Source organism: Limanda limanda, chromosome 4 (genome assembly GCF_963576545.1).
Source record: "Limanda limanda chromosome 4, fLimLim1.1, whole genome shotgun sequence".
Lineage (NCBI taxonomy): Eukaryota > Metazoa > Chordata > Actinopteri > Pleuronectiformes > Pleuronectidae > Limanda > Limanda limanda.
The window spans coordinates 9,265,277-9,331,752 of NC_083639.1; the positions used below are offsets into that span (position 1 = coordinate 9,265,277).

Sequence of the window (66,476 nt, forward strand, 5' to 3'; positions counted from 1 at the left end):
AAATTAAATTAAATTAAATGTTTAATTTTTTTTAAAAAAAACTGCGCGCGCACATCCTGCGCAGAAACCTACTGTGCAGGATTTGCGCACGCAGGTTTTCTTTTTTATAATTATTTTTTTTTATTCATTTAATTTAATTAAATTTTTCTTTATTCTTTTTGTATATTTATGGGTGATCAGCCCCCAGCTTGTGTCTAAGTAGCCTGTGTCTAAGTAGTGTGAGTCTGATGCCTTCTCTGCAGCCCCTGTTATACTTCTGGTGGCTCTCCATCTGTTCAGCCCCTGATTGCTAAGGTCTGAAGTGCCCTGTGAAGCCTCTGCATCCGACCCCATGATCCGACCTTGATGGGGTTGCACCACCACCTGCTTCGGCATTCACTTACCAGCTCCTCATCTGACCCTCTTCCTCCTCAATTCGGACTTTCCAAGGACCAGTCAACTCCAACAGGGTCACGTGCTAGGTTGTTTACGACCAAGACACCATGTCTGGCCTGAGCGTGGTCACTGCGATGGTGTCTGGGAACTTAACTGTCTCGCTAGTTCGACTTTCAGCTGCCAGTCTCTTGCTGTTGCCAGGAGACCCCTGTCTGACATGGGTGCTGCTCTGGCTTCTGCCTGGCTTAAACAAAGGTGAAGGAGTGCTTTGCTGCTTATTGATGCTTACTGGAAGGATCCCATTAAAGTTTGGTGTGGATCTGTATCAGGGGGACCTGTCCAATATTCCTGATATTCATTTTTTTTTTATTTCTCAGAGAATAATTAATGGATCTTTTTTTTATTGTTATTTCTTAAGTTCAGGCATGTTTTGAAGACTGACATTGATGATAGAGAAATTTGGAACTGATCCAAATAAATTCCAGCTGTAGTGAATTTAAATGTGGGACTGTTGGGCCTTGACGGAGATATGTGCTCTACTGAGTGCTCTACTAGTTAATGCCATTGGTGACCCTGTGAGGTCTGAAGCTTAGGTTTGTCTGTTATAACAGAAACAGATGACAGCATGAATAAGCAGGTGTGTTCAGATCTGTCTGCTCATTTTCCTAACAAGCGCCCGGTTCAACTTCAAAGTCAACAGACGTGTTGCTGAGAACAGGAGAAAGAGCGGTGTTGACGAGCACTGCTCAAGACCCAAACGCCACATTTAGTTTTACAGTTTTTCTCGGTTGCTTTGGCTCATTTCACAAAACAGAAATGACATTCTCAGAGCACTAAGTGCAATTGGCAAAATATATATGGTTCAGCACAACTACATGGATCACCTTCAAAAGGTCATATCTCACCCAAAACAGTTAACTCAAGCAAACCAAATCATTTTCTCATATAAAAAGTCAGTGCCCCCAAATTGAAAAGTTCCTTCTCGATTGCTGTGGCTCATCTCTCGGGGAAAAAAAGGACATTCTCAAAGCTTTAAATACATTTGCCAAAATAACCTAGATGGTTCAGCAAAACTCCATGGCACACCTGCAAAAGGTCATATCTCTCTCAAAACAGACAACTCATCAGTCAAAACTAAATCCTTTTCTCATACAAATAGTCAGTGCCCCCAAAATGAAAGTCCCTTTGGCATTGTTTAAACACTACAGGTCAAAATGTTTAGATGTTTTGTCAGTATGGCAGTGGACCATAGAAATATCCCTCATGTGCACATTTCAATCTTGGCTCAGTCCTTTGACACTGAATGGTTACAGTAGATGTTTTCTTTCCAGAATACTATGTGTAAACAGAAAAAAGATTAATTCAAGGTTTCACATAAAATACTTTATTGCAGTCATACAGCCAAGGAAATTGTTACAGTAATTGCCATACATCGTGGTTACAGTAACAGAAAATGTGTACAGCACAATATACTGTCGGACAATAAGCACATCAAAACTAAAATTAGGTATAGCCTACACTAACAACACATACAGTAAGAAACTAAAGTAAAGCTGGAGTTTCACTAGTTTTTCATCCTCACTCTCCTGCTCATCCTCGTGCTCTCGTCTGTCTGGCCACAGATTTTCATCAACATCACATCTGATGTTCTCCCTTGCTATGCAACGGGGGAAGAATCTGCGTGCATGCTGCAACCATCCCTGACACTACTCTGCTGTGACATCACCAAAAGCAGCATCCATTGCCTGGAGAAGGGACCTCTGGTTTTGAGCCCGATGCTCATAGACCCTCCACCTCCATGCAGATAAAAACTCCTCGATAGGATTGAGGAATGGGGAGTAAGGTGATAAGAGCACCATCAGCATTCTTGGATGGGCAGTGAACCATGCCCTGATGAGCGGGCCACGGTGGAAGCTTACATTGTCCCACACACTGAAAAGTGTGTGGGAATAGACACTATTACCATTTGTATTTAGTTGTTTTACTTTGACTTTTGTTCAATAAATTTGAATACTTCAGTTAACTCTACCATCAATAATTCCATAGTTGACTGACCACATACCTGTTTTCCCTGCGAATGTTTGGATTATAGAGGACACTGTAGAGCGTGGCACATTAGGCTGAACTCGACGACCTGCCTCTGCCATTGTTAGGCCATGGTTGACCACATAGTCCACAAGTGTAGCCCGAATTTCATCTGGCACAAATTGTTGTCTTCGTCCTCTGCCTCTTCCCCCTTCTCCACCACCACGCACCCTTGCTCCTCTTCCTCTTCTTCTTCCTCAAGCAGGCAGTTGCCCTTGGTCGTTTCCCTGGCCAGGTGCTTCCATGGTCATAAATTGTACTGAACTTGGTCAAGCTCTAGATATTTGATGGAAGCATTTATACTACATGGATAGCACCTGTCAGCTAACTAAACTTACTGTGTGATTGGTGATCGGATGTGTGAAACTCCCCCTTGATTAGTAAAGTTCTAGTTGCACCTGAAAATTAAGCCGATGATCCAAGAGATTGATATTACAGTATATACCATGATGTTATTCATGGTATTATGTGCCTGAAAGATTATGACAGTGGAGTGAACTATTGTGCAGGTGATGATGTAAACAAGGAAATTATGCCAACATGTTCTGCAGAGAACAACCACTTGACTGAGAAGCAACATTCAGTTTAGACCAGCAAGATATATTCAATTGGTAATTGGGCTAACTGAAGGCAATTGTACCTAACCTTTGCAAAGGTTTACTAAATCATATGAAAATTGTGCTTGTCATGTGCAAGGTTGTGCTAATACAATTGCAATTTGATTAAAGGAATGAGATATTCCATCTGTTGTGAACAAGTGCCCAGTGGTTTGGAGGTTTGCACGTGTTGTTTTGAGAATGTCATTTCTGTTTCGTGAAATGAGCCAAACCAATTGAGAAAAACTGTAATAGAGCTTCCTGTGCTGTCAATGCTGCTGCACTTGTGCATGTGAGGCTGTTGAACCAAACCACTGGAGGTCAGTCATGTCACATTAGCACAGTCAGAGGGCAAAGAGCTGCACTAAACTGAGTGATGTAAACCTGTAGCACAAATGTGAACAAACAATATTCTAGAATGTAGCTACAACCAAAATTTAGGGGGCACTTTGAGAATTCATGTGGTAACAAAAGGGAATTAGAAAAGAAATTGTTGCATTAATCCAAGTTTTTAACTAATGCATTAATTCACAAACTCAAATGGATATTTTGTCATTTTTATTGATAAAATAAACCTACAATCACATGATAAATGCATTACATTCAACTAGCCATACAACAGAATTCAGCACCTCAAAGTGCAGTGGCATCCATGTTAAAACAGATTCCTATTGCTGAACGTTGTGCAGTTAAGTGGCTGCCAGGATACAGTAAATTTCTTAAAAATCAATGATATTAATAACCTACTATCCGACAATATAAATGGAAAAATAAAATGACTCAAGACAGAAACTGCCAGGAAGAATTTTTCTGTCATTTGTTAAAACTTCCTTGTGCACACAGGATACTGGGATCTAAAACAGCTGGAAACCCCTGGAATAATTCATTTACATTTACCTATATTTCTCCAAAACACGCAAATCCCTTGATACATGCGTTGATTCAAATATATAGAAAGGTCAAAATAGTGGCTTTCTGCCCCCTTTCTTGAATGACATGAAACACCCCTGGAGAGTATCACTCTCCTGTTTTGGATAAATATGGCACAGGGCAATTTCTGTAACTCATTAACTGTGTTAAAGGTTCCCTTGCGACGAGCAGGACTTTGGCCCGTGCAGTCACCACATCTGTCCACGCTTCCTGCACACACACACAGCGCAGGATACCACAGGCCTTTATGTACAGAGAAGCTTTGAAGCCGCACAGTCACACAATAGAAAAGCTGAAAAGCAAATGCATACGTCTAAATAAGATCACAAATAAGTACTTCTTTGCCACCAATAGGAATTCTTAGTAGCAGTTTGAATGAACAAGATATATATTTTTTTATATATATATATATAAAGACAGTGTTTGCTGTTTCACTGTGCCTGCAGGGCCTGGGTGATATTCAGACCAGACCCAGGGGGCAAGCCCCAGCCATCCTGACCCTGGTGGGTCTGCAGCAGACAGTACAGCTGCTTCAGGTGGGTCACTATGTTGTCTTTGATGTCTGGGATGGAGATCTGCAGGCGAACGCTGCCGCTGTCAAAGGAGCGTGTGTTGTCCCCTGAGAACATCTCGCTTATCATGCGGGCCACCACTGGGATTACCTGCAGAGATACCAACCGATTAGCCACAGAAGAGGGACAACCAGCTTTCTGCTATTTTTTAACATTTCTGTCATAAAGTAAAATATTCGTATGCAGTGAATAAGTTTGAGACAACACAAAATGAATCTGAAACTGTATTAACAACTAATATACAGCTTCGGTTATCTTAAAAATAATGAAGCATTACTCAGTTGCAGATTGTTCATAGTGAGATTTTTCTGTTTGAATTGGACTCAAAACGCAGTTTACTGTTTTAATTATTAACCCATCTGCTGCAAACCTGGCTTGATGATGCACAAGAATCAGATTTACTGGCCTGTGGTATTCATTTAGTAATTATGCATTGTACGGTGTTCAAACAGGCCCTGTGAGATTAGTTACTATCATCATCATCTGTTGAGTATCACAAATAATCTGAAAACAAAAGACGTCAACATTTCTCACCTGCACCATGATGAGCTTCCTCTCTTTGGGTCTTCCATCGGGCCACTCCTCCCCGAAACAGAGGTTGATTTCAAACTGAGGGGGGCCTGGTGTCTGGCCACGCTGCTGAGCTATCACACCTACACAGCATGGAAACATTACTCCTTCAAATAAGGCCATTTTCCAAAAGGAGAAGGGCTGCAAAGATTTAACTCAAATCAAAGTAGATGCTAAGTTGCATTTTTCTAATTGTGCTCATTAAGCAATGGTAGAATGAATATTCGGCTTACCGCTGAGGAAAGACTCCAGGCAGAACAGTTTGACCCTCCTCTGCCGCTCTATAAGATTCGGTGCAGTTGGATTCGGAGCACAGGGTCCGGACCAGTACACCTTGCACTGGCAGAGTCGCACTGCGTAGATGTCGTGGCCGCTGACCTCCAGGATGAGACCCCTGTCCATCACGTCCAGCAGGCGGTTACTGAAGATCCTCTGCTTGTCGTTGGTGATGTGCTCTGTGGTCGGGAAGCGGAGCTGCTCCAGGTTCACGGGCCCGAACAGCTCCTCCTGGTTGACCATGGGGCCGAGGTCTCCGTAGAACAGCCTGCAGCCTTGGGGGTTACTGATGTTCAGCGTGGGACACATCTCCTTCCCTCGGTACAGAAACTGGACCTCCAGGTCTGTCACTGAGTCAGGGACAGGCACAGAAAAGACGGTTAAGATCATGTTTCATGTGCAGGTAAAGTTATGCTTCGATCTAAAGCGTTATCTCACCTAAGACCGCACGAGTGAAATCTCCCAGATATATTAAAGTTTTTTCGATGGGCAAATTGCTTTTAAAATAAGCATAAATAAGACATAACGCACTGGGTCACATTCTCCTGAACTATGTACAGGGATGCCGTGGTTTAGTTTGAGTTGATCTCAAAAACACGATTCCTCTGCTGCTGTAAATACTGATGTGCTGTAAATAGTTCCCAACAAATGCTCCATTTACTGCTGAGAAACGTCAAAACTGGAAAACGGGGGAAAATACGCAGCAAAGAGCCGGGTCGCAAATGTAAGTGTGGGTGCTGCAGGAGGACTCACAAAATTTGCTAATAATAATAATAATGATAATATAAAAAAATTGACCGGTTTCTTTTTTAAGACTACACTTGCTACGGCAGGTACCTGGACACCTCAGCCTACTGCACTAGATCCAGAGTCGACTAACTGTCCATCCTGGGAGAAGGATCCCTTACTTGTGATTATCATTATAATTTTTTTCTACTGTTAAAAAGTTTCTTGTAGTTTTTCCTCACTCTATAGTCGAGGGTTAAGGTTAAACGATGTTGCACCCTGCACGGGTTTTAAAGCCCTTTGAAGCAAACTGTGATAATGGGCTTTGCAAATAAAAAATGGATACGATACTCAAAGACACATCAAGAAAAATGTGTTGGTGCTTTTAGGTGAACAGTCTTTTGGGATCGATGGATTTCTGCATTTTTTGAATCCATACTTACTCGGGAGGGAACTAATCCAAGTCTCTGGGGAGGCGAACAAGGCCTCGGTTAGAGGAGAGGGATGCAGGATGGGACCAGGCAGAGGAGCGGGGGGCATGTCTGCCAGGGGGGTGGGTTGCATCTCCACATCCACAGGCTCCTCTTTAGGCCACATTTTCACCGGCTCCTCTTTGGGCCAGCCTTCGTGGGAATCACTCATAGACTGCATGGGCGAGTCCGGGTCCTTAGGAGACCACATGATGAGGGGAGACGGGCTGGGGCCTATAAAGAGAAAATTGTTTATTTAATGCAATTATAGTGTTAACACTTTGCTTTGCTTTCGTATTGCACGACCAAAAAAGTATGAGAATAATTCAGTCACCATTGGACGGGTATGGAGGGAGAGATTCCGGCGTATCTGGAGTATCTTCCTCACCACCATCCTCGTCATGTGGAGTCCAGGAGCCAGCGTCTGAGGAGCCTGTGGAGTGACAGAAAAACCATGTGAGGTGAATATAAAGTAAAACAAAGTATGTAATGAATCCCGAGCATGAAGAGGTTCACTGATATTCCACCAGCTCTCATGTACCTTGGTTGCTGAGCGGCTGTGGGATGTCGCAGACGTCATAGATCTTCAGGGGATTCATGGGAACCTCTTTGGTGCCGTCGTAGAAGAGGTTGAATTCTCGGCTTTTGTTCAGCGCACATCGCAGCTGGGCTTTCCACTTCGCAGGATCAGGTTCGTCCACTCCCTCCTGGAACTTCCCGGTCTCCACGGCCCACGCCTGGAGGATCATTTGAACAGGTTTCACAATCACAATCCGGTGATTGTATATATTTCTACACAGGATCCACGGTTGGTTGGATTGTTTTTGTAAAATATGGTGACTATGTGTAGCATTAAAGTTAATGGGCAATGATTGAAGTTCTTAGACTTGGAAAGTATTTAAAGCTATACCTGGAGTTACAAAACATTTAAGGGAGACTTCCATCCCACACAAAACATGTTCAATATATTACCTGATGTAAAAGTTGTGTTTGCCATTATTAAATTGATATATATATGCATCCATTTTCTTGTCTTCTATAACTTTTGTGGGTATTGATTTATAAAAAGTCTCTCTTTATATATGTATTAAGTAAAACAGTAGTTTGCCTACATAACAAACATAGATCTAAAACAGCTGGATGCCTACACACACACACCAAGTGTTTATTAAACTTGAAGCGGATGTGTTTTTTAGGAGAGCTTTTGTTTGACCTACATTTTTACAAACAGCCATGGACATCTGAGAGGAGAGAGGAGTGCTGCCTAAAGCTCTTCACTACTACGCACCAGAGAGTTTATCTGCCTATCATAGACTGCTGAAATTAATTTGCGGCCTGGACGATGTGAATATGAATACTATCCCATCTCCCAGTGGGTCTGAATCTGGGACTTGAGCAGTTTGCGCCGGTGTAGGTTTAAAACGGTGGTTCTGATCCAGAAATGTGCCGAAGATCTATTTTCTACAGCGATCGGACAGAAGGGATCAAACTTTAGTCATCCACACACCGAGATATTCACTTGTTACATCGGTAGACAAGTTAAGATGAGGACAAACAAGTACATATGTTGTACAGGTCACTTCAGAAATAGATTGTATGCTATTAAGTGTATTTATGATGCATGACCCACCATAAACCTTTCCTAACAGTTTGGACAAAAAGCCTACGAGACATGTCCCTCCCTGTTTGTGTGGCAGAACCAGAGGAGCATGTGTACATGTTCTGACTCAGAGTAAACAAAGAACATCCACAGAGTGTAGCCCGTCCTCACCTTGAAGATGGTGTCCTCGTCCTCATGCTGGGGTGTGTGCCGGGTGGCGTGTTTCCAGGGGATCCTGAAGCGCATGGCCTCCCGGTCCAGCCAGCCCAGCCCCGGGTATCGGCCGCTGTCCACCTGCGCCACCAGCCAGGGCTTCAGGCGCACACGCCGAGGGGTCACCGCCATGTCTGAAACCCGGAGAGAGAGCAGCTCAGCCCGGGGGTCTCTCCACCAGCTGTCAGGGACACTTAACAAACCCTGCTGCAGAGGTGGGATCGGACACAAGTCCTGCAGCCCCCGACCATAGACTGTATATAGCTCCCGACTCAACAAACATTTGAAAGCTGCTGCGATTTCATCATCCTCACAGCTTCGTGCCGGGTTGTTGTTTAGAGTTTTCTAAACGTGAGAACAACAATAAGATCGGGTCCGAAAAGTTCAAAAAAACAAAGCAGGAAACTGACCGAGGACAGACACATACCTGTGGAGAAGCAGGAAGTGGCGGAGCTCGTGCCCTCTCGGCCTTCCGCCCGCACCGCCCAGGATATAGATACCGTGCGCGTGCCCCGGGCCGCTCACCGTCATCGATCCCCGGTGCTCACCTGGACTGGGTCCGACCGGAGACCACAACAAACCCGACCGGAGACCACCAACAAACCCGACCGGAGAACCACAACAAGCCAGAGGACGTGTGCTGCTGTGGAACCAGCGCAGACTGCTGTGTTTTTTCCACTCGGCTCGGTCCCTCCCCCTTTTCCCCACCGAAACTCAGGTACGGCCGTGACGTCACGCCGGGAACACACCTTACTCTTCACAAGCACGTGGACACATGACACGTTTTTTTCCTTTTTTTTTTTACAGCAGCGTTTCATTTCATCATTTCACACAAACAATTGATTCAAATAAGGATGAGAAAAACAAGATGAGCCTGACTTAAATAAGGGTTATAAATAGAGGTAAATCATTATCTATGTAGAATAATCATAAATATATATTCATACCTTCCACTTGGAATCAAACAAGCAACCCCCTTGTCCTCTTTTTAATCTCGTTGAAAGACTTATTTTTATAATATGGCTTTTAACTAGATTTATTATGTCTTTGTGTACGTCAGTGTGTGTAAAGTGTTGTATTAATAAAGCTTCATCATTCATTCTTATTATACCAATGAGCTCTTTTGTTTTTTTTATTATTAATTGATCTTGATCTCAGTGAATTGGCTGAAACAGAAGTGTGTATATGTTTAGCTTTTTATCATTTTTGTCAGACAGAAGAGTTTATAACTATACAACCCTCGCCCTGGAGCAGAAATCAGTCTTTAAACTTCATTGAAATGTGACATTTATTATGATAATTATTGACATTGACTGATCTAATTTTTTTTATATTCATATAATTTTGTCCATACATATCCTCGCCCTACAATCTGAAACCTCATGTATCGCATTTATTTGGCCTATGTTTTTATATAAACAGCATTGTATATATACATATTTTTTCAATTATACCAGAATGTATGACTTACATAACAAATGTATTTTATTTATTTTTATTTTCCTCATAATAGAGGAATCAATGAAGTGATTAGACCGTTAATAAGAAGGCTTGTATTGTGCATACTTTTGATGGGGTGTAATTCAATTTACTCTGTTCATAGAATTAATAATTAGTGATATTTTAAATTTTTGGCGATTTTATCCTATTTTTGTTTAACAGAAATATGTTTAAAAGCAAATACTATAGGGTTTATCTTAATTGGCCTACGTCTAGCCTGCATAACCCAGTGTGTGCATGTCTTGCATCAGCTGCAGGCGCAGTTTCCGGGAACAAAGCTTTCACGACAAGAGCCACAGGACCTGTGAACGGTTTGTTATGATCCCGTCACTAATCAGAGGCACAACAAACCGACAACAGTGAGCCACTCCCTGAAACTACTAACCGCTTCAGAGCGTGTCCACACCAATCCATCCGTCCATCTATGCTTTGGTCCTTTCATCCGTCCCTCTGTCTGTGCATCAGCCATTCTGCTTTTTCCTGGTTTCGGTGTACTTTTCTAAATGAGCCTGTTGCCGTGCGTGTATGTGTGTGTGCGAGTGTGTTTGTGATGTTAATGTTTTGCATCGTGGGATGAGGTGGGTGTGTTGTTGTGTGTCCATAGACAAATTCGTTCCAACTGTAGCATCAAAGGCTTTGTCTTATTAACATCTCTAGGGATGTGTGCTATGTGCGCACTGGTCTTATATGACAGAACTGAGGAGTCTTCAAATGTGAAAATACAGAAAAAGTATATTTTTGTTTCATACTACATATTCAAAGCAATTACATACTAACACTAAACATTAATTTTTCTGCTTAGTCTCAATAATATCAGAGTTTTTATTGGGAAATTAGGTCAGTTGGCCTCGGAAAATACAAGGAAGCAGAGAGAAGGAAAACAATACTGTACAGCAATAAGGCCAGATGAGTCACCTACAGGTACAACTTGAGGTAGTCAGAATCTAACACACACACACACACACACACACACACACACACACACACACACACACACACACACACACACACACACACACACACACACACACACACACACACACACACACACACACACACACACACACACACACACACACTCACACACACACACACACACACACACACACACACATTCACAAGCATCGTGACTGTTTGAGGAATTGGTGTAAACACGGCAGACTCCTACTATGAGGAACTATAAATAAGCTTTATTTCCTGATTTGATTTGCCTTATGTAAGTTAGAAATCTGAGCTGGGCTGACAAACGTTTTAAAATATATATTACAGCTAGTGCTCGGTGACTACATCATATCAGACCTGTTCAAAAATATAAAACAGCTTTTCTGGGAAGGCTTTACAAAAGTACACACTTCTCTGTGTTGGTTCAAAAGAGGGAAAACAGTCTACTCTATATAAACACTACAATCAGGTGAGTTAGCGTCTCAGAGTGCTGCAGATAGTTCATCATGTATTTTAACAACAAGCAACAAGTTCATGCATATAAAGCACTTAATGGGCGTTGGACAGAAATCGTGATGTTTCATTTCAGCTGGGGTTTAACAGAAGATGCAAAGAATATGTTATTTACTTCAAGCACCTGATACGTGTTGGTTTTTGGCTGTGAATATCTACTCATGTTTTAATCATATAGCGTATTTGGTCATATACTTTGCATTTAAAAGTTTGTGTCGGGTGATTGAAGGGAAATGTAGTATCTGGGCTTGATGGGAAGTCGTGTGCAGGTCCATGGATGTGTGATAAAACACCAGAACAGTGGAACTGGTGTCGTACGTTGATTTTTTGTGGATCATCCGGAACCCGCATCTTCACTCATTCTGCTGTGGCACAGTCATGTAAAAGTCTGTAAACAGTTGGAAATCCTAAATGTTGTCCTTAATCTCTCCTTGGATCTTTTGGACTATGTGTGTCAGGTCCAGACTCTCAGTCAGCGTCTTCAGGAGCATTTCGTCGTTCAGGACCCCCTCTATGAACTCATCATACGACAGTTCCCCTGGAAAACACACAAACATACACACTCAGCACCAGTGCTTCAGTCTAAACTTGTTTAGTTAAAAGAAATCTCGGCTGAAGATCAGTTTTCTGCTGTACAAATCACAAACTCTCAGTCAATCACAGTGATAGTGATATAAAGTTAGACTCTTGGGGTCTTACCGTCTCCATTGAGGTCAATCTTGTCAAACACCTTGTTGGCAAATTCCTCTGCGGACATCTCCTGAGGAATTCCATTGATCGCTCGGATGGACTAAACATGCCACAAAAAGAGAAGTTAATAGCTTACTGGTGTATTGTTGCACTCATCGACCAGCAGATGTCAGCTAAATGTCAGGTCCCAGTCTGTTCTGAGCCTCAGGTGAGATTTCCCCTGCTTTGGTTCTGAGCCTGGGCATCTCCCTGAGAGCTGAGTGGTCTTGGCAGGTTGTTTCAGGACAGTCCTGTGGGATTTTCCACGGTCTCTCACTAAGCCCCTCGTCAAGCTCTGATCTGACATGGAGGCTCATTATCAGTACCTTAATAATCTGAAGCAGCTCCTCCCGGTCGATGCAGCCACTCCCATCGGTATCGTACAGTTTGAAATACCAGCGGAGCTTCTTCTGCACTCCTCCTTTCAGCACCAGACTCAGAGCAGCCACATACTCCATGAAGTCAATGTAACCATCCTGCAGGGGGAAAAGACTCAGATGAGCAGCAGTATATTACTGTCACACACGTTAATAGGCTATTTTTGCCTGTTGACCACATATTTTTTGAATTTCTTTAAATGGTTATTTGGTCAGTTGATCTATAACTCCCGAAGTGATGCAGTCACAGCTACAAAAAAATGATCTGTTTATGTTTGAAAGAGGAGAGAAAATGTTCCCCGATAACCAAGCAGCCATCTGCCTCCAGTTCCCATGTGTGCATTAAGAGGCTGCACCTGCTTTGTGAACGTCTGTAGGTCAGCTGGGTAAGTGGTGTTGGTGGGATAAGCTCCCTCTCTAATAGAATAAGACTACAACAGATTTTCTATTAGCAGAAATAACACTAGCAACTTTCCTCTAGTCAAATAACACTGGGATAGAAAATGGAGCTGAATATGATTTAGCTCCCTTTTTTTGCTTATATATTTCTGCTTAAGTTTGCCTTATCCAATATAGACAGAAAATAGCCAATAAGTGGTGGAAACCTTAAGTATATGCAAATAAACATATATTGATACTTTTGACTATAGTCAACCTGATGAAAACCAACATGTAGGTGCATTTAAAATAATTGGTTTATTTCCTTTTCTGTTCCCAAACATATCTTTGGATCAGAATGAGGATGATGATAATCCTAATTTATATTTTATGAAACAGTAGATGCAGTATCATTTCCCCACTATTAATGTATTATTAGATGTTTGATATTTGACATAATCATATTGATATTTTTACAAGATATGTACTTTAAAAAAGCCTGCTTCCTTTTTTTAAATTTTTGTGCAATTTATCAATGAAAATGTTAATAAAACATAATAAACACTTAATTTCAGCATTGATGAAAAGAAACTAACATACCACATACAAAGATTCCTCTTTGCTGATGTAGCAACATTAGAATCATTATACTGATAAGTAATTTTCTTACGTCATTCATGTCAAACGTCGTGAACATGGTCTCGATGTAGGCGTTTGATGTGTCCGACAGATTCCTCAGGCCAAAAAACTGCTTGAACTCGTAGAAGGTGAGAACTCCGGACGGGCACTCGGTCATGAATTTTCTGTACCACTGATGACTCTCACACGCTTGTAGTTCCTCCACTGTGGAGCTGTTATAGTTTCCCATATCCGTCTGTCAAAATATCCCTGTAACATATCCCATAGACACCATATCCAGGATGTGCTGCATCAACCAAGCACGTAGGCATGGCAAGTATGTTGACTGAAAAGGATTTGCAAGTACTAGTGTGTGTTATGTGTGTGTGTGTGTGTGTGTTGTAGCCAATCAGCTTTCTGTGCGCCTGTGTGCAAGGCTTCTGAAGTTTTAATCCACTTTGCTTGCCAGCGTATACTTAACTTATTAAAGAGAGCTAACAACAGAAACTAATCTTTGTGCACAGGATGACACCAGATCACCAAAAACTAATATTTCTACATATTATATATTATTTTAACTTAAAAATGACATGTGTGAATCAAATAAGAATCATTAGGACTACTCTTTTATCATCCGACGTCTATTTCGGCCTTTTTGTGTTTCATGATGTGATACAAATTCCCTCGATATTTAAATGTTTATTCACCTTATTTATCACTGATATGGTAAATGACTATTGTTTTATTCTCATCAGACTATAGGGTGTATTTCAAGAAACCATTAATAAGTCTGTGAATATGGCCGACTAACTTCTATCTATATCCTGTCTATATTGTGATTAAAAAACTGTCTATAAAGATCATTTTTAAATCAAGGTAAATCAGAAATGGTGACTGGTTCATTGGCTTTAATGATGGATGTTATTGATAATAGTTTTTTTCATGTTATTCTTTACAAAACACGTTTCAAAGTGCTTTCCATGAAATAAAAATAAGGTTTCTTTCCATCACTGGGTTGTGGTTTTTAATGTCACGACAGGTGAAACATGGAGTTTCCTGCAGTTCAGAGCCTGTGGAGGCTGGTGCCATTCAAACAACACTACTCATCTGCAGCTTCTCTGTTGCTCCACACATTGTCATGGACTCAACTTCAGCAGCATCCGCGGGTAAGTGACATCTAGTGGAAAAAGATAGGTTAACACAGCGGCCCGTTTAGTCACATGAGGAGGACAGCTTAAGCTAAAACTGCAGCATTGACCTTTTCAGAGAGACAATGCACATTGAGGTGTCAAAAAAAAGAATATGAAATTACAACAATAATTGAGACAGTTTATAAACTTGCACATTGACAATACAGAGGTAATATGAATGTAGGTAAATAAAACAGTTATGATGCAACACTATCATGCACTGAATGACCTCCCATTACTCTCTACTGACAAAATATACAGCTGCCTCCTCACGCAGGTCTACAATTTGGAAATACACTTCTGTCTTAGAAACACGTTCTTCCACATGATTAGTTTGGTTCAGATATTACAGATAATTCTATTTAAAACTCATTAATGATGCCCCTGAGTACAGAGCTGAGCTGCGAGTTCAGCACCGTCAGGCAGTCAAAGTAATTAAGCTCTTCCCAGCACATTCTTCACATTTCCGCGAGCATCAGACGGCACGATGACGGATTCCGACCCAGGACAGAGGAACTGGATGGACCAGTCTGTTCGTCTCCAGGACAACTGAGTTTGTAGGTGCGACAGACACACTTGACAGAAAAACAGGGATTGTAGCCAAGAGAGAAAGAAAATGTCTCCATTAAGCATAACATTTTAAATTGTTAGATTATCACCATGGTTTTAGTGGTGGTATTTATCAAGTACTGTAAAAATGCCTAATGAGGTGAATATAATAGGTTTTTTAAATCTAAATGCCCAAAGTGACTACTTACAGCTTCATAAAAAGATAGGTGACCTGAAATGTTTCCCACATACCACAATAAGGAAAGGAAAAGTAGCAGAGAGCTGTACTGGCACCTCAGTAAATGTGCTTTTCAGTGCTCAGTTTGGTCTTGTAACAGAATGTCAGGTGTAAACAGACACAGGGTTAACCTCCACAGCTCAGAGGCCTCAGGGAACCAGAGATCTCCGTTGAGCTCAGTTGTACACTGGGTGAATGGTGCTGTGGGGTCACTGTCAGGGACCAGCTCAGCCGGTGCTTTAGAGGATTCATGATCCTCTTTAGACAAGCAGGCTCTTAGCATCATCTTTACTCTTATCCTGCTTACATCTGTCACATTCTCCACTATCCCTGTGTAAATATTGAATACCTATATGCGGCGACACAGATATGTAATAAAGATTAAAAATAAACCAATAAAAAGCCTCTGTGAACATCTCAATCATTAACAAGATTGGCCCAGTAGAGGAAATACCTCCACCTAAGTACCATATTTCAAACAAGCATAGATATCAGTCATGAACTATTATTTATTCCCTGGAAATTGGCAACAATTTGGAAAAACATGTCCTATCTAACAATGTTAAAGAAAGTAAAAAAAAATACCAACAGCTGTATAGATGGGGTGGGAAGTATTTGTCTTTGAGATAAACGTCTTCTGGTCTTCTGGCTCTGAGCTGTACTTTGAAATAAAAGAAGGATCGTTATCTTGTTTAATGATAAATGTTGTCGACTGAGTTTTTGGCTGAGCTTGAGACTGAGCTGACACAATGCTCCTGCGTGTCTCTGCATCCATCCTGTTGTTTCCGTCAGCATTCAAATCATCTACCAGGATGTCCTTTGGCAGCCACACATGACCAAGTCATAACAGATCCACTGAGAGTTGAGGTGGTGGCTCAGTTGTCCTCAAGTTCCTCTTTAAATCTCTTTGATAGTCTGACTTTTCCTGTTGCTGAGGGTTACCAGAGATTTGCATCTTGTGGTTGGGTCATGAATCATTGTCCTGATAGTTGGCAAGGACATGTGGACACCTAGTGATAAGCTCCAACAGTATAAAAATAGTCCTAAATTAAATACTTACTAAACTAAACGTATAAACACATTTTTAGTAGATGTAATTCAAATAGGCTGTGAAATTGAAGATACTTGGTCTAACCCTACCCTGAGTGCCATTCTAGTTTTAACTATTACGACATAATTTAACCTCTAAATGGGATGCAAGTACACAGTGGCACAAATATAAATACTCCCGTCAGAGTTGTATTGAAGGGCAGTACCTTACACCAGGCGTTTTGAATGGTTATATAAAAATAGCCTTTATGATAAGGCTTGCTTATTTACGATGATTGCTATTTTATTGCACAATTACAACCACAAGCCCAATATAACCAGCTCATATCAGGTCAACATCTCACTTCCTGTTGAAAGCCACAACACAGACTTACCAAAATACAAGTCATATGTTTCTGTTTTATCAAGGTGCTGTAAAGAAAAACCTGAACATCTAACTGCTAATTCCACAAACGTCTGTCTGACTTTTTGTCTGTGGAATGTATATCTCGAGAGCCTTTCGTCTTATTGACTTCACACCGGGCCTGTCTACTGTAAAACTGCCTCAGAAAGTGCAGTGCAGAGATTGGTGCAATTTGAACAAGTGATATGTTCAAAATTAATCAAAAATGAATAAACAGGCGACCGGCCCTCAAGCTGTGGGCCCAGTTGTCTTCTTCACTGTAGATAAACCAGGTAGGATTTATATCTTCAGGTTTAGAACTGGGACCTGACGGGTTAATATTTGATTGAACTGATGTCTCCTGCCAAGGTCATAGACCACAGTGTCCTACGTGAACATGAGGATGAGGATGATAATCACAGCCTCATTTCCTCAAAGCCCAGCAGTATGACGCAGCACAGTATCTCACATTAAACAAATGAGCGGCATGTTCGGTGCGCAGGTGAGGTGTGTGCTGGAATGTGGCTAAAGAGAGGCAGAGCAGAGGGAGTGAGTGGGGAGTGAACACACACACATGCACATACACACACATGTTTGTACATCTTAGTGAGGACACTCATCCGCATATTGCATTCCCTACCCCCTTACCCTAACCCTAACCATCCAAAGTAAATGCCTTATCGTAACACTAACCCTTAACATAAGCCAAATTCTAACCCTAACCCTAAAACCAGGTCTTAACTCCCAAACAGTCCATTAAAGGGGGGGGGGGGGGGTCCAGAGTGAGGACCAGTCAAAAGGTTCTAACTTTCCCAAAATGTCATCACTCTGTACGTTGTAGAATCAAACTGGTCCTCACAAAGATAACTGTACAAGAGCACACACACACACACACACACACACACACACACACACACACACACACATACACACACACACACACACACACACACACACACACACACACACACACACACACACACACACACACACACACACACACACACACAGGGATGCCTCACCTGTGGGGAATCAAAACACACACACACACACACACACAAACAGGGGATGCCTCATCTCTGGGGATTAAACACGCACACACACAACACATATGCACACACACAAAGAGGAGGCCTCACCTGTGGGGAGTGAACACACACACACACACACACACACACACACACACACACACACACACACACACACACACACACACACACACACACACACACAGACAGGGAGGCACAGTAGAAGCAGGGAGGAGGCGGAGTTAGCTCCATTTTCTCTGCCTGTGCACGACCTGTCTCCTCAGATCGGAGCAGCCAGGTTCACCTGCAGTCCGGAGCTGCACCTGACGCAGACACTCACCTGTGAGCTTCACCGAGGATTTACCTGCTGATCCAACATGTCCCACTAGTCTCCAGCTGAACCTGCACCAGTCGACCCAAACCGAGCGACCACCATGAAGAAAGGAGCGCTGCACTTTCGGGGTCGGAAGAACCGGTCTCTCTTCGACACCAATATCCAGATCAAGGACATGGGTGAGTGTCCTCTCTCTCTCTCTCTCTCTCGGGCCTTTTGGGTTGGAACAGAAACAAGAGTTCAGCCCGTTCTCTAGAACCGGCTGCTGAAGACTCACACGACCTTTGTACTTGGTGTTGACATCCATGGACCGGTGCGTAAAAGTTCCCTCAAAGTTCACTTCACATGTAGGCGTTATAACAACTCATGGTATTAGTGGCCCATTAAGGAAACCTCCGCAATGTTGGATACCTTTTTACACACAGTTTAGATGCAGTTTGTGTGAATATAAGTGAACTGTCATCTCAGATTCACAACAAAGTCATATCTAATTATGTTTATGTTTATAAATGATGTATTTTATATTGCAGATGAAATAGTCAGAAGATGTGATTGTAGGGCTGGAAGATCATAATAAAATCACGTCAGGCATAGTATTTATTAATATCAAAAGAACTTGGCATAACAACATGATTTATACGGGACCAACTAAGCATACAGATTATTGAAAAATACACTAAATACACTTTGAGTTGGTGTATTTTGCCAAACTGTAAGAGTATTCGCACCAGTAAGTCTTTGAGATGAACTCATTAAATTAATAATACCAATGTATTTTAATTTGAATAGATACCCATGCATTCACCTAACATTAACAATAAAATACAAAACCTGAACCACTTAAATTAATGGCTCAGGAGAAGACATCTTCAAAGTGAATCATGCTTGTGGTATAAGCTTCCTGCTAAACTGCTTAGTCCACGATACTTTTGAATTCTATTGGCGAGTTCAGGAAACGAAAGCGACTGCCATGCAAATCTGCATGAGTCTGACCATTTCTCTATTTAAATCAGACAGGTACACAATTCGGAAGCTAATTATTTGGTTATACTGGTTCCATTGACTCATTTGTTTATTTTCTATTACATGCGTGAGCATCGAAGGTATCGTCCAACTGTTTGACTAAAGAAAGAATGTGGGTAAAAATAATCCATTGGTTTTCAATGTCAAGCCCTTTGGCTTACTCTGACATCATGAAACGTAAAGGCTGACAGAACGTGTAGACTAAGTGCCCCTCAGTGACTCACGTCTTTCATCAGTCACTTATTGGACCAACAAGATGAGTGACAGCGGAGACAAAAGAAAAGGAATGTGCAACTAAATGTCTCTTCTCCAACCAACCTCAGTAACCTCTGATTGTATCAGTTAACTTGTCTTTGAGCAGAATGTTTTTTCTATTCAGTATTTTTATTCTTCTACATCTAAAGTTGGCTGGAGATAAGTTCAACAAAGGCCAGCAGGCCATTTATCAGTTCCATTCATTGTAGATTAATATCAACAATGATAACAATAATTAATACATTTTATGCTGTACAATGTATAAACAGTACAACTTGTAAATATGTTAATGTATAAATATCACTTTGTTTAGTTAACACTTTATCAATGTATAAAAACAAGTACAATGTTTAAATATGTTCACTTTATATGCATTGATATATGAATGTTTACATATTAAATGCATTGGAATATCAATGTTAAGCTGTCAAGTGATGCAATTTATTTGAAACAAAATGCAACTATATAGAAATCAATGGATGAAGATTGAAAATTAAAATGACTAGTATTTACATATATTTACTTTTATTTCCTGAAGTCAATGACGAATGAGTGCAGCTTCTCAAAGGGCCCTTTATTCCTTTTTGAACATTATTGTGTGATATGCTACAAGTTGCATCGCAGTAGTTAGGTTCACTTGTAACTGAGGTTTCTATATATATCAAGATTTCACACCTGTGTAACTAATAACTATTCAGTCGTCAACAACAAAGCCATAACAGCACATGGGATCACACGGTAGATTATTATCTTGACTGACAGCCTCTAAGAGTCCACTCTGGTATCTCATTACCTGCACAATGAGCAGAATGCACTAATCCTAGAGGAACAAGGTTACTGCCACCTTCATGAGTCTTTTCTCACCAAATTTTTCACAGTGCTTTGAACAGAAACGGCTAAAATTATCCGTCGAAACTTGCTTTGATGTCTGACGTCAATGTCGGGATAATAATGCTCCGATTATTCTATTTCCTCAGACAATGTGGAGTTGGTGCTGGACTCACCAGCGATCCTTGAGTCAGGGACTGCCAGTGTGCGGGCCAGACCCACAGTCAATCATCATACCGTGAGTACTTCAGTGGAGTAAATGTGGTCCATATACTGCAGATATTCACCTTCATCATAGTCTGTTATGGTGAACTTGGATATGTGACTCAGCAGTCTCCAACCTGTGGTTAACAAGTGTACAGAATACTTACCTTAGCTTACCTTAACCACGCATCAGCAGAACTGCACAGATACAAAGTGACTGACACTTTATCATTTGGCAGAGTGAGTGTGAGTGTGAGTGTGCTTCAGTTTAAAGATCCACTGTGCAGTGACATGCATTCGCCTAAAACACTGGTCTAACTTTAACAGAAACACTAGAGTTCAGAGCTGTGTAAATTGAACTGTTAATACCTCTCATTTACTCTCTTGGGATTGAGAATACTGAAACGTTTCCTTGAATTATATGTCAAAGCCTGTTGTACCCTACAATGATATTATCATGTTGTTCTGCTATTTTGCCTTTCATGGTGCAACATATGAAATAGAGCACGGTAATAATATTTCAAATAGCAAGAATCAATGATAAAAGTTTAAAAAGCACTTCATAATAATAGCAAGTTAGTAAGTTATTCAAATATTCAACAGGAACCACTAAAGTCATTGACAATGAGTGAAAGTGGGAGATGATATCTCAGCATCTTTACCTTCAGGTACCGAAGTCAGGGATGATTCTGCGTTACCTGTAGTCTATGGCAGTGTTTACATTTGATGCTGCTTATTACTTCTACTTCTACTTTTATAATATTTTTATTTACCTGACCAGACGTCCATTACAGTTATTATTTTCTTATCAGATTAGGGTTTTGCATAAACATATATTATAAGCTAATGAGATAAAGCACATTGTTAAAGATTAAAGCAGCTATTCCTAACCTTTTGGACCGATCAAAAATTATTTTCCAATTGAAAACCTATTAAAATCAGTTTGTAGTAGTGGTCCCTTCTACAGAGGAACACTCATGGAGGGTATTCTAGTGCATTTAGCTGATACTTTTTTTAAATTTGAATCTTAGAGTTTATTTTGTATCTTTACACTGTGGTATTTGTAATTTCACTAACCAACACAGGGATAGGGTTAGTGGTTAGGGTTATACAAGGGTATTAAGATACTGTGCACCTGCTGAAATGGAAGCTTTCCTTTTAAGTGGTTTGCATGGATTCACCTTCACTCATAACAGCCCATCACCAGTCCTTACGACAGTCAGGCCTTCCATTATGTCACGATGGTGCAGATATAAACAAAGAGCTCGTCCCTGGCCGGGTTCACACACCTTGGTTGGGAGTGTTCAGTGAATGTGTCTGTGGCATGTGTTGGTTGTGGCACACCCAGCAGCACATGGGCAGGACAGCTTAAGTCTGCCGCGACAGATGAACGTGAGTCATAACACAAGGAACAAACAGATGAAATCAAACTGGATCGTACGCCATCTTTAGTGACACACCCTCAGCCGGAGGTGCAGCGTTCATACTTTAAGGAGAAGAATCCTGTGATTATAAGGAAAGAGGGGGTAATTACCAGTCTATATTTAATGTCAGGTAAACGTTCAACTGACTTCCCTGAAACATTTTTGGAAAGTGTGATTGCAACAGAACCAATTTTATCTAAAATTTGAGTATTACATTACATTACATTTCATTAAGCTGACACTTTTATCCAAAGCGACTTACAATAAGTGCTTTGTGTAGTGTCGTAGTGTAGTTTTATAACATCTACGTTACATCTCATGTCATTATCATTATATCATCACCAGCCTATTTATTTGGACAATATCTTTGAGTGAAACTAGTGTGAGATTAATGCTTTGTGATTGGATTAGCATATGCATCATAGGGCTAACAGATTAACATCAAGAGTCACATCAGTAAAAGAGGTTGTGTTGTTGGAATGATTTTCTGACTGTTGAAGGGCAAATACCCTGTGAAATCTCATGGGCCTGTATTGTGTCAACACAGTGCGTTTGACATTGATGGTGTTGGGGCTGTTAAATCTGAAATCTCTCCATTGCTCTCTCCCTCATTTTTAACTCTCAGATGCACAGACACTCCCACACACAGAAACACATAGACACATTGGTATCTAAGTGACAACCTAACATGATCTCAGCCAGGCCTTCTTAAACACTAGACAATGTGATGAATAATAGGTGTATCCTCTGATTCACTCAGTACTCATCATGACTATGGTATGCGAAAGTGTGATGTAGAAAAAAATCTTGCTTAATAATAATAACCTCCGCTTTCATTGTGACAAATCATGGAAATTAACATAAAAACATCCAAAATGCACACATTGTGAAAACATTGAGAAGTAATGAGTCAGAATACATTGTGTTATCTTCAGTGAAAAGCTTATTTTCACAGGTTTATTTAAAACTATTGTAAACAGGGCTGTGAACTGCTGTACATTAGGACTCCTCATCATACCAAGACTAGATATAGATATATATAGATACAATTATTAGAAAGCAACTTTTTTTCTCTTGATACTAATGATGTAACAAGTATGTACTGTATGTGCTAACCTGTTCGCTGGGAACATTGAGCTCTGCAGTAGTTGGAAACTGGTTTGTTCACTCAATAGTTCCTTCACAAAGTTTTACAGAGAGTTTGTGTTATCTGTTCTTGAACCGTGCTTTGTTTAATGTGCTTAAGAAAAACCAACAGTCTGACTATGTTTTCCTTTCCCCCCCCTCACAGTCATCTGAAACTTTTCAAGGGTTTGCTGTCCCAACACCCAAAGTCCCTCTCCTTCCCCCTGTCAACGGTCTAAAGGCCAATGGCTCAGGTGAGCGTTCAACAACCAGATATGTACTTTAGGATTATCACAGCAAAGGTTAGAAATCTCTTACATACACTCTGAGGAGCCAGATCGTTTGCAGTGCCTCTACTCAGAGTCACTTGCTTTATCAAGGTATTATACTGTGGAGCAGGTAAATGTTTACCCAGGGAATTTCGCAATAACCCTCCTGAATCCCTGAACAGTTTTACCAGCTGGCAAGCATATTTACAAAATAGGAGTGTGTGTGAATTTCTGGAAGGAAAGGGATATCGTTCCTTTAATTTTAGGTGTAAGCAATTCTGAATTTAAGTGAGATTCTTATCTTAGTGGATTCTATTATTACCATTGCTACAGACAAGGGATCCTTATATCAGGAATCATTGTAGGAATTTTTATGTATTTCTTTATTGCATTTGTCACATACTAAACATATCTCACTTAGTTTATAATACTTGTATTGTATATTCAAGCTTAAAACATGGGGCAGAGGCACATGTTAATCCCTGAAGTTTTCCAGCAGTGCTGAAATTTACTCAGGATCTCTCTCTTCTTTCACAGGGTGGGAAGATAGGCTGTCCAATGGATCTGTTATATCTGTGCCTGACCTCGTGGAGGGGGAAATAATTGTCCCTCCTCCCCCCTCTATTGCACCACCACCTCCTCCAGGGACCTTTATCCCTCCTCCCCTGGACTTCATGGGTGACCTTAACAGTCTGGACTTCTACGCACAAAACCCCACTTCAATGGCACCTTATATGGAGGAGGATCTAGTCCTTTTAAAACCACCACCGATGGCTCCACCAAAGCCTCCATCTACTGGCTCTTCTGGCTCTTCATCCATTCTTAGTTCACCACCCGCCAAGTTTCCTGAGCAACCAAAATTTGCCCCTGCACAGCCCCCTACTGAAAAGCAACACAAGCCTTCTAAGGCACCACCTCAAAAGCCCATTAGACTGTCCTCCATGTCCAACCTCGAGCTCCCGCCACAGACTCCTGCCCCTCCTCCCCCTGAGCAGACACCCACACGCTCGTCCTTTAATCCCCAAAACACAGCAAAGCTTTTCACTCTTCCTCAACACTCAATTCTCAGCGGGTATAACAGTCCTGACCAGATACCCAAGCAGATGTTGCTCCTGGAAGATTCTGAGTCTATTAGGTCGGCCCCAGTGCGTGCCCAGGTGGACGGGAAAGTCTCTACACCAACAAAACCGGTTTCCAGAGATCCAGAGGCGTTCAAGGAGAACTTGCAAACTACGCAGCCCTCTCCACCTTCCCTTCCTGCATCAAACCAGGAGGCTACAAAAGCGACCGTCTTGGCACAGCCAGTAGTAACCAAACCTCTACCGAGTCCCCCTCGGATGTCACCACAGCTCCTGAAAGTGAACAGTTCAGAGACTAGTAGGGACACACTGGTAGCATCAAACCAGGAGGATACAAAAGCGACAGTTTTGGCACAGCCAGTAGTAACCAAACCTCTCCGGACTCCCCCTCGGATGTCACCACAGCTCCTGAAAGTGAACAGTTCAGAGACTAGAAGGGACACACTGGTCGAATCTCCAAGTCGAGGTCGTAAATTTAGTCCCTTGTTAGATCGTAAACTGCGCAATCTGAAGAATAGCGAAACCCATGGGGCCCGAGAGGGACCTGCGGCGTCCCCCCTGGCTCTCTTAATGGCAGCCAAAGAAAGAGAGAAACACAGACCAACCCATTCTCTGTCACGGGAGAACAGTGGCAAGAAGAACGAGCAACCAAGCACAAGCATTTACCAAAGCGACTCAAGTCCCAATTCCTTTGTTGTCATCCCAAGGTCAAGCTCATCCTCTTCTCTTTCATCTCAAGAAAGAATAGAGGACAGTCTAGAGTCTGCAACTAAACTTCCTGAAAAGTCAAGCAGCCCTGCAATTGTCAGGGATCTGATGCAATCTACCAGTCCAGCTCTAAATAGGATCACAGCAGCTGCAACCGCACGAGCATCGGACCTGGATCGTCAGAAACACAACAGAGAGCAAACACTCCCAAAGACTCAATCTGCACCACCTGTGGCTAGCCAAGCCCCAGTGGTGGAGTTAAGTTTGCCACTACTCCCTCCTCCTCCAGGGTTTGATGATTTTGATGAAGAGTTAATGGCACCCCCTCCTTCCATCCCTCCACCTGAGCCTCCTAGGATAAAGCCACCAGCACCACCCATGAGCCTCCCTCCTCCAGCTCCAGCTCTACCCCCTTCTCCAAAACCTGCACCCCCAGCAGCTCCAAAACTCCCAACTCCTAACATTGATGTCAAACCAAAGCCCCACATGATCCCTACTCTGCCACCATCCAGTCTTTCTCCCAGTCAGGCCACACTTCTGAGCATCTTACAAAAGAAGATGTTGGAAATGGACCACAAAATGGCCCCTGCGACAACGGCAGAATCCGGTTCTGATGACTGGGGAACCCCCGTGTCTGATGAGCACAATAAAATCCCTGTTCCCAAAGCCACTTCGCAGAGCAGGAGTAACACTGTAGTCAACAAAACAGCGACATTAGACATGAGGGAATTAGAGAGTAAAGTGGCCAAAAAGTATCAGGAGACGTCCTCGCTGAAAGTTCCCAGCAGGTAAGACTTCCAGTGCTTAATCATAAGGTATTTACGTTTTAACTTGATGCCCTGTATTTGGGTGCAGGAGCCACTCATAATCCCAAATGTCTTTTTCTTTTTCAGTAATGGACGATCAAAACATCAGTATGGAATGACCTTTACAGTTCGGCCTGGAACCAAACAGCCTATCACCCCCCATTATTAAATAGGAATCCTCAACATATGTTGAAATCACACGCATTCGTGCAATGTCCATTGCACATGAATATATCATGGGATTTTGCATTAGCAGGAGTTTGTACAATGGGGAACAAGCACTTTGAACAAATGAATGACATGAATGTGTTCGGTAAATATGTTCAGAATGTCTCATAATAGTTATGAGGATGCTCAGTTATAAAAGATGTTATATATAAGTATTGCTCAATTTCAAATTGCGCGGTGTCACTGTCTCAATGCCTTATGGGTAATATTCATAGTATGAGCTAAATCTGTTAATAAAATGCTTAACGCTTAAGTTATTCACAGCTGTAAACCTTAATCTACATTAAACAGTAATTTCAGTTTATTCATAGGTCTGTGATTCATGATTGTGGAATACCATAATAATGTAAAACGTAATGAGTGTGGCTTGTGCTGTAATTGCATTTCCTATATGTGCAATGTTCTTCCACTGTTACATGTAAATTACATAGATCCACTGGAGTAAAGTTGTCAGTTAGTGTCGGAGCAGGCTGACCTCTCCGTAGGATTGTTTCTCATTCAGTTAATGTTCCAACATTTTGTTTAAATGTTATTTGCTGCGGTTAAATGTCTGTCTGTGTTGCGAAATTTTTGTAGTTATTCATGTACATATGTTTGTATAAGATTAACATAAAAGTTGGATATTGTGAAACGCTCAATAAACAGGGAGGTTCAAAACCTATGGACCCCACTGTGCATGTAAAGGTTATGTAATCAAAATATTTAAAATGTATTGGTTATGAAGTAAATCAGTTGTTCATCTACATGAAATGTTGCCAAACAATTCCTTAATTTGAAATTAATTCAAGCAGTAATTGCCAGTCTTAATAAACGTCCTTGAGTTTGTGGTGCACAATGTAAAGTTTTTGGGTCAAAAAGATACAAAATGTTTTACTGTCAATGATTTTTTCTTCTTAAATCTTTGTTACCTACGTAGATCATCAGATTAAGTAGAAGACAAACCAGAAATCAGAAACTGGCAACGGCTAGAGGACAAAAGCCTAATTCAAAAGTAAAATGTTAAGGAGTGCCCATGTCACTCGTCAAAAAGCAATTCTGTGGAATAACACTATTTCACCATGGTGGGCCTCACTGTTCCACTTATTTCAGTGCTGTTTACATCACTACTGATCCAAGCACATTGATTACCATGGTAACGTTTTTATTATTATCTAGGCGGTAGATTGGGCTGTTGCCATGCGAGAAAGATTACGACACTGAAATCCAGTCAATAACGTCACTCCACGGATGAGACACCTTTCCTACGACTGACTGAGCAACTCACACGTGTAATCCTGTTACTTTCTGAGCCTACCACCCACTCGTCAAACATCAACATACTGACGCACTAATGTCCTCTTGTGACCCAGTGGTGGGCTACAGGAGACACTCTGTAACTGAGACAATATGGAGCATTTGCTGATGGTTTATATATATATAGCCTCTACCACTTTTCGTCCCAGTACCACCCAGTTACACTTTGTTCAGTCTTGCGTTTGTCAATACAGAGGAGATTCCAGAAAACCAAAGAAGTCTTGCCATCACAACATCAAGTTACCTTTAATGTAAAATTATGCAATACAAATGGGATGACTCAAGTGTAATTAAACATGATGAAAGTACTTTATAGTAAGAAAGAAATGAAGAGCGAGACAGAGACCATGACAGAAAGAGCGGTAATGCACCAAGGCTAAATATTGTGCATATATCTGGAGTACCGGATGACAATTAAGCACTTTCCATTCCATCTTTCCTCCCTGACATATTAGTTTTAAACTTTTGAGATGCACCCCTGACAAATAGGGGGCGAGTGAAGCGACTTCGTCGATCGTGCTCTTCCAGGGTGTGTGACCAAGTGCTGGGTCTAAGAGGACGGGTTGGGAGCTTCGGAAGCGGGACCCACAGTGTGATGGAGCACGAGATGATCCCAGCCCACAGTCGTGAGGGTGTCAGAGCCACCGTGGCGCCAGCTCACACTTTTGGCAAAGTCCTTGTGTCGGCGATCTCTCAGTCTACAGTAGAAGAATGTCCAATTAGTCTTTATTTAAAAACGGTACAGGAAAATCTGTAGATTTTATTATCAAGTGCAAAGACTCACATCTCTTCCAGTTCAGAGTTCAAAACAGCAAGGGAGCAGTCATCGCTAACTGTGGCAAGCATGGGGTCACTGGAATATAAAAAGGGAAAACTACAGTTTAGCAGAGGAACTGAAACATCATCATTGTGAAACATGTGCGAGATATTTGAAGAATTTAGATTGACCTGTGTGTGGAGAATGCGAGAGCGTTAATTCTGCGGCTGTGAACGCTCTGTAACCGCGCCGGTTGTGTTCCCTGGAAATCCTTCATCGTCACTCTACCCAGCTCATCACCTAAGGCACAATAAACATGAGGAACATGCAGGGACTGACACTTCAATGTTTCTCTGAACCAGTGGTCTCCTGCTGAGCCTTACCAAAAGCAATGGTGCTTCTGTGGTGGGGGTGCCAAGCTACAATGGTGGGGGCGCAGGTGGGGGTCTCTCCCTCTTTGACTGAAAGGAAGCAATGGAAGATGTAGTATCAGAATCATATCTTGACATGGTTAAATGTAACAATGAAATTATCCAGAGAAAGACTATTATATTATGGTTGAATTAAGGAGAGTTATATTAACCAGGTAATCCACCGGAGAAGCTTCTAGAGACTGATTAACAGTCACTGATACAAGCTTCTGTTGTGGCAACATAATTCTCAAACTCAACAACCTGGAGAAATGTTTGAGAGGAGCTGCTCACGTATTTTTGATGCAGGTTTGTCTGGCTTCCTCCGGTCCCACAGCAGTACACGTCCATCCTGATGGGAGAACAACAACAAGGTATAATCATATAGTTTTCTCAATCTGCTTCTTCACAGTTAGTCCAATTTTATTACTGCTGTTAATATACAACATTAAAAATCCCATCAATCTTCTTCATGCCAAAAAAAAAGAACAAACACTCAAGAATCACAAATCTGACAAGTAAAGATTGTTAAATATAAAAAACGGAAGGGTACACAGTACAGAGCCTGAAAGTTATTTGACAATAAAATAAATTATGGTTTCAAAATAATATCTGCTTAGCAATATTCTGTAATGCACAATGAAAATCATTTCCAAACTTGATACCAATTCAGTGTTCTATCAGAATCTTACTTGACCACAGGAGATGAAGAGAGACTCGTCTGTGGGACTGCAGGCGACACATCTGACCGGCTGTGTGTGAACTAAAGGATATAGATAAAGACACAGATTAAATTATTGACTTACCATCTTTGAGGGAGTCTTGTTACTGCTGAAATATCAAAAACACATTTACTATGCAATAAGCTTTGTAAATAACAACACAGAATTTAGTGTACTTCTGTCAAAACTATAAACCACTTCAAAAGTATTTCAATAATACAACATTTTAAACTCCGTTGAAATGCACACAAACTGGTTGTTATAGGACTTGTGTGCCTGAATCTTGTATTCTCTTAATCTAACTAAGTGCAATAGTTTGAGGAAATGAAACATGTCAAAAAGTCCTATGAAGCATTTTAGCAAGTGAAAAAAAAGGTTTATGAAAAAAAAAGGTATTCTGCCAATTAAACAAGGGGCATATGACTATTAAAGAAATTATATATTTAAACATTATTTAACTCAATTTATCTAGGCAAATCTGTAAAATCCATACAATTTTGAAGGATTTTTTTTTTATGTTCTCTTACCATTGTAGGTGGTGACAACTGTCTCCTGACCGAGATCCCATACTTTAATTCTGTAGAAAGGCAAATGAGAAAGGATGCACAAAGGTGAGAGTGGGATGAAAACAATGCTATACAATGTTACTCGTTCCAAGAGCACACATCCAGCAGGAACCAACGGTCCTGGACACTTTCTCTTGCCATTATGTTAGAAAATATATATGACCAAAGTCTAATAATCGGAACAAATCTAAACAAACTCAAAGATAACTCAATAAATAAGGCAGTTTTTTTCCCCCTATCAAGATCCAGACATTATTTCTTGAGAAACTACAGAAAATTAAAAAAGATCTCTTCTCTAGTGTAATCCTGCTGCATTGAAACTAATCAACAGCTTCATTCAGCAGTGTCACTTTCATTGGCTTACTTGCAGTCCATGCTGCCAGTGACCACGCTGTTCGCTCCAGTGATGGGACTGACAGTGGTGGCGATGTCATCGTGCTCATGTTTGGTGAAGCGATTCACGAGCAGACCCTCGTCCTCCGCCAGCTCCCACAGCTCCAAGGCACCTGCACAGTCAAACCAGTCCACTCAAAGTCTGAGTCGGGCCAAACGCTGGTTTCATACAGCAGAACCGCTGTGAACGGGCCTCTCACCTGAGTCCGATGCAACGACAACACCCTTCTCCGTCAGCCACTTGACATCCGTGACCCCAGCCTCAGTCTGCACTCCAGCTTTGCAGAAGCCCTCGTTGGGGGCCTTCTCGGGGTCACTGTAGATCCACACGGATCCCTGCCAGCTCCTGCCAGAGAGGCTGGAGGCCCCCAGCAGCAGGCTGCCATCTGACAGGAAAGAGCACCAGGCAGGGTTCATACACATTTTGACCAATGGATTTCCATGACTTTCAATAACTTTAAACCAGATTTCCATGACCAAACATTTTGTGAGATCTTGGTGTATCCATGAAAAAGTGACAATTTTAGTATTTAAGCTAACAATGAGAATTTCAAAGCATACAGTATACCTTGAATTACACAAATGAATGAGACAATCGTTTGATTGAGGTCTTTGTATCTTGTAACCCATGGCATGTACTTTTCCATTTGTAGCCAAGCATGGTTAAATCTACACTTCCTTGGCACAGTGCTTTATCCCGCCTGCTTCCCCACCAAACTTGTCAATTAGTACGAGAGAGTATGCCTGCTTATATTTTGAGCGTATTACTTTTAATAGCATATGAAATATTTAAAACTCAGCGTAAATGAACGACATGAAAATAGGAATATAACAAATTTCCATGACTTCTCCAATACTTTTGGGATTACATTTTTTCCAAGCACTTTTCCAGGCCTGGAAATAAACATTTAACAATTCCATGACTTTACCAGGTTTTTCCTGACCGTAGGAGAACCTGACCAGGGAGGAAAACAACACATTTAAATCAGCAAAAAACCTATTTATCTGACACGTTTCCTGTTCATCCAGCCACACGCGCTGCAGTAAGGAGCCTTGCTGAGCTGATGCATGGACTCCGGCTTCAGCATTAAAACTACATGCAGCCCTTTCTTCTCTTGCACGTTGTTTACATGTAACATCCGATCCGTGCAGGTCAGTAAACAGTGACACCACGTGTTTACCTGTATAGTCTCTGGTGCTAGCCTACCTGCTCTGTACTCCGCCGCGCACAGGTGCTTCTCCATGCACGCTGGGGCGTTGGGGGGGATGTTCCACCGGTTCTCCTTCACCATGCTTGTGTCCACTGCACTTTTCATCCAGATACCGAAGTGCACTTGTTGTGATAGAGGCAAGTAACTTTAGCGCGAAATCCTGCGTCAGCTAACTAGCGCCAATGTTTCCTTCAGAGGAAGGAAGCAGATTGGTTTCCGGCTCCGGTGACTTTCAGAGAGAATCTAACTTGATCGTTTCGTTAAAACACTACGATGTTGATGAGAGAAATACGTTTAAATTACCTCTTAAGTTGCCGCTTGAAAAAGCAAATGAATGAACAAGTGAGCAGCCACACATGGGGCCGGTGAACAGACACTTCCTGTTCCGGGTCCTTCTCTTCTTCTTCGTCTTTTTCCCCCAACTTATATGGAAAAGGGGCATTAGCGCCACCCCTACACGCACACACGATACAAGCCAGCGCAGCGGTGCAGTTATTATAATAAAACATAAGAAAGGTAGAGTTAACGATACACAATCAAGTACAATACTAAACAATATTGAAACCATATTCATTCAAGGTGCATTGTGGCATTTGAGGATGTAAATCGAGAGACATCTTTAACAGTATAGAATGGTGTGTATAAGTGATTGCACATGTTTGTGTATAAGTTATTAATGCATCAATAATTGCATTACCCTTAAATTCTCTGTGAGCTTTTATGCAGTTGTGATAAAAAATATATATAAAATCTGTAAAGTTTCGTTTATATGACTTATTAACCGTATCCTGTCTACTTTGGGGACTGCAATGACACTATTGTTTATGTAAGATGATAATGGTTTGATCCACAGGTTTTAATTAGGCTAATTATTTTATTTATTTTATTTGATTATATCATGGAGAACAAATGCAAAACATAAAATACAGCCTCAATCCAACACAGGACATGAATATGTTAAGACAGAAATGTTTAACCATATTTAAATGAAAAAGCAAATTGTTGTGACACACACTGCATGAAAAAACGGATGTTTGATTAACACCTTATTTAATAATGCATGAGACTGAAGCAGGAAACTCATAAATAATCCTAAAAGGTAATTTGACCCATTTTCATGGTGTCATCTGCTGCCTCACACATGATAACAATAAAGACTCCCCTGTGTCCATATGTCTCTTAATTGATCTCTCTGGCCTGTTGTCAGTGTTTATGTTGTGAACCTATTGATTTTCTATTTGTGTAACTACTACAGCGCTCCTTCTAAGCTGAAATGAAGTGTCTCTCACCCATTCCAGCATCTTTTGTTTCTCAGCTTGCTCTGCTGACGGAGTGTGTAAACAAATATCATGGTTTGCAGCAAAGGAAACAGGCTTTCGTGGTGGTTAAGGATCCTGTGTGGAGTTTGCATGTTCTCTGGGTACAACACCTTCCTCCCACAGACCAAAGACACGCAGCTTAGGTTAACTGGAGACTCTAAATTGTTGTGAATACGTGTGTGAAAGGTTTGTGTCTGTTTGTTAGCCATGCGATATGCTGGTGACATGTCCAGGGTGTACCACACCTCTCTCCCAATGGCAGATGGAGCTGGCACCAGCTCCCTGCAACACTTAAAGAATAAGCTATGTAGATAATGGTAGCATGGGAACATCAGATAGTATCAGATTCAGACACCTTTCCAAGTATAGTTTATTTTTACTCCAAATCAGCTTGTCCTCTCAACATAGAGTTTATGCTGCTTAAACAGTTAAACATACTGAATACTATCATGTTATTTGTGTAGAAATGAGTAAAACTCTGTATCACTACCTTGCTTGACCTACATTTTTCTGATCATCAGGTCACCTCCTCTGTTGTCTGTTTATTGTTGTGCTGTGACACTTGTTCAGAAACTCAACTCTATGCTTAATGATTATTGTCATTAATACAGTTGGTCATATCTCAGAAATGTTGTATAACCTGCTGGCAACTTTAGGAGTGGCAACTTTGAATCTTTTCAAGGGCGGACTAAATAATTAAAGGATTTTCTTTCCTTTTATTTTTTAAAGTTATCTCTTCTTCAGTGTTTCCTATCTGGTGAAATCCTTTAAATGCAAGTCACCATCTTCTGCCATGCCCATTGTCATTGATATTTTACTGCTTTCGGCCTGTTAAACAAAGCTAACTCTGTCATTCCCTTAAAAGTGCAGTGTGTAGGTATGAGTGACATCTAGTGGTAAAGTTGCATGTTGAACCTGTTTACTTTTTCTAGTCTGGGCTACTGTAAGAAACAACCAAATTTAGATGATTACACACTAGTGAAAACAAAACTATAGGATTATTTCATAGATATATATATATATAGATAGATAGATAGATAGATAGATAGATAGATAGATAGATAGATAGATAGATAGATAGATAGATAGATAGATAGATAGATAGATAGATAGATAGATAGATAGATAGATAGATAGATAGATAGAAAGAGAGAGAGAGAGATAGATAGATAGATAGATATAGATAGATAGATAGATAGATAGATAGATAGATAGATAGATAGATAGATAGATAGATAGATAGATAGATAGATAGATAGATAGATAGATAGATAGATAGATAGATAGATAGATAGATAGATAGATAGATAGATAGATAAATAAATATATAGATAAATAGACAGATAGGCAGTAATGGTGACTGTCTGGCAGCCCAGTAGCAGGATCCCTTTCATCTAAATCTTACACACTTTTCAGTTAACTAGTTTAGGAACTGTGGGATCAGTAAGAAGCGGTTTTGTAACGTCGTCTAGACTGGTTCTTCTTTTCTCCTCTTCTTCCTCACAATGGTAGACAGTCAAATTAAAATCAAGTAACCGGAAGTGCGTTTCACTCACTGTGTTTTCAGCGACATCGTTATTTTCCATCTCGACACTGTGGCGTGAAGAACACTTCTAAACATTGAGATCGTCACTATTTTGCAACCTGCTTATCAAAAACAAACCTCACATTAAACAGAAACGAAGGGAAATGATCACTGTGTCATCAAAGAATGCGTTTTGAACTCCATGGACAATCACGCGGGCTTTTATTGTGAAGGCGCCCAGGCGGAACAGGTAGTTAAAACCTTTGCTGACTTCACACCTGTGTCTCGGCGTATAATCGATAAGTGATTGGTTTTGTTGATGGTAAATATTTTGTGGGTCTGGTAACGCGCGGGCTGAAGGTAAGAACTCGAACATGTCGCCGGGTCTCACCGAGGTTTCCCCCCGGGGGTCGTCGCTGTGTTTACCGGCCGCTCCGTGCGGCTGCTGCGGTGTCTTTGTGTCTCACTGATGCTGGAGGCTAGCGGTTCATGGAGCTAACGTTAGCCCCGCGGTGCTGCCTACCTGGCCGCTCAGAGTGACTGACAGGCGGGCAGGTGGGGGGACAGCCGCCGGTCTGTGTGTTAGCTTAGCTGCCGCGGCTGTGTGCGGTCAGTCACACCCACAGACAGGTCAACAGACAGGTCAGTACTGCTGAGAGAAATGCATCCAGGTCCAGGTGTTGACAGTCAGCTGGAGGGATTCGAACAGTGCACACTGGAACACCTACATTAGAGCAGCTGCTGCGTCAAGCTGGGAGTTGACCACTGTGAAGCAAAATTCATATTTAATGGTCTTAAACTTTAATATTTAATCCGGATTTCAAGTTCACAACAATAATTCATGTTAATAATTCCATGACACCCCCCCCCCCCCATTCTATTGTGGCCCCTCCAATGGACATAATAGTAATAATTATAATTACAATGTCATCTGTAAACCTTTAAGTTCATGTAAAACGTCATTCGATTTTTCTTCTTCCACAATACTAAAAATAAACATCACAATTCGGTTATTCAGTTGCACCGTTTTCTTTTCATCCAGGTGAGTCTCTATGTTTTTCTTAGGGGTGATCATGATAAAGATTTACATATTGGTCCATATCAATATTTATCACGTTAAATTATTAAATTCAAAGGCAGCTTTTTGCTCCTGAGTGAAGGCTGCAGTTTTAAACTCTTCTTTATAAGCAGAAAATGACGAAGATTTGATAAACAGCAACGTATTTTATAAATGTGATGAAGATCTTCTGCACAGATGTCTGATGAAGATGACTGGATTTCTCTTCGGTGTTCACTGTGGTGGATTAAAGAACTTGACGAGCCTCAGTTGTCATTACTTGAATATAAAAGGTTATTACAACATGGATCTCGTGACAGCGAAGATTCTTGGTCTAACGCACATTCTGACGGTCAAACCAAAAAGCTCAAAGTACAATAGAAGCATTTCAGTGTTATACCAAATGGGAGGGAGCAGATGGCAGTCTGCATCTCTGTACAGGAAGTTGTAACACAATGTCCTTTATGCTCATGTGATACAGACTCTCAAGGTTCACCTTATCTCAACACCAGAGACGGGATGGCAACTCCTCACACATAACTATAAAGCTTAATTCTTAAAGGTATTAGATGGTCTAAGAGTAACACTTTCAATAGTATTTATTGAGATAATTATTTACTTATGTTGTTTTATTAAGTTGTAGGATTGTGATTTGTGTTATTGTCCTTATAGTGAGACACAAAAACCACGTAACAGTTTCCTGCTCACTCAGTGTCCATCCGTCTTCACTGCCTGGTAAGACCTGTCATGTTCAGCTGGTATCCTTGTGTATTTCATCAGACCTTCTGGAAGGAATCTGACTGAGTGATAACATGATGGCCTTAATTTAGACAACAATCACAGTTCACACTGTTTAAAGATGCAAAACAGAAAAGTTAATAATATAATTTGTCCATACAGTATGGTTGTACTTACAGTAGCCAGCTTCTGAGCGGACACATTAAGCAAAGCATTCAAGAGGAGAAAGAAGTGCTTCCAGATCTAAATGTTGTTAGTCCGAGGCCGAGTTTCACAATCAAAATGGTTTTTATATTAAAATTTGATCCACGGTTCTGTGAGGAATCATGAAAGAAAAAAAAACCTTTAGACAAAAGATTTTAACTTAAGTTTGATACGTTACAGTTTAACCATAAAACTTTTTAAATGAAAAATAAACTAACGATAATAAGAAAAAAAACAGAAATACAACCACATATAGAGAAATTTGATTAATAAAATAGATATAATTTCTCTTTCAAATCTAAACATAAATTATAATATTTTCTACATTGTTTGAAATAAAACATTTTGATATTGGTAAACATAAACAACACTGATATGCCATGAAAGGCACATTTCGGGTTTAGGGTTAGTTTCATGAGCCAAAGAATAAATGGCTCAGGCTCTTTTATATTATGTTTATAGCGTCAATCTAAGCTCTGGTTCATTTCCCCTGTAGTGATACTTGTTACTCTATCGGTATTAATCTTTACTTCTAGGGTTCGCCATGGCCTTGAAAAGGAGACGGGCGACATCCCCTTCTAGCAGCGTGAGTGGAGGAGATCTTGACGATAACCAAACTGCAGCGTTAGTGACTTCAATTGGGCGAAAGAGGAGAAGGACCGCAAACATACCGACTGTGGATCCTGTAATTTGACTAATTTGAGTTCCTGTATTGTGAATCGTCAGAATTATACTGAACTATACACAGACTGATTCAGTGGTCGCCATAGGAAGGGATGTGGATATTTTTCAATTTCTGTTCCTTGCTTTGCAGATCGCTGTATGTCATGAACTGTACAACACAATCAGAGATTACAAGGATGAGCAGGGCAGGATGTTGTGTGAGCTGTTCATTAGAGCCCCGAAACGAAGGTGAGGGCAGACACGAGCGGTCATTAGACATGTGCTTATAATTACATTTTGGACATTCTTTGACATCATTCAAGTAATTGAACACAGAAATATTCTCTAATTCTTTCAGGAATCAACCAGACTACTACCATGTGGTGTCTCAGCCGATTGACATGATGAAAATCCAGCAGAAATTAAAGATGGAGGAGTACGATGACGTTGAACAAATCACCAGTGACTTTCAGCTGTTGTTTAATAATGCTAAAAAATATTACAAGGTAAAACAAATATTGTAAGAAAGAGCACAAGACTATTTAGTGTTTGACCATGACTCAGTATATGCACTTAAATAAATATACTGTATCCTGCTTGTGTGTAGTCCGACAGTCCTGAGTACAGGGCAGCCTGTAAACTGTGGGACCTCTACCTGCGGACCAAGAATGAATTTATCCAGAGAGGAGATGACGATGACGATGATGAAGATGGCTACGACGCACAAGACAACCCTGCAGGCACCACTGAGGACGAGGTGACACTCATTTATTAGGATTTCTGATTTCATTCAGTACCTCTGCAAATAAGACCCATCACTGTGCAGTGTGAACCTTGCTACATTCATTTGCATAGTAATATATGAATAATTTGTTTTCTAAAGTGCGATGAAAGCTTAAGATTGCACGCTGACTTTATACCACGATAATAACGCTCACTGTATATTGATATCTCACTTGTGTTTTTCTCAACTCCTGTAATTGAATTCAAATGATTTCCATATGTTATTATGTTTAAGTTGTTTATTTAACATTATATAGGTCAAGTGGCTCCCACTCTAAAATAGTGTCAGTTTAATAAGGATATTATCACAAAGTGAAACCACGCTGAATGCAAATTTTGGGTGGTTTGTCTGTAAATACTTTGCATATGTGTGACTGCGAGTGGTACTGTGTAACTTCCTGGTCTAACCTATGTGAACAAATACGACAGAGTGCACCCACCTGTTTGAAAGAGCTCCTCGAGCAGCTCCTCGACGCTGTGGTGTCTTACACTGAGCCGACTGGACGTCTGGTCAGCGAGCTGTTCCAGAAGCTTCCCTCCAAAATGGTACAAACACACGTTCACAGTATGACATCCTCAGTGAAATGGGCGACTTGGTTTTGATGTGTTGTTTCACTTTTTTCATTCAGCAATACCCAGATTATTACGCCATCATCAAGGAACCAATCGATCTGAAAATAATCGCTCAAAAAATTCCGGTATGTTAAATGACATTATAATCTATTATTTTCCCTTATTACAACATTTTGTTGATAAAATGTTGAATAAGTGTATTTGCTGTTAGTTGGGCCAGTACAGGAGTGTCAGTGTCATGGCTAAAGACATCGATTTGCTGGTGAAAAATGCCAAAACCTATAACGAGCCTGGGTCACAGGTGTTTAAGGTGAGTGCGTGAGGTAATATATTTTACAGTAGATAGGATGCATTTGAAACACAGACCCTATATGACGTACTCTTATGTTCCAGGATGCAAATACCATTAAAAAGATTTTTACACAAAAGAAGTCTGAGATGGAACATGGAGAACCAATCAAGTCCAGCATTCGCATCAGGTAAATAGGGAAAAGCTCTTGCAGTAATGTGGAAGAAAGTAAGAAAATCTATATTTATAAAAATGTTATGCTGCTGCTGCTCCTCAGGAATAGAAGGACAGCACAAGGAGACCGCCTCTCAGCCATCACCATGGCTCTGCAGTATGAAAGCGATGAGGAAGGCATTCTTTCTGGTACAATCTCAATATCAAACATGGTTACAATACTTTGTACAGTGAAGCGTTGCTACAATTTGACAGATCTGTCCTACTTTCCGTATTTCTCAGGGTCCGTTCACTATGACGAGGGGGAGTCCGAGGCCGAGAGTATGACCTCCAACATGGACATGAGCAACCCCATCTTCCAGCTGTATGAAGCTGTGCGAGGTGCGAGGAACAGCCAGGGTCAGCTGATCTCTGAGCCCTTCCTGCAGCTGCCCTCCAGGAAGGACTACCCGGACTACTACCACCAGATCAGCCAACCCACTTGTCTCCATCAGATCAAGTATGCCACTAAAATCCCTGACGTGAATCTATGTGTATATTTGTCACATGTTGAACAACATTCATGTGTATTTGTGTGGTATCAGTAACTACAGCATTGTTAACGACATTCATACGTTTTCATATATTTTTTACACTTCCGTTGATTTTTTTGTTGTAGACCTTTTTAGAACTTAAAAAGGAAATACCCCAGAGACAGGTTTAGCTAATTTGCCTCTGAGAAAGTGTTTTATTGACTTATGGGTTTAACACCTATTTAGATTAGATGTTGCCGTATTTACAAAAAACTCTAAAAAATAATTTTACAACCAGTGTGTGATTTTCATTGCATAGGTTGTTTTAGCTCTGGAATTAAAAAAATCTCAGGATTAATAAACAAATGCAGCAATCGTCTTAGATCTTCTTTTTATTAGTGTATCAATGGATACAGTGAATTTTTAACAAAGATAAGTCAAAACATACCAGAAACATTAAATATGTCACATTGAGTAGTTTGTGGTGCCTTACCCTTGATATTTTAGTGGAAATGTTTATTAACAATCTTAGAAATGTGTCTTTCAGGCAGAAATCTGAGGAATTAGTTCATGTTTTCATCATTGATTCGTTTTCTTTTCTTTCACCAACATTCTCTCTTTTTTTATTTTCTACCCCTACGGCATCACACACATTCACTGTACAGTACAGTATTTCTGTGCCCTCCTTCCCAAATGTGAGAGCCCGTAACTCCCCACAGGAACAAGATGAAGAGCAACGAATATGAGAGCGTGGAGCACATTGACTCTGACGTGACGCTCATGTTCGAGAATGCCAAACGTTACAATGTCCCTCACTCCTCCATCTACAAGCGTGCGCTCAAGCTCCAGCACATCCAGCAGGTCAGTCCCAGCTTCCATTGTCACTGTTTTTATTTTATTTGACCACTTCTTGGTTTTGTGTGCATGTTCTCAAGTTAATTTCTGCCAGATTGATGCTATTTTTCAGATGCGCTGTAACAATTTGAGCTACATGTTATTTGTTGTCTGTCTAGATTAAGAGAAAGGAACTTTTACAGAGAGATGATGATGATGGAGACAGCATGCTCTCCTCTGCCACATCGGACACCAGTAGTACAAAAAGAAAAAGGTGCACTTTGTCACATTTTACTTTCTAAACTCACAGTAGTGCATTTTTTTTTAGTGGTTGTGTGAAGGAAAGTGACAGCTGACTTGCATTTCATTTCCAGTCACAAGAAGAATACAAGGAAAAACCGGATGAAAACTCTTTTAGCCGCGGTGACTGAAGCGCGAGAAGCCGTCACCAGTCGAAGACTGTGTGACCTTTTCATGTTCAAGCCCTCGAAAAAGGACTACCCCGACTACTACAAGGTCATTCTGGAACCGATGGACCTCAGGACCATCGAGCACAACATTCGCTCAGATAAGTACATGACTGAAGATTCAATGCTGGAAGATATGAAGCTGATGTTCCGCAATGCACGGCACTACAATGAGGAAGGCTCCCAGGTAAGCTCGAGTTTTTCAATCCTTAATGTTCCTGAGTAGATTAGATAGACTGTAGATGGAAACCTCAGTGTTGTTATTAATTGTAAAGCTGATTTCAGACACTTAATTATTCTCCTGAAATTATCCAGAGACGCTGCATGTAATAACGTTAATGTCCAAGTCAATTTTTTCGACTTTTTCCTCCCAGAGTTAGCTCTTGTAAGATAGTCCAGACCCTATAGTGTGGACAATCTCCTGAGTCCATGTCTGAAAAACTGTTAAATTAAAAAAGTGTAGCCTAACGTTTTTACAAAAACGTAGATATCCTAAAGATAAATGTCTTTGTTGTGTTGAAGGTCTACAATGATGCTGACGTCTTAGAGAAGATCATGAAAGACAGACGCAAGGATCTTGGGCCAGCGACTGATGACGATGACATGATGTCTCCAAAGTTGAAAATAAGTACGTCCCTTAGTCACCAAGTTTTTCTTCGTATGAATCATATCCAAGAAAATGAGAATAGAAATAATGGTTGCTAATTTTACATAATACATTTTATTTGATTGTAGGAAAGAATAGCATTACTTTGAAGAAGTCCAAGTATCTAACACCCTTACAGCAAAAGCTGAATGAGCTTTACGAGGCTGTGAAGAACTACACAGATAAGAGGGGCCGTCGTCTCAGCACCATCTTCCTGCGGCTGCCGTCTCGGGCCGAGCTGCCGGACTACTACATAGCCATCAAGAAACCTGTGGACATGGAGAAGATCAAGAGCCACATGTTGGCTAATAAGTACCAAGATGTGGACGCGCTGGTAGAGGACTTGGTGCTCATGTTCAACAACGCCTGTACCTACAACGAACCAGAATCTCTGATTTACCGCGACGCTCTGATGCTGCACAGGGTGCTGCTGGAGACGAGGCGTGACCTGGAGGGTGGAGACGACGCCCACGTGCCCGATGTGCCCCGACTCATCCAGGAACTTATCCGCAGCCTCTTTGTTTCTGTGCTCAGTCACCAGGATGACGAGGGCCGATGCTACAGTGACTCACTTGCTGAAATTCCCGCCCTTGATCCTGCCAACCCTGAGAAGCCACCTCTCAATTTTGATATCATCAGAAAGAATGTAGACCGAGGGCGTTACAAGAGGTTGGACGTTTTTCAGGATCACATGTTTGAAGTGCTGGAGAAAGCCAGACGATTGAATAGGTGAGGAACTGTTGACCATCATGTGCAAAACCAAATCAGTCATCGGATCACCTTGGAGCATTAATATTGCAAAAATAATTAGATTAAAGGAAAAGTCAACCTATTGTTATGCATTTTGTTCATTACAGGACCGACTCTGAGATCTTTGAAGATGCTGTGGAGCTGCAGCAGTTCCTAATCCGCATCAGAGATGAGCTGTGTAAGAATGGAGAGATCTTGATGTCCCCTGCTCTCAGCTACACCTCCAAACATCTGCACAGTGATGTGGAAAAGGAGAAGAAAGAGAAGCTACCCAAGGAGTTCGAAGAGGACAAAATCAAGAGGGAAGAAGAGACAAGGGGTATGCAGTTGAATATTTGTTAAAGTTCTCAGTGCATAGAAATTCTATCCCATCATGCTTTGTGTCAGCGTTGACTTGGGCCTTGTTTCACTGGGTCCTTGTGAATTCCTAGAAGCGGAGAAGAGGGAGGACTCAGCTGGCGGATCATGGCAGTCCAACCTGCAGCGCACGTACAGTCAGGACTGCAGCTTTAAGGACAGTATGTACCATGTGGGAGAATACGTGTATGTGGAGCCTGCAGAACCCAACCTCCAGCCCCACATCATCTACATTGAACGCCTGTGGCAAGATGACACTGGTCAGTTTCTCATGTGAATCATAAAGGAATCAGTTTTTATAAGAAAATCAGTATTCTGCAGATTCTGCAGATTCGTTTTTTCATGTACAATATCTTCAATCCATGTTCTTTTTTAATGAAATCCGATCTAATTCAGTCAGTTCTTTTCCGTCTCTGACAAATACAGGTGAGAAGTGGCTGTATGGCTGCTGGTTCTACAGGCCAAACGAAACCTTTCATCTTGCTACTAGAAAGTTCTTAGAGAAGGAAGTCTTTAAGAGCGACTTTTACAACAAAGCTCCCATCAGCAAGATTCTGGGCAAGTGTGTGGTCATGTTTGTGAAGGTAAATGCTTGATTTTTTTCCATCTATATTTGTTTGGCGTGTGGAGTGAATGCTGACTAAATGTTAATGGTGTGATATTTAAGGAGTACTTCAAACTTCACCCAGAGGGCTTCAGGACAGATGACGTGTACGTTTGTGAGTCGCGCTACTCGGCCAAATCCAAGTCCTTCAAGAAGATCAAGATGTGGACGATGCCCCTGAGCTCTGTTCGGTTTGTTCCTAGGGAGGTGCCCCTCCCTGTTGTCCGTGTGGCGTCCATGTTTGCCCCCAATCAAGAGGAGAAACCACCAGAGATTGCTGATGAAAGCAAAATGATAGATGGTATTGTAGACAAGGTATATGTCAGTAGGTTATTTCTCTATAAATGGTATAAATACATTCAAAATTGCACAATACTGTTAGTTAAACCTTTTTATTCCTGCAGGAGAGGGAGGATGTTACAATGGAAATGAGCAATGGAGAACCAGGGTGTCGGTACTACGAGCAGCTCTTCTACAACAACCTCTGGCTCAAAGTGGGAGACTGTGTCTACATTGGATCTCATGGACTAGTGCGCCACCGTGTGGGCAGGTAGAGTTAATGCCTTTATGCTTCACAGTGCTTCCAGTGTATTACAATGGTTATTTATGCTCTGAAGTGGATGTAAACATTCAGGTTAGACTTCATGAATGTTGATAAATTGTTTAAATTAAATTATAATAATAATTAAATAAATGCTATTTAAGTCAAACACACAAAATACCTCCTTCTCATCAATCACAAACATAGGAACGTTATAATTGCAGTGTTTTGTTAATTTATTTGCAAACATTTAGAGGTTATCTAGTTTCAAGTGCATCTATTGAGGACTGTTTTATGAATGTATTGAACAGGATTGAGAAAATGTGGATGCGCGATGGAGCAGGCTACTTCTTTGGACCCATTTTCATTCATCCAGAAGAAACCGAGCATGAGCCGACTAAGATGTTCTACAAAAAGGAAGTGTTCCTCAGCAACCTGGAGGAGAATTGTCCCATGACTTGCATCATAGGTACCCTGCGCACATTATATCGTATTGAACTGAATATCAGCAATTTATATTCACAGAATACTATGTCTTTGTAGGAGTTCATGGATTTGGGTTGGATTATTTTGTTTCGTAGGGAAGTGCATAGTGTCATCCTTCAAAGACTACCTGTCATGCCGGCCAACTGAAGTGCCTGAAGAGAACGTCCTGCTCTGTGAGAGCCGCTACATTGACTTTGAGAAGCAGATGAAGAAATTCAAGGGGCTCAAGCGCTTTTCACTCTCTGGGAAGGTGGTGGAGGATGAAACCTACTATTTTAGGTGAAAGACCTTTACATGAAATTTGTGTGTCCCACAGGGAATATGGAAAGAAACAGACTGTTAAGTAAGCATGCACTTAAGACACATCTGTCCTCCTTTTCATGGATGGGTGTAATTCGCTCTTTTTATGTGATGCTCTATCAATATTTTTCCTGTCCTTCTAAAATTATTTATTTGGGGATTTTTTGATGAATGTTCATAATAATTTAGATTATCTTCTATAGAAAGCTCATTGTGCCCCAGAAGGAGCCATCACCTCTGCTGGACAAGAAAATAGAGAAACTGGAGGCTAAGTTTGCTGACATGACTGATGAGGAGTTGGAGGATCTTGGGGATGATGATGGAGAGCTTGGGGACCGGTCTCTTCCTCAGATGCAATCTTCCTTGTCTAGTGAAATGGATATCATGCCTTACACTCCTCCACAGGTCAGAACGGAACTATTTCATTACAGATTTCAAATTCTGCCTTACGATAAGTCATTAGGTATCTGGTAGCATTTTCTAAATGGCTTGCTCTTCTGTGTTTTTCTTTTTAGTCTACACCAAAATCCATAAAAGGCCTCTCAAAGAAGGAAGGCTCAAAGCGGAAGATCAACATGAGCGGTTACATCCTGTTCAGCAGTGAGATGCGAGCGGTCATCAAAGCCCGGCACCCAGACTTCTCCTTCGGGGAGCTGAGCCGGCTCGTTGGAACAGAGTGGAGGAACCTGGAGAGTTCCAAGAAAGCCGAGTATGAAGGTTAGATGAACCTTCACTAAGTCTTACCAGACAAAATGATCAGTTCAAGTCGTGATCCAGTTTTTTGTAAAAATTACAATGTTTAAATATGGTACCTGTGTTGCAGAGCGAGCAGCCAAAGTGGCCGAGCAGCAGGAGCGTGACAGGGCCCATCATCAGACGTCCCCTAGAGCAGGTACCCCATTAGGGGCACTGATGGGGGTGGTGCCTCCCCCAACCCCTATGGGGATGCTAAAATCCAGCATGCCGCTTGTGTCAGGTAACCCCTCATAGATGCAGATGGACCCCCAGTGTACACTAGAAGGCTGGATAAGAAGCTACACTGCTTGATTTATTCACCTTTTCTAGTTTCCTAATCTCACTTATGTCAGCATGTTTGTTGTGTCGCAATGTTGTTTTTGTATTTTCTCTGACATCATTTAACCCAATTGATCAAATCAAACCCTGATTGCTGTCATTACTGTTTATTCTTTAACTTTAACATCATACTAGACTTTCAGTGTCTGAATGCATAACATAAAGAGGAATGGCTGCTCTGAAGCATTTTAGAATTTAAACAAAAAAATTATGAATTCATCTGCACGTGCACCCAATTGTTTTTATTGTGCATTTTTCTTCTGTGTGTCCATTATTACCATTCATCTCCATCATAATTATCTGGTGATTAAGTTAAAGCATAAACAGTATATTAACAAATTGCCTGGTGGTGTAGTAGTGATGCATGATTGACTGATGCATGTTGCTGTTTTGTGTTACTACTGTTCCTTCTTAAGAATGTATGACGGGGGCATATAGGTCAGCTATGATGCCCCTAGAAGGCCATGTTGAAGGCATGGTTAGTTTGACTGGCACACTACCACATCACATGGGGAGCCTGTCTTTCCCCGACATCTCCTGCCCGTTATGCCTGGGTTCCCTGGAATGTTGTACTTTGATAAGAGTGCTGTCATAGCCACCTCACCTGCCACACAGTTGCTTCCTGTCTACCAATCTGACTTGCTGGAGGGGATACCTGAACCAATAGGCTGAGGTCCGAAAGGGGGTGACTACTCAGCTGAGAGCATGTAGCCTCAACTGGGGTTTGGTTATTTGTCCTGGTCATTAGAAGGAAAGGCCTGTTGGTTATGTGTCATTGAAAAAAAAAAAATCTGTCGCATTTCTGATTGTTCTAATGTAGATTGAATGAATGAGTGTTGTATTTGTAATATAAGCAAGTATCAAATGACCTGCTGCACCTTTTTGACTGTGTTGAATATTGTCACAGGTGCCAATAGTATGGGTGGACATGGAAACATTCATGGATCCCAGGTAAGCTACTAGGCTCTGCAAGAAAGTTATGTTTGCAAATGATGTTAAAGTGAAAATCCAGTTTCAGTTGTTTAACAGTCATTTTGTAGTTTTTCAAAACCTGTAGTACTTACATACGACGCAAACCTGGTGCTCAAAACGATAAACCACAGACCATACACAACCACTATGTGACAACAACTGCAGATTGGGGCTCTTTGTAAATCAAGATATTGATGGAGACACAATGCAGTGTATACTCCAGCCTGATTCAGGGAAATAATAAGACATTTATTATTTCCATTAGATGGGCTCAGGGCAGGCTCCACCACCGTATCCAGGACAAGGCCAACCTGCACTCCAGCAACCGTCCACCCCAGTGTTCGTGTCCCCACCAGCCAAGTCTCAGCGGCTGCTCCACTCGGAGGCGTACCTCAGATACATCGAGGGCCTTACTGCAGAATCCTCCACCATTAGCAAGTGGGACCAAGCCCTCTCAGGTTAATTTTGTGCTTGGCAAGTGACAAAATGATGACACTGTTGGAGATGTATATTTTTCTCGGTCAAGTTAGTCCTGTTTTTTTCAGGAACGTGGTTGCACCTCCATTTGAGCATCAATTTATTGTTTTATTTTCTTTTGTCAAATCTGTGTTTGATGGACTTCTTAGGGACCAAGACATTTTCATTTTTTTACACACTAACTAATGCCTATCATTATTAATGGCACTCATTCCCTGCGCTGAGGAGGTAGTGTTTTCACCCCTGTACTTTAGTTTGTTGGTTGGTTTGTTTGGTAAGTAAAATCACATTAAATATAGATTGATAACCCAGAAGCTTGGTGGAAGAACGAAGTATGGCTCAGGGAAATAGTTTTTCCAGGGAATATTTAATGGATCTTGATTTTGATAAATTAACCACGTTAATGACAATATTTTAGGTGTCACATCTATGTGTGAACGCAATTTTCTACAAGTTAATTAAATGTAAGGGTACTATCAGGCCTTGGCAGAGGTATGCATACCATTATAGTTGTTATTTACAAGTGAATTGATTGTAAACAAGTGAAATTTAAAAGTTTACCTTATTTGCTCACTTTCAGCTCAAAAACAAGACGTGCGCCTGACAAAAGAGCAGGAGAGCAGACTGCCATCCCACTGGCTGAAGAGCAAGGGCGCCCACAAGACAATGGCAGATGCCCTTTGGCGACTCCGTGACCTGATGCTGCGAGACACCCTGAACATTCGTCAGACGCACAACCTGTAGCATGCCCATGCTGTGAGCCTCTGTCCCCAAACCTGTGAGACAGGAAGAGGGTTAACGCTCGCTAAAAGTGTTCACTTTGTATTGTCATTTAAAGAAATGTGTTTGTACCTGTGTAAGCTGCTTTCTGTGTTGAAGCTGTTGCTCTCTCTGTTTTACATTTCAGATATACTGTTCTAAGTACATGATTGTTAAGACTCATTCTGTGATGAATGCTTTCACGATTAAAATGTGAACAGTTCAGTTTGGCTGTGTTCACTTATTTGGATCTGCTGTATGATTTTTGAGATGCATCACTTGAACTGTCACTTGTAAAGAACAATCACACAAAAATAACCCTTAACTGTGACAAGGAATGATGACTGTTAATAATGAAAACTGTAGAGGCCATGTAGGTGTAGGCCAAGGTTTTTCAACTTGAAACTTTCTCCTAAAAGTACAAAATGTCTGTATTTTTCATTGACAGTTACAAAGATAAATTCCTGGTTTATGTCATTCTGATCCTTAGGAAATGTTAAGTTTTACCAGCGTATCACAGGGCCAACATACAGAGACAAACAACCGCTCAAGCTGGGATTTGAACGATGAACCTTCTGCCTGTGAAGTGACATTGATAACCATCAGCCCCTCTTTGAATCATTGTTTCAAGACAGCAAAGATTCCTTTGATCTAGGACCACTGACACTGTAACTCGTTCCATTGATGTAGGCTCCCATCGACGGTTTGGCGAAAGCCTTAGAATAGAGAGATCACACCATTCCCGACCGAGCTGCACTTTTTGATGTATTTTTTGTTTATGTGCGACAAAAACTTTGGGAGTAAGAACTAAGAATAATAGAGGTATGGAGAATAATAATATATGTGCATTCTATGGAAGCCAATTTCCACCACTGTGATGAAGAATATGAAAAACCCTGTATCTCATTATTATGACTTAGTATCTCATCATTTTGAAATACAGGATTAGTATTTTCTTCATCACAGTGGTGGAAATGGGCTTCCATAGCATTCAGTGAATTACTGCACACAATAAATAAATAGTCAAATTACAAACCAACTGAGGGGCGTGTCTTGCAGCGTTCCCCTGACATGTGCGCATGCGCAGTGCAGTGACCGCGCAGTTCCACTGGCTCCAGACGTTTGAAAGCTGCTGGCCCCGTGAGCTCGTCTGTCCTGCAGCTCGAACTCAGTGTCACGGTGAGTTATCCCATCACTTCAGCAAGACGACACATCCACTGACAAGAGGCTCAAAGTGTTTCAACCCCATCGCTGTCCGGCGGGAGTTAGCTAAGTTTGTGGTTAGCACAGAGCTCACTAGCAAGCTAGTGCTAGCGTTAGCAGGCTGACTTGGACCAGATCGGCTGCTGGATCAGACTATTGACTGGAGCTAAGGTAATGCTCTCCATGCCGGTTTAGATAATGTTGTCGGTTCGTGACAATGTAGTTATACACACATTCTATTCAGTACAACCTAAACTTTGTATACGGCCCAGTTCATCCAGTTCCCGACAGCCGTGCACTCACATTTGAACTTAAAGTGGGCTAGACCACCTTTAGCTTGCTAGCTCACCCGCTAGCATGCTCAAACCGATCTGGAGTCAGCCGGGCCAACGTTGCCAGAGCCATGAGAGCCATGCTAGCTGCTAACAAGCTAATGCTAACGACAGACTGAATGTATGAATGACTGAAACTATTATAAATAACAGCTTTGACTTTTTAGGTTCGAGCAGTTTAACTCTGATACGTTTTAGTCACAACACGAAATGTTTAATAACTAAATCTGGCGCAGATTGTTTACTTGTAACAATGTGAAGTTGTTGGAGCCAATTCACACGTTTTTGACAACATTTCTGTTCAGTATTACAGAGCATTTCAATGTGTTCTGACCACAGGGAAGTAGGCAAAGCTGACTGACCAACTTACAGCCAAATCCTCACTCACTGTGTTTTCACCCCCTCAGATTCGAGCATGGAGCTGAATGATGCTAACCTACAGAGCCTCACGGAGTTCCTCAGGAAAACACTGGACCCAGACCCAACCCTCAGGCGTCCAGGTAACTCATCTCAAAGACATGGCCTCAGTGGCACATCTTAATGCAGTTCAGAAGGATTGTTGTCCCCATGGACCTATTTATATTCACTGGATTGTGAAATATCTGCTCTTGAAACCCTGTTCATCATCTCTCTTCTTTCCTTCTTAGCTGAAAAGTTCCTTGAGTCTGTGGAGGGGAGCCAGAACTACCCCTTGTTACTTCTCACTCTGCTGGAGAAGTCCCAGGACAACGTGATCCGCGTCTGTTCAGCTGTTACATTCAAGAACTACATCAAAAGAAACTGGCGCATTGTGAGTCTCATAACAGGAAATAGTTTATGATTACTTTATGTACTTGGCAGCAAAGCGTATAACATCTTGAGAATCTGTGCACAGAAAAGACAAATTCATCATTTGTAATCTGTGATTTCAGATAAACCACATTCCAGTGGTAGCTACTGTATTAAGTGTGTAATCTGGGGATAAGATGTTTTGCATAAGCACAGTTCAATAGCTCCTCCCTCAGTGTGTCTGGGGATACTTTTGCATCTGCACTTACTTTACAGACACAAAATTGTAAATATCTGTACAATTCACTGCTGTTTAAGCTCTGTTTCATGCAGTGGTATTTTGTAAGACTGTTTGTGGTGATGCATTTTAGTCCATAAAGGTAGGTTTATTAGACAGTTTGATCCAGCAGCTGTATGGGACAAGATATAAAGTCATATTTTTACTGTATTTGTGAATAATCTTTGCTGCACTAGCCTCGTGCACAAAATGGATGATACTACAATTTTTCTCTTTTGTTTTCCCAAAGGTTGAAGATGAACCAAACAAAATCTCTGATCCAGACCGAACAGCGATCAAAGCAAACATTGTAAACTTGATGCTCAGCAGCCCGGAACAGATTCAAAAACAGGTTTGTCCTCACAAGTGTCTGATTTACATCTGATTAAAATGCTAAAGTAATAACCTGGTTATGTTATGTGTCTCCACAGTTGAGTGATGCCATCAGTATCATAGGCAGGGAAGATTTCCCTCAAAAATGGCCTGACCTCTTAACTGAGATGGTGACGCGCTTCAGAAGTGGAGACTTTCACATCATCAATGGAGTGCTTCGCACGGCACATTCAATCTTTAAGAGGTAGGGCCCGCTATTTACTGGTCTAAAGCAGTTTTTATGAACTTAATACAGAAATTCTCAATTGTTTATTTCTTTTTTAAGGTACCGCCATGAGTTCAAATCAAATGAGCTTTGGACAGAGATCAAACTAGTGTTGGACACGTTTGCCCTGCCTCTGACAGAGCTGTTCAAGGTTGGAAATGACTTTTCAGTGTATTTATCACTACACCAGTTTTTTTATAATAATACATTTGTTTGATTTAACAAATGATAATGTTCTAACTTGAATAAGTATTTATAGTCGTTCATTTTCTCCCTTCTTACCGTAGGCTACTATTGAGCTGTGTCAGACTCGAGCCACAGATGTCAATGCCTTGAAGGTCCTCTTCTCCTCCCTCACACTCATCTCCAAACTTTTTTACAGTCTTAACTTCCAGGTCAGTTGAATCTTATTTTAGTTTGGTGTTTTTAACAGTTTGTCTCAGATTAGATTAATCAATTTTCCAAACAATATGGTAACCAACTATATACCTCCCTGTGTGCTTCTCCAGCTGAACACTGAATGTTCTTCACTGGGTTGTAATTTTTTTTACCAACTATTGAAGTCTGATACATGTACTTGAATACAGTTTTTTACAGTTAACGTTTTTAATATTGGAATTACATTGTCATAGAGTAATTATTGATAAATTAGTTATTGCTGCACAACAATCATTATGTTCAAAACCTGTTGTATTCTCTTCATAAATAGGTTTTGTCAGCTTCTGTTTCTTTAGTAATTAATTTAAATATATACACTAACATGATTGGATATGAAACATTAACCCTGGACTGTACCCTACATTATCATTCAGGACCTTCCAGAGTTTTTTGAAGACAACATGGAGACCTGGATGACCAATTTCCACGGCTTACTGACTTTGGATAACAAGCTGTTACAAACTGAGGTGAGTTGTATTTATTTTCTTCTCATGCAACACTAACTGCTATTCTTTAAACACATTCTTAATAAACATTTGTCTCTCGGTTGTGACACCTCTCCAGGATGAGGAGGAAGCTGGTCTCCTGGAGCTTCTAAAGTCTCAGATCTGCGACAACGCTGCTCTCTACGCTCAGAAGTATGATGAAGAATTCCAGCCTTATCTTCCCCGCTTTGTCACTGCCATCTGGAACCTTTTGGTGTCGACCGGCCAGGAAGTCAAGTATGACCTGGTGAGAGCACTGGTGTACCGGTTTTCTGTGTTTTTTATTTTTAAGTCCCCTTTCCCTGTTCTAACAATACACCTCGTCTTTGTTGCAGCTTGTGAGCAATGCTATCCAGTTCTTGGCTTCAGTCTGTGAAAGGCCACACTACAAACATCTATTCGAGGACCAGAATACACTCACTAGCATTTGCGAAAAGGTCATTGTGCCCAACATGGAGTTCAGGAGTAAGTAAATGCTTTGTTCTATGAGTCATCAGATTGCACCTGTAAATGTTATCAGTATAAGACTGAATAAGGGCCCTGCCTGCTTGAATTCAAACTTGTAATTTTTTTCTGTTTTAAACTGACCACATTATCTGTAATGTCCAATCAGGTGCAGATGAGGAGGCTTTTGAAGACAACTCTGAGGAATACATCCGAAGGGACCTGGAAGGATCTGGTAAAGATTTGTGTTATTGATTATTTTCCCTTCAAATGCAAATTAATCTTCTAATAATAATATGAACACACAACATATGTTACTCCTCACTAATCACTTGGTTGGTAAATTAGAACAACGGAATCTGAAGTTTCCACATATATACAGGTACTCATGGACAGTTAACAAAACCATGCCAACAGTAATCATTATCTGATCCTTCCTCAGACATCGACACTCGTCGGAGGGCGGCATGTGACTTGGTGAGAGGCCTTTGTAAGTTTTTCGAGGGCCCAGTCACAGCGATCTTCTCTGGGTATGTGAACTCTATGCTGACGGAGTATGCAAAGAACCCTGGGCAGAACTGGAAACACAAAGATGCTGCCATCTATTTGGTCACATCACTGGCATCTAAAGCCCAGACACAGAAGGTAAGTGAGAGATAAATACTGTTAAAGGTAATTGGTGCACATTTGTGAACTCAATATTAGTTAACAATGGCTAAGTGTTTAATTTATTGTTATTTTTCAAATATCCTTTAGCATGGAATAACACAAGCCAATGAGTTGGTGAATCTGACCGAATTCTTCGTGAATCACATCCTCACAGACTTAAAATCTCCCAATGGTAAGAACTATTTACAGCCTCGATATACTGTGGAGTAGCTTAATATCTCTTGTGTTCATACAGCTGGCTTACTTTTAGCTTTGATTTGATAAGTAACTTTTAATGCGGCTGACATGTCTTTGTAATTGTATTTAAAATTTTAATGTCATATTTGTGAATCCACATTTACTAACCTCGATCACGTCTACTCTCCCTGTAGTTAATGAGTTCCCAGTGCTGAAGGCAGATGCCATTAAGTATGTCATGATCTTCAGAAGCCAGGTATGAGCTCTCACTTCCTCTGCAGGTAGTTAAATAATAACAAATGAATGCATCATATTCGGTTTCCTCCGTTCTTCAGCTTCCGAAGGAGCAGCTGCTGCAGGCAGTTCCTCTCCTGATAACTCACCTGCAGGCAGAGAGCACGGTGGAGCACACATACGCTGCTCATGCTTTGGAGAGACTGTTCACGATGAGGGGCCCCAACAACAGCACACAGTGAGTATCAAGCAATGTAGTGACACACATTCATATTGTCGATCTTTAAGTTATTGAGCATCACTGTGCATAATTGGAAATATTCAAAATGAGTTGAGATTTATTCCCTTTTCTCAGTCCAGTCTAGAATGAGGCAAGTTTATTAATATTTGAATTGCAGCAGCAACTTGCATTAGTGACAGTAGATGTTAATATTTACTTGTCCACCCATAGTGGTTCACACTGTAAATAACACCACATTACAAGAAAGCCAATTACTAAATATCTAAAATGTACTAGTATGAATGAACTCATTACCCAAACCTAATATTGGGAATTTTGCATATTTCATTACTTTCTTTCCCTCCTATAGTATTGCCACAAGATTTTTACCAATTTCATTAAAAGATCTGTTGACAAATGAGATGAAACATTGTAGAAACCATCTAAATCGACCCAGGAATCCATTTCTGTAGCTCCTCAAACATTATTTTAACCCAATCATTCTCAATCATTTTCAGTATCACTCCTACAGAGATGGCACCTTTTACTGAACAACTGCTAAGCAACTTGTTCAAGGCACTGGCTCTTCCTGGTTCTGCGGAAAACGAATACATCATGAAAGGTAAACCAGACTTTGCTCCTTTCTGAATGCTCTACGTTAATGATCAGCGTCAGGTCAATTCCACAGTTGTTTTCAGTAGTCTCATCATATCTTTTTCATTTTTAAAGCCATCATGCGCAGCTTCTCCCTGCTGCAGGAGGCCATGGTTCCTTACATTCCCACTCTGATTGGTCAGCTTACTCATAAGCTCCTGTTAGTCAGCAAGGTAATACATATGTTGTTATTATCCATAGTTGCAGGTAGATTTCACCAGAAAGTCTATTTGGGGAGTCATGTTTAGAGTACTCTAACCTGTGTCACCTGTTTTCAGAATCCCAGCAAGCCTCACTTTAATCACTACTTGTTTGAGTCCCTGTGCCTGTCCGTCCGCATCACCTGCAAAGCCAACCCGGCTACTGTCAGCAGCTTCGAGGAGGCTCTCTTCCCGGTCTTCACTGAGATCCTTCAGAATGATGTCCAGGGTGCGTCATTGAGCCATGAAAGTGATTTTCATATTCATTTGGATGATGTTTTCATTGACAATGGAGGTAACTCAACTCCTTCTCCTTGTGTCGTCTGTACAGAGTTTCTTCCATACGTGTTCCAGGTGATGTCTCTCCTCTTAGAGATGCACTCAAACTCCATCCCCTCCTCCTACATGGCTTTATTCCCTCACCTGCTGCAGCCTGTGCTTTGGGAGCGGACTGGAAACATTCCCCCTCTCGTGCGCCTGCTTCAGGCTTACCTGGAAAAAGGAGGTGCCAGTATTGCCAGCTCGGCTGCAGATAAAATAGTAAGTGATAGCAGTGTTGTGTGCTGTAGAGACTATTGCAATATTTTACTTGTCTGCAGTTGAGTACACTGATTCACTGCAACATGAGTGTTAATGCTGTAATCGATTTCTTCTTCCTCAGCCTGGTTTGCTTGGAGTTTTCCAAAAGCTTATTGCCTCTAAGGCCAACGACCATCAAGGATTTTACCTCCTCAACAGCATCATAGAGCACATGCCCGCGTAAGTCCAATTTAATTGTTCAATCTGAAAGAAAAGTATTACCTGGACAAACTTATAAGTTTATGTTGCAGGCTGTTTTGTAGACTACTCACATTATTTTCTTCTCTTACCAGGGAATCAATCATTCAGTACAGGAAACAGATCTACATTCTGCTCTTCCAGAGGCTCCAAAGCTCCAAAACCACCAAGTTCATCAAGAGTAAGTTCTGTCATCACACTAATTTATCTGTGTCAGTGAGAAAGCACACAAGTCTGAAGTTCAGACAGCAAAAATGATTCAGCCTCTGGTGTCACTGTCTGTTGATAATGAGTCTTAAGTGTTAAAGTTTTCTCCTTTTTTCCTTTCTCCAAGGTTTCTTGGTGTTTATCAACTTGTATTGTGTCAAATACGGAGCAATCGCACTTCAGGAGATTTTTGACAGCATCCAGCCAAAGTAAGTGTATTTTCCATGTAAACCACAAGGTGTTGACAGAAAACACAATGATGGCCGACTGCAGATATGTAGTATAACACATCACTGCAGCATTTAGACAGTGGTAACATGATTAGTAATATTAACCAATCCAACTATTTACACCTGCCTTACTCCATTTCTAGAAACAGGACTTTAAAGAAATGTTGTTACTATCACTATCAGGTTTTCACCATATGATTATTGAGGCCAAAATAATTCACAATGATTATGAAATGATAATGTTTGTTGGTTATAATTAGTTACTTTTTGTAAATTTCCTATTAATGTTAAACATAATTATATTATTTTTTTTAGATTTGTCAACAGTCTAATATGCCCAACAAAATTCTCAATCCCAGTGCATTTGCAGTCTCCAGTGCGTTTCTATTCCTGTACATCCCCAAGACCTGTAGAAAAACTTATAAATCCTGTTTTCCTTTTTTGTATTGCAGAATGTTTGGTATGGTGTTGGAGAAAATAATTGTTCCAGAGGTACAGAAGGTTTCTGGGCCAGTTGAGAAGAAGATCTGTGCTGTTGGCATCACCAAAATCCTTACAGAGTGTCCTGCAATGATGGACACAGAGTACACTAAGATCTGGTAAGAAAGTGGCTGAATGAAAATAAGAACATTGACTTTCGATCCTTCTTTCGGTGACTTGGTCAAAACAGCGACACATCCAGCACTGTCATATTCAATTCACATTTAAATCTGTTAGGGTTGATATTTAATAATATATGACCAGTTTTTATCATATCTGAAGTTTTTCCAGTATAACCCAAAATTTAAGTTACTAACCCTTAGATGGGCAAGTAAACAATAATGGTCCCACTAATGGTAATCATTTGGATTTCCTGTGTCTGTTCAGGACGCCTCTGCTCCAAGCCCTCATCGGTCTGTTTGAGTTGCCAGAAGATGACAGCATCCCAGATGATGAGCACTTCATCGACATCGAGGACACCCCAGGGTACCAGACAGCATTCTCACAGCTCGCCTTCGCTGGGAAGAAGGAGCACGACCCGATTGGAGATGCTGTCGGAAATCCAAAGATCCTGCTGGCCCAGTCACTCCACAAGCTTTCTACTGCCTGTCCAGGAAGGGTACGTTTGAACACGCAGGAAATGATCTTCAGGAGCAATACCCAATGTTTTTTATCAACACAAGTCACGATGGCTTGGTTTAGTTTCGTTTGGAATCAATTGACTGTTAACATGATTGTTTTCTTCTTGTCTCCATTTATTGTGGCGCAGGTTCCTTCAATGCTGAGCACCAGTCTGAATGCAGAAGCCCTCCAGTACCTGCAGGGCTATTTACAGGCAGCCACCGTGCAGCTGCTTTGAAACTGATGTGAAGAGGAGACAACAATACGCTGCAGGAGTAGCCACACTGGCCTCGGGTCACACAACAGACCAGCTTCAGCTGAACTTTAAGTCTTTTTCAGATTTTGGTTTTGACTTGACAGTTAAACAATGGATTTGTTGGAGGAAAAATCATTTGCCTGAATTCAGGGTGTGTTCTCAGATGGAAGCTTTTTTGTTTTCGTTTTAAAGGGTTTTTAAAAAGACATGAACAAACGTTGACATTACTCAATTACTGTTTAGGCCCTTGGTTTTGCTGTGTAGCAAATGGCTAACAAGATGTTCTGATACAATTGTCAGTTTATTTCAACAACAAAAAAAAACAACAGCAGCATTGGAGGTAAATTTCAACAGTATTGTGAAATTATGAAATAATGATAATTCTTATTGGAACAATTTCTTTTTGTATGTTTGTTTTTTCCTTTTTATCGTTCTGGAGACTCCAGTCTGGCTAAAACACAACGCTCAATATTTGTCTGTTGCATATTTCCTGTAGGTTTGTTTGTCTAAGTCTTTGTTTCTGCACTGTTTGTTATTGTGAATAAAAAGAGGCACTTGTATAGATCTGGTCCTGTTGAGGTCTCTTCACTTTTTTTTTTTCATAATAATTTGGATTTATATTGGATTGTGAATCTTACTGACCTCCAATGTAGACATCAACAACTTGGTTTTTTGTAACTGGAAATAACCGTTATTCATTGAGAGTCACTATATTGCTACGAGTCAAATTTCCATGCGGCCTGAGATGGAGTGTAGATATTGGGCTCTCCCTTCAGATAACATATTCATATATTAAGAATGTATGGTAGGAGTCTTCGGCGCTTCAATTGGTCCATTATTCAACAAAGTTATAAAACAGTCAAAGCAGTGTTAGGAGGATTTTATGTGGCCATTGGATGTCTTCATTTCAACGTTCTTGATGAAGGGTAGCATACATTTGTCTCCTCCCATGAAGCGATATGTTGCCAGGTTCGCCTCCCACGGTAACAACCTAGAGATGGAAAACAAAATAGCCATTTTATTTCTAGCTTGGTCCAAGAATGTTTAAACTCCTAACTACCTGAGTCCTGTGAATTACTTACGCTCGTGTGAGGAAGGGGATGTACATGATGCGAGGGATGCAGATCATTTGCTGTTCTGCTAAAATGGCCTTCATGGATTGCTGCACAGTATAGAGCGGTTGCAGAGGTGGAATCAGACTCCTGAGCTCCTTCCTGTCAGATCCCAAACAAGTACAAGAGTAAAGCATCCATTATTAAAGTGTTATGAAACCAAATGTGGATCCTCACCTGATCTCACAGCCTGCAAACATCCCCGTGTCCACAATGTACGGGCAGACTAAAGTGGTTTTGATGCCGTCCAGTTCCTCTGCCAGCAGCTCATGTGTCAGTGATTCATGGAAACCAACAGCTCCAAATTTACTCGCACAGTAATCCTGCAGGAAAGAGCAGATCCCAGGAGAGGATCCATTGAAATGATTTGTTAGTTACCAGTAAGTGCCTTTAAATGGATTGTACAACTGTTCAGTTTGTGGTTAGGGATGTCGTCGGGTTTTACCTCCACACATGCTGTGCTGAAGAGTCCGAGAGCACTGGCGATGGTCACAATGTGTCCGTGGTTCTTTTCTTTCATCTGAGGCAGGAAGGCCTTGGTCATCTGTTGAAAGGTTATTTAAAAACATTTAATAGAAAAAGATGATGACTTGAATAATCCATATATGCCCACTGTGACCTACGTTGTGCATCCATTCAAAGTTAATGTACTGACTGGACGAGCTTGGTGATTTTACAAGAAAGAAGTCAGATGAATACATGTTAACCTGGTGCTGTAGAGGCCATATCCCTTCAGTTTTCATAAGGCTGTGGCTCAGGAGGTAAAGAGGGTCAACCGCAAACCTGGAAGCTGGTGGTTCAATCCTCAGCACCTCCAGTGTGCATTCTTAGGAGTCCTTAGGCATGAAACTGAACCCTTACAGTATATGTGTCTGTGCATGTGACTTCTACTGCAAAGCACTGGTCGAAAAGACTTGGATAACATTCTGTATCAATTTAACATATTTGGAGGATCTGACAACTTGACTGGACCTACAGGAGTTAGGGTTAGGGACCCCCTTATATCTCAAAGCTGGGGCCCTGTGATATTCCAGCATTGAAATACTGTACAAAGAGCACAGCATGGGGGGAATTTGGAATTAAAGATGATCTGCTGCTCATTTGTCCCACACCATCACAGCTAGTGGTTCCAATGTCTTTCCCATTAAGTGCATTAGAGAGTGTAAAAAAGGCGCATTCACAAAAATGTAAAAGCCCACCCACCCACTGTATGTGTGTCTGTTATATCCAGACTATTTGATGCTAATGAGCTTATATTTGTATTGTACAGGCATGAGACCCGAGCTGTAAGAGGATCAAGTGCAGAATCACATGCTGTCTTTACTGGTGGACTCGCGTGAATGGGCTTCTATTATTATGTGGATGAGTGCATGTATGCCCCCCCCCCCTTCCCTCTCTCTCCCTCTCTAGTTCTCTCCTTCTCTCACACGCGGAGGTTTGCACAGCTTCCCTCCTCTAGTACAGTGCAATGACTTCTAGCCATTTTTGCCAACCTATACCCAAAACCTTATCCCTAACACTAAGAATGACCAATTCTTGCCAAAGCCTAATCTTGACCTAACCACAGTTCCCATCTTGCAACTAACCTTAACCAGCACCACAGAAAAGCCCCAAGCAGGGATGTGAATGTCCTTAAATGTCCTCACTGGACCTTGTACTTCTATATTGATGGGGACCATAGCCCCAAATTAACTCTAACTGGAGTCTTAACCCTTTAATTAAGAGGCCTTTTTTTAAAAGTGAGGAGTGGTCCAAAAATGTTAAACGTCTCATAATGGTCCTCGCAAAGATACAAGTCCAAACACACCCATACACACAAACAGAAACACACACACACACACACACACACACACACACACACACACACACACACACACACACACACACACACACACACACACACACACACACACACACACACACACACACACACGCACACACACAATCCCATAGTGGAACAGTCTGCTCTCTGATCCCTTCACGCATCAGTGCGCACAGTGTCCAGCCGGCGGGATGTGATGTGAATGGATGTTATGTGAATGGAAGTGTTATGTCATCCACGTCAGTCTCTCTCATCACCTCCGCCCTGTGTCACTCAGATGGAGTTCCACTGTTTGGAGAGAAGAGTCTGTGCGTAAAGAGGGTTGCGTGCGTAAAGTCTCACCCAGAAGAGCGCGTGGCAGTTGACCAGCAGGGTCCTCTCCAGGATCTCGTCGGGACACTCCAGCAGCCTCCTCCCGGCCACCACGCCCGCGTTGTTCACCAGGATGGACACGTCCCCGACCTCCGCCCTCACCCGCTCCGCCGCCTGGTAGATGTCCAGGCGCTTGGACAGATCCACGGTGTACGCGTGCACCTCCGCCCCCAGCTCCTTCGCCAGCTCGGCGGTCTTCTCGTTCGCCTCCGTGTTGCAGTCCCACAGCACCAGGCGCGCGCCCTCCTTGGCGAACTCCAGGGCGAACAGGCGACCCAGCGCGCCCCCGGCCCCGGTGATCAGGCACAGCTCCCCGTCGATGCTCTTGAGCCTCGGCCGGATGAAGGTCTGGATGATCGCAGCCACGATGGAGTAGGTCAGGTCGATGAGCATCAGCAGCAGGTCCACTATGAAGATCATGGTGCTGCGGTCCTGTCTCGTCCCTCTGCGTCCTGGAGAAGTGAAATACCTACACACTCACACCACTAGGCTTTGGAGTAGTTGTCTGTCAGTGTGACGCGGGATTGGATGGCTGTTTTATATAACGTGTGTGCCGGATTAGGAGGCAGATTGATGGAGGCCACCAATCCAAGGGCTTTTTGTCTGATGGCTGAGAAACTGACTTAACAACCCCTGCGCGTTCATAACAGAGGCTGCATGTGTCAAAGCGAGGAGGGGATTAAGGGAACACGTTCAGAGGCAAAACAATCATGTACAGATTCTTACCGTTTACTTTCAAGCACGTGTGAAAACCAGAGCAGGCCAATTTATAACTGTACATACAAGTGAATGTGCCAGTTCGTTTTACACATTCTCCACACAGAAGACCCAGCATCTGTTAGACAGCAAGGTGTACAATCCTTCATGATAACATTGTTAAAACATACACACTTCAGTTCACCAACTCAAGCTGCATAATGTATTTTTTTTACAACAAGATTGTGGATTTTGTTTTTCGCTTACTTACATTAGATATGCTTCGGGACGGAACCATTTCACAACAACTGACCAATTTGTAATTTCTACTTTTACATGACCGAGCACATAGGCTTACAATAGATTTGGGAAATATGAGCATTTATGGCTTGAGCTATGTCTCTGGACCTAGGGTTAAGGGTTTGGGGTTAATAATAATTGAGTTTAGTAGTTCTACTTTAAGAAGATTTTTGTTTACATCCTAAACTGTGAATTTAAATATGTTTTTTGTTCTTACTGTGACCAAAGCAACATGTGTCAGTACAATAAACCAATCTCATTCTCCTTTCTTAAAATGTTTTGCTGAAATCTGATTTGATTAAATCTTAACAAGCTCAATTATGTATTGATATTTTTTAGATAATCAATTCACAGCTTTTTACTCAGCTGAGTCTATTTTCCCCTCTTTAAAGCACATCTGAACTTTTTGTTAACCCTAACCCCTAACCCTTACCCTAACCCCTAACCCCTAACCCCTAACCCTAAACAATATTCTCTACTGTAAAAATTAACTAATTTCTTTTACTCTGAGCTGTGTTAGACTTTTTTCCCTCCGCTCAACTGACCACCAACAAACTCCTATTGCGCAAGTATTTCATCTAAGACTGGTCATGTATGACGTGGACATTCCTTTCATCTGTTATAGAAAGTTATTTCTGATCCATAATGTGAGGTGGCTTATCCAAATCTGAGTAAAATGTTAAGTTTTTAAACTGCTTAGCACGTGTGCATAGATCCCTAATCCATGAAATCTGTTTTCTCTTCTGACATTTTTTGATTTGGATGTTTTAAAACACAACAACTGTCCCTATGATCTGTGTCTTAGTGTTGCACAGTTATTATCAGATGGAAATTTAAACACATTCGTTGTCTTGAGGAAAGACTAAAGGATCCGGATCTGATACTTCTCAACTTGTGTTTATTTATTTATTTATCAGCATGAATATAATCATGACCTCTGCTAGTTTATGTTTTTGTCTGTGTTTGTTTGTCTGTAAATTTAATCATAAAAATCATAAAAATATCTTTACCATTATGTGATAGGTTGTTTTTCAATATTTTGGCTGATTTCTCTGAGAATAATTCATGGATCTTAATATGAAAAAACAGACATTTTCATGGGACTGATATTTATGAGTGTGTGTAGTCATACTCTACTTAGTGCCATTCCATCCATGCTATTCACATCATTATTACATATCATTACTGTTTTTTGTCATACTAACAACCAGCCAGTCAGTGTTTGAACAACTCTCCCTGGTCTCTCCATCCCTCTCTTCCCTGCTCTCTTTCTTCTCTTTTCCGTCCACCTCTCCAGTCTCCCATTTTTTTTCTCCACCCAGGTGGTTCTGAGATTCTTTCACCGTTGTCAAGTGCTACTCATTGTTGGAACTGTAGGCTTTCATTTAATAATATTACAAAACCTTGACCTTAAGTGCCACAAGAATACATATAAAATGCAACTGCATTTAAAGAAGTCAAAGAAACTGAAATATAATCAAACAAGTCATCTGTCGTATTTATCTGAATAGTTGTTTATCTCGTGTTGAACACTAGACGGGGCTGTTGTCTAACTTATACAGTCTCCATTCATAAAACACAAACTGTCACTGCACAATCTCACCAGCTTCCTCTCGTGTGTCACTTTCCTGTTGAACATGTGGTTTATATAAAAACGCAATCACAGTGAATAAAGTGAAGCTCTTTAGACCAAACTCTGGATTATTGTCTTTTATTAAGCATCAATCAGTAAAATTGCTTCAAAATTGCTCATCGTAGACATTTCTTTTCCTCTATAGCTTCTCAGATGATATGTACAAGTTCGGTGTGACAGAGTTTTTAATAGCGCTACATGTGTCGAACAGCAGGGGACCACAAAGATAATATCCTACAAAGTCCACTGGTAGAAAGTAGGAAACTTTACAAAACCGACATTTCCCCCCAGACACAGTAATGGGCACCGGTGAGATCTGAGCAGAGCTGATTTATTCCCTGAAGAAGAACAAAAGGAATAAGGGCAAGAGTCTCAGAATTAAATGATGTGTCTGTTTTTGGCTTAAACCTCTTATGCGATGTTTTTATTGTACCGAAAGAAAAATGGTTATCTAACAGCATTTAATCTTGTGCTTTTGAGAACTGTATTATTCAAACCACTATGTCTACACTTGTATGCTGACACGTTTATTTACATGGATGCTAGACTGCAGAGGATTTAATAAAGAAAATAAATAAAGTGCAGTTCAGGAGAAAAGAAGAGAAATAATTAAAAGATATAAAAAGCATTGACATTGGTGACATTCATCCCACAGACAAAATAGCTTTAACCATTTCAATAGACTAGGGCTTGTTTTGAGTAACTGGTTAATCCACTGTGATTAGAGGCTCAATTCCACAGATTTTTCAGTATTTTCCACATGTCTGACTATTGTGTGGTGAATATTAATTAACTCTTCTCTCTTCGTTGTGTAAAACCACACTCCCTCTTGTTTTTTATCCATCTAATCTTTTACCTCTGTGTTTTACTCCTATTGTGAAAGTCGTTTGAAGATTGGTCAGTTTGACATTTTTCTCACATTACTATGCAGCATCAAGCGTCGGCCTGCAACAAATCCCTCACAGCACTGACTGTTTGTGTAGTCTTCTTAAAGCCTCCGGACTCTTTCTTGCTAAGTTGGTTCCTTGGATCCAGTGACAGCATCTGACCAAATGTTTTGCGTTGTAACTGAGCTTTTCCTGCTAACCCAGACATTGCTTGATGGAATCACAGAAATGAACACATCCTCAACCCAAAAGCCACTTTTGCTTTGTAACTTTCTACGAAGCTCTCATTTGCAGAATGGCATGGCAGCCCTCTTGCCTCTGGAATGCTGCACCCTCTCAAACGATGAAAGAAGAGCTCACTGACAGTTTTTTTGGCGATGGTCTTGTCTGAGTTAAAGAGGTGTTTAGGCTGGAGCTGTCCATGGGACGAGGGAGCAGAATGCCTCAGCCATCATTAGGAATGTCAGTTTTAATCAGGCTGACAGCTCTGCAGCACTGCTCCCTCTACCACACACTGCTTCTTCCTATTCCATTCACATTTCACACGCTCTCTCTCCCCGGGACTCAGCAGCTGAAGTGAACAGCATAGTTTCAGACGTACACTGCAGTGGTCCGGCTCTTATCCGCCATCCTTACCCTGTTACTTAGCTGCAACGTGTGCCAGATTCTTAGAGAAATAAAGGAATGATGAATGAAAGGCCCCTCAATCTACTTTTCTGCTTACAACATTTCTTTAATAATTCATCCTTCGGCAGACTGAAGCCACAGGTGAGGGAAACAATGAATGTGTGAAAGGTGAACAGAAAATACTGTGTTATTTGAGTCTTTTTCAAATTACAGTATGTTTTTTGCATCAAATCTGAGACAGCCAGTCATATCAAGCATCACCATGGAAACAGTTGCCATTCACTCTTTTGAATGAGTCACCTGTTTTTCTTTTTTGTGGATTGGGACTTTTCCCCTTGTAAGTACTCGATGCATTTAGATGTCAGGTGTCGGAGAAATCCATCAGAGGAAGTGTGACAGCACGACAACCATCTTCTCTGTGTGTTTGTTTGCTGTACACTTTATTTAATTGTCATTCAGGCTCCGTACGACAGCGACAGATAGTGAGCGGGGGGGCAGGCGTTAAAAGCAAAGGCACAGAAATATCTAACTCTTATTAATCTATTGTTGAAAACAACCAACAACTGAGCACTAATTTTAAGCATAATAATTTACTTTGCAGCAGCATGCTTTCATGATATGTTGTAAAGTCGACAATGTCATAAAACTACACTTGCATGATTATTGCAACAAAGAGCAGGAGAGCACCAGATAATAAAACGAAACACTGAGATTGGTCACATGTTTGGAGTCAGGTGCACACAGAAAAGCAGGATGCAGGACGTTTGGTTGAGTTGAAGTGACCTGCAGACACACAGTGCACCTCCATGCTGTTTGGGGGGAGTTGTGCTGTATATGTAACCTCAAGCTGGCTCTATGTTCATGTTCAAGTCATGTGAACTCAAACAAGCATAATGTTTGGGATTTCTTGGAGCAAATCCTGCAGGGAACCACAGAGTGTAAATAATCAAATTAGCTTTTTAAACGGCTGTAAAATAAAGTGCTGTGTTCCCTCTTTGCTCCTCCGTCCACAGCTTTTCTCCTTCAGATGCCAGTCGCGTATTATCCATCCTACTCATTTGTACTGAATGAGCAGGTGTGGCTCCCTGAAATATGTCAGATTCTGCTGCTGCGACAAGGAATGCTTTCATATCTAACATCTTCAGGTAAAACAGTAAAACCTCTTCATCATCTGTATCTGAAAGAACAATTCTTTGGTTCTTCACATTGCACAAAGGATAAAGGGACAGACAGTAACAGCGAGACGGTAGCAAACAATACAAATGCATCTACTGTAGTATAGTAATAAATGCAACTCCATCAAAAATAATGCAGAACAGAGTGGAATTGTAAATCTATGACATTAGCACAATATATTATATCTAAGTCCATTCTTTTACAAAATACCTTAAAAATATAATTGAATTTGATTCTTTACCTTGCACTATAAATGTGTAACTTTGTAATATTCTACTCTTGCAGTTTTACATGTACAATATTCACACTCTTGCCTGCTCACCTGATGAACTCATGAGCTCTGGTATTGGATATAAAGTTATTGTTATCTGCTACAATAGGAAGGAAAACACCTTTGTGAAAGTTTTGAATAACGCAAGACTTTGATTTTTTTCCAGATTTGTTTTGTAAAACCATTCAATCTGAGGGACACAAACAGACATTTAGAAACAAAACAAGAATCCGTAAACAAAACAAGAATTAACAACAACCTTTTTTTCCTCTGTTTGCAATAAAAATAGTTTTTAAGTTAAGGTGCTCTCTCTTGCCGGCAGTCGGGCACAACAGGAACAAGAAGGAAATGGAGAGATGCAGCCTCACAGTGTCTCTCTGGGTTGTCTTAATGTTTTCTGTGCAGTAAAAAAAATATCAGTGAGCAAGACACCAAACTCCTGTTGAAACGAAACAGTTTGAGACACTTGATTCTCCTCGAGTCCACACTCAACGAAAGACGAATGCGCTCACCCTGAGTGCCTCTGTCTGTGCTTCTTAATCGTACAAACACAAAGAGTAAACACAGGAGACAACTTGAACTAAGGCCAGTTCTGAGGAAGTGGAAGGAAGCAAAACATGTCTTATGATTTTATAATATATAACAATAACTTAAGAAAAATGCA

General features: G+C 41.1%; 7 protein-coding genes across 8 annotated transcripts; 3 read left to right on the forward strand and 4 right to left on the reverse strand.

Annotated features, from left to right (window-relative positions):
* Positions 1–3,599: 3,599 nt before the first annotated feature.
* irf6 (interferon regulatory factor 6) lies at positions 3,600–9,099 on the reverse strand. Its single transcript, XM_061069482.1, has 8 exons — positions 8,841–9,099; positions 8,372–8,547; positions 7,142–7,337; positions 6,935–7,033; positions 6,574–6,834; positions 5,362–5,754; positions 5,093–5,211; positions 3,600–4,648 (listed from the first exon to the last, which is right to left on the reverse strand). Exons 2-8 carry the CDS (start codon positions 8,543–8,545, stop codon positions 4,418–4,420), a joined length of 1,473 nt encoding a protein of 490 aa, XP_060925465.1. The 5' UTR covers positions 8,546–8,547; positions 8,841–9,099; the 3' UTR covers positions 3,600–4,417.
* Positions 9,100–11,110: 2,011 nt separating this feature from the next.
* si:ch211-103a14.5 (guanylyl cyclase-activating protein 1) lies at positions 11,111–13,742 on the reverse strand. The gene is made up of 4 exons (XM_061070298.1): positions 13,523–13,742; positions 12,424–12,573; positions 12,068–12,158; positions 11,111–11,906 (listed from the first exon to the last, which is right to left on the reverse strand). Exons 1-4 carry the CDS (start codon positions 13,718–13,720, stop codon positions 11,776–11,778), a joined length of 570 nt encoding a protein of 189 aa, XP_060926281.1. The 5' UTR covers positions 13,721–13,742; the 3' UTR covers positions 11,111–11,775.
* Positions 13,743–18,181: 4,439 nt separating this feature from the next.
* On the forward strand, positions 18,182–27,031 carry LOC132999660 (uncharacterized protein C6orf132 homolog). Its single transcript, XM_061069398.1, has 5 exons — positions 18,182–18,420; positions 20,497–20,585; positions 23,267–23,354; positions 23,907–25,944; positions 26,050–27,031. Exons 1-5 carry the CDS (start codon positions 18,342–18,344, stop codon positions 26,129–26,131), a joined length of 2,376 nt encoding a protein of 791 aa, XP_060925381.1. The 5' UTR covers positions 18,182–18,341; the 3' UTR covers positions 26,132–27,031.
* A 677-nt stretch (positions 27,032–27,708) lies between these two features.
* On the reverse strand, positions 27,709–31,924 carry wdr77 (WD repeat domain 77). 2 transcript variants are annotated; one of them, XM_061070105.1, is made up of 11 exons: positions 31,846–31,924; positions 31,539–31,731; positions 30,532–30,717; positions 30,303–30,444; positions 29,900–29,949; positions 29,343–29,413; positions 28,945–29,002; positions 28,624–28,701; positions 28,432–28,540; positions 28,268–28,336; positions 27,709–28,181 (listed from the first exon to the last, which is right to left on the reverse strand). In XM_061070105.1, exons 2-11 carry the CDS (start codon positions 31,645–31,647, stop codon positions 28,034–28,036), a joined length of 1,020 nt encoding a protein of 339 aa, XP_060926088.1. In that variant the 5' UTR covers positions 31,648–31,731; positions 31,846–31,924; the 3' UTR covers positions 27,709–28,033. The 2 variants fall into 2 exon arrangements, with proteins under 2 accessions (XP_060926088.1, XP_060926087.1); XM_061070104.1 differs by having other exon boundaries at positions 31,539–31,924.
* A 3,540-nt stretch (positions 31,925–35,464) lies between these two features.
* On the forward strand, positions 35,465–47,869 carry LOC132999975 (protein polybromo-1-like). Its single transcript, XM_061069786.1, has 30 exons — positions 35,465–36,005; positions 36,116–36,178; positions 36,922–37,070; positions 37,200–37,297; positions 37,407–37,554; positions 37,656–37,805; positions 38,261–38,377; positions 38,461–38,529; positions 38,616–38,714; positions 38,798–38,883; positions 38,971–39,056; positions 39,150–39,366; positions 40,099–40,240; positions 40,393–40,487; positions 40,588–40,867; positions 41,203–41,308; positions 41,416–42,055; positions 42,184–42,395; positions 42,508–42,693; positions 42,860–43,017; positions 43,101–43,352; positions 43,442–43,587; positions 43,890–44,047; positions 44,160–44,343; positions 44,568–44,769; positions 44,880–45,081; positions 45,188–45,340; positions 46,346–46,389; positions 46,676–46,868; positions 47,468–47,869. Exons 3-30 carry the CDS (start codon positions 36,930–36,932, stop codon positions 47,629–47,631), a joined length of 4,728 nt encoding a protein of 1,575 aa, XP_060925769.1. The 5' UTR covers positions 35,465–36,005; positions 36,116–36,178; positions 36,922–36,929; the 3' UTR covers positions 47,632–47,869.
* Positions 47,870–48,759: 890 nt separating this feature from the next.
* cse1l (CSE1 chromosome segregation 1-like (yeast)) lies at positions 48,760–57,480 on the forward strand. The gene is made up of 25 exons (XM_061069347.1): positions 48,760–48,825; positions 49,589–49,681; positions 49,829–49,971; positions 50,477–50,578; positions 50,658–50,803; positions 50,885–50,975; positions 51,112–51,219; positions 51,637–51,729; positions 51,827–51,994; positions 52,083–52,212; positions 52,361–52,426; positions 52,634–52,836; positions 52,948–53,032; positions 53,232–53,293; positions 53,373–53,509; positions 54,010–54,113; positions 54,221–54,318; positions 54,424–54,574; positions 54,677–54,885; positions 55,007–55,104; positions 55,218–55,303; positions 55,457–55,538; positions 56,012–56,158; positions 56,427–56,658; positions 56,809–57,480. The coding sequence occupies exons 2-25, from the start codon at positions 49,597–49,599 to the stop codon at positions 56,896–56,898; spliced, it is 2,916 nt and encodes a 971-aa protein (XP_060925330.1). The 5' UTR covers positions 48,760–48,825; positions 49,589–49,596; the 3' UTR covers positions 56,899–57,480.
* Positions 57,481–57,786: 306 nt separating this feature from the next.
* On the reverse strand, positions 57,787–60,642 carry LOC133000521 (retinol dehydrogenase 10-like). Its single transcript, XM_061070467.1, has 5 exons — positions 60,193–60,642; positions 58,474–58,572; positions 58,206–58,351; positions 57,999–58,130; positions 57,787–57,907 (listed from the first exon to the last, which is right to left on the reverse strand). Exons 1-5 carry the CDS (start codon positions 60,640–60,642, stop codon positions 57,787–57,789), a joined length of 948 nt encoding a protein of 315 aa, XP_060926450.1.
* Between the last annotated feature and the right edge of the window lie 5,834 nt (positions 60,643–66,476).

Bases quoted from the DNA above. Each gene is read 5' to 3' on its own strand.
- irf6 (XM_061069482.1), bottom strand. From the start codon at position 8,545: ATGGCGGTGACCCCTCGGCGTGTGCGCCTGAAGCCCTGGCTGGTGGCG. The intron at 7,034-7,141 runs GTACATGAGAGC...GTCACTCCACAG, and splicing joins ACAGCCGCTCAGCAACCAAG to GCTCCTCAGACGCTGGCTCC. The intron at 6,835-6,934 runs GTGACTGAATTA...TTCTCTTTATAG, and splicing joins CCCTCCATACCCGTCCAATG to GCCCCAGCCCGTCTCCCCTC.
- si:ch211-103a14.5 (XM_061070298.1), bottom strand. From the start codon at position 13,720: ATGGGAAACTATAACAGCTCCACAGTGGAGGAACTACAAGCGTGTGAG. The intron at 12,574-13,522 runs GTAAGAAAATTA...TTCCCCCTGCAG, and splicing joins CGACGTTTGACATGAATGAC to GATGGTTACATTGACTTCAT. The intron at 12,159-12,423 runs GTACTGATAATG...TGGCATGTTTAG, and splicing joins AGCTGCTTCAGATTATTAAG to TCCATCCGAGCGATCAATGG.
- LOC132999660 (XM_061069398.1), top strand. From the start codon at position 18,342: ATGAAGAAAGGAGCGCTGCACTTTCGGGGTCGGAAGAACCGGTCTCTC. The intron at 18,421-20,496 runs GTGAGTGTCCTC...CTATTTCCTCAG, and splicing joins TATCCAGATCAAGGACATGG to ACAATGTGGAGTTGGTGCTG. The intron at 20,586-23,266 runs GTGAGTACTTCA...CCCCCCTCACAG, and splicing joins CCACAGTCAATCATCATACC to TCATCTGAAACTTTTCAAGG.
- wdr77 (XM_061070105.1), bottom strand. From the start codon at position 31,647: ATGAAAAGTGCAGTGGACACAAGCATGGTGAAGGAGAACCGGTGGAAC. The intron at 30,718-31,538 runs GTAGGCTAGCAC...CTTTCCTGTCAG, and splicing joins CGCGGCGGAGTACAGAGCAG to ATGGCAGCCTGCTGCTGGGG. The intron at 29,003-29,342 runs GTAAGATTCTGA...TTCTCCCATCAG, and splicing joins TCTTCATCTCCTGTGGTCAA to GATGGACGTGTACTGCTGTG.
- LOC132999975 (XM_061069786.1), top strand. From the start codon at position 36,930: ATGGCCTTGAAAAGGAGACGGGCGACATCCCCTTCTAGCAGCGTGAGT. The intron at 38,378-38,460 runs GTACAAACACAC...TTTTTCATTCAG, and splicing joins AGAAGCTTCCCTCCAAAATG to CAATACCCAGATTATTACGC. The intron at 44,344-44,567 runs GTGAAAGACCTT...TATCTTCTATAG, and splicing joins GATGAAACCTACTATTTTAG to AAAGCTCATTGTGCCCCAGA.
- cse1l (XM_061069347.1), top strand. From the start codon at position 49,597: ATGGAGCTGAATGATGCTAACCTACAGAGCCTCACGGAGTTCCTCAGG. The intron at 50,579-50,657 runs GTTTGTCCTCAC...GTGTCTCCACAG, and splicing joins CGGAACAGATTCAAAAACAG to TTGAGTGATGCCATCAGTAT. The intron at 56,159-56,426 runs GTAAGAAAGTGG...GTGTCTGTTCAG, and splicing joins ACAGAGTACACTAAGATCTG to GACGCCTCTGCTCCAAGCCC.
- LOC133000521 (XM_061070467.1), bottom strand. From the start codon at position 60,642: ATGATCTTCATAGTGGACCTGCTGCTGATGCTCATCGACCTGACCTAC. The intron at 58,573-60,192 runs GTGAGACTTTAC...ACCTTTCAACAG, and splicing joins ACTGCCACGCGCTCTTCTGG to ATGACCAAGGCCTTCCTGCC. The intron at 58,131-58,205 runs GTGAGGATCCAC...GGGATCTGACAG, and splicing joins TTTGCAGGCTGTGAGATCAG to GAAGGAGCTCAGGAGTCTGA.